Source organism: Lathyrus oleraceus, chromosome 4 (assembly GCF_024323335.1).
Source record: "Lathyrus oleraceus cultivar Zhongwan6 chromosome 4, CAAS_Psat_ZW6_1.0, whole genome shotgun sequence".
NCBI lineage: Eukaryota > Viridiplantae > Streptophyta > Magnoliopsida > Fabales > Fabaceae > Lathyrus > Lathyrus oleraceus.
In genome coordinates, this window is record NC_066582.1 from 269,810,410 (window position 1) to 269,882,498 (window position 72,089).

The 72,089-nt window shown below is 34.5% G+C and overlaps 4 protein-coding genes, 1 long non-coding RNA gene and 1 pseudogene across 5 annotated transcripts; 2 read left to right on the top strand and 4 right to left on the bottom strand.

Moving 5' to 3' along the window:
• Nucleotides 1-5,695: 5,695 nt before the first annotated feature.
• LOC127137020 (uncharacterized) lies at nucleotides 5,696-19,016 on the top strand (annotated as a pseudogene).
• A 2,891-nt stretch (nucleotides 19,017-21,907) lies between these two features.
• Nucleotides 21,908-26,579, bottom strand: LOC127075039 (zinc finger BED domain-containing protein RICESLEEPER 2-like). The gene is made up of 6 exons (XM_051016488.1): nucleotides 24,381-26,579; nucleotides 24,214-24,298; nucleotides 23,984-24,132; nucleotides 22,909-23,002; nucleotides 22,413-22,472; nucleotides 21,908-22,326 (listed from the first exon to the last, which is right to left on the bottom strand). The coding sequence occupies exons 1-2, from the start codon at nucleotides 26,461-26,463 to the stop codon at nucleotides 24,225-24,227; spliced, it is 2,157 nt and encodes a 718-aa protein (XP_050872445.1). The 5' UTR covers nucleotides 26,464-26,579; the 3' UTR covers nucleotides 21,908-22,326; nucleotides 22,413-22,472; nucleotides 22,909-23,002; nucleotides 23,984-24,132; nucleotides 24,214-24,224.
• A 262-nt stretch (nucleotides 26,580-26,841) lies between these two features.
• On the bottom strand, nucleotides 26,842-28,154 carry LOC127137021 (uncharacterized). The gene is made up of 4 exons (XM_051063516.1): nucleotides 28,139-28,154; nucleotides 27,664-27,844; nucleotides 27,276-27,321; nucleotides 26,842-27,008 (listed from the first exon to the last, which is right to left on the bottom strand). The coding sequence occupies exons 1-4, from the start codon at nucleotides 28,152-28,154 to the stop codon at nucleotides 26,862-26,864; spliced, it is 390 nt and encodes a 129-aa protein (XP_050919473.1). The 3' UTR covers nucleotides 26,842-26,861.
• Nucleotides 28,155-28,281: 127 nt separating this feature from the next.
• LOC127135437 (uncharacterized) lies at nucleotides 28,282-29,440 on the top strand. The gene is made up of 3 exons (XR_007808551.1): nucleotides 28,282-28,375; nucleotides 28,812-28,871; nucleotides 28,958-29,440. It is a non-coding gene; the product is annotated as an uncharacterized LOC127135437 (long non-coding RNA).
• Nucleotides 29,441-32,266: 2,826 nt separating this feature from the next.
• Nucleotides 32,267-33,233, bottom strand: LOC127137022 (uncharacterized). The gene is made up of 2 exons (XM_051063517.1): nucleotides 32,930-33,233; nucleotides 32,267-32,661 (listed from the first exon to the last, which is right to left on the bottom strand). The coding sequence occupies exons 1-2, from the start codon at nucleotides 33,231-33,233 to the stop codon at nucleotides 32,267-32,269; spliced, it is 699 nt and encodes a 232-aa protein (XP_050919474.1).
• A 3,342-nt stretch (nucleotides 33,234-36,575) lies between these two features.
• Nucleotides 36,576-50,964, bottom strand: LOC127075040 (uncharacterized). The gene is made up of 14 exons (XM_051016490.1): nucleotides 50,745-50,964; nucleotides 49,641-49,748; nucleotides 49,390-49,524; nucleotides 45,636-46,151; nucleotides 45,214-45,358; nucleotides 44,466-44,633; nucleotides 43,763-44,269; nucleotides 42,704-43,392; nucleotides 42,502-42,587; nucleotides 42,200-42,418; nucleotides 41,525-41,653; nucleotides 39,676-40,044; nucleotides 38,904-39,019; nucleotides 36,576-36,875 (listed from the first exon to the last, which is right to left on the bottom strand). Exons 1-14 carry the CDS (start codon nucleotides 50,880-50,882, stop codon nucleotides 36,748-36,750), a joined length of 3,453 nt encoding a protein of 1,150 aa, XP_050872447.1. The 5' UTR covers nucleotides 50,883-50,964; the 3' UTR covers nucleotides 36,576-36,747.
• Between the last annotated feature and the right edge of the window lie 21,125 nt (nucleotides 50,965-72,089).

A 72,089-nucleotide genomic window follows, 5' to 3' on the forward strand; every position in this document is an offset into this window, starting at 1 on the left:
CTATTTGTTTATCATTTGTGTAAAATTTTCTTATGTAGAAGCAACTTGTAACACACAAAATAATATTCAAACTATTTGTTTGATTCCTTAAGGAGACTATGGTATAGTCGGATTCTTAAGAAGACAAAGATAGTTATTATTTGTGAGTCCTTAAGGAGACTATGGTATAGTCAGATTCTTAAGAAGACAAAGAAAGTTATTCTTTGTGAGTCCTTAAGGAGACTAGGGTATAGTCGGATCTTTTAGAAGACAAAGAAGGTTATTCTTTGTGATTATTGTAATCAGTTGATTATAGTGGATTAAGTCCTTGTGTATAAGGCAAAATCACCTTGGCTGGGATGGACTGGAGTACCTTTGAGTTTCAAGCGAATCAGGATAAAAATACTTGTGTTTTTATCTCTTTGTTATTAACATTTAAAGTGGTGTTCTTAAGTTGGCAAAAAGCTTTTGTTATGTAAAACCCAATTCAAACCCCTATTTATTGTATTTTTCAAACCTTCAAGAGCTTGCTGATAATTAAGTCTATTATAGGTATACTTGAAATCATTATTTGTAGTTTAGTTCTTATTTAGTTCTTATAAATAATTTGTTCTTAATTATTATTTATTATGTTTTATATCAGTGTGGATATATGAGAATTTCCCCCACCATCATTGACAGGGGGTGCAACATTCCCTTGTGGGGGGCCCATAGGCTAGGAGATAGAAGGTCAAGCAGGCACATCTCGGTGGTGTTGCAAAGTACAAGAGGAGGCTTGATGCATTGACTGTAGATGATGTCATATGGACATCATACACTGATCACAGAGTCCATCGTGATTTCGATGACTCTTCTTTATATTCTGGTTATATATGGTGGGAGACCTTAGTCGCTAGACACTTGCCTGAGAGGTGTCTGCGACAGTATGATTATGTTCAGAGCATCCCATGACCAGTTTCGGATATTCCATCTGCAAGCATTGACAGGTGGTTTCGGAGTAACATCATCAGCTCTGGTTGTGCCATTAAAGATCACGTAGGGTTCAACACGCCTCGCAGTGTGAGGATGGTTACTTGGAATGCTACATCACTATATCACACTCTCGCATCACCCCAACTCTTGAGCATACAGATGATATTGGGCCTTCTGATATTAGGGTACCTGTCGATGACGTGTGATCGTTGCCACCACCTTCAACTGATGTCGATGACCAGTAATTCCTGCAGATGATTGAAGTTATTATGGATAACCTCATGGGTTTGGCAAACCCATATGGTGATGTTTTTACTAGATTATCTCGGGAAGCAGACATAGCCCGTGGGGGACCTATTTAGACATTATTGGTTTTGTATGTATTATTTGTATATTATGTGTAACTTTACACAGACATTTGCATAACACTTTTTATTACATAACATTTTGGATCTTCCTTTGATGCAAGATGAATATAATCTAACATTTAACAAAGGATTACATAACTTAAGAAAACGATAATAAATAAGAAAACATAAACACTATCAGATGATTCTGGATGTTTCATCATCTTAATTATGTCGTCGGAAGATCTTGAAATCTTCGCATCTAACTCGATCGGCCCATTTGTTACCCTACGGCGAAATGATCTCCACATAACTGTCACATCTTCATCGGCCTTCAACTCAATAAGATTGTACTTCACCCTTTCATTGGTATCAATTAAATCTTCATGAAACTCAATCTTTCTCACCTTTATGTTATCGGTATCAGACAATAATTTATTCAACTTGGATGTCAAGGCGGCATGTGGTGTCATTCGGAAGTTGGAAATCTACAGGAGGTGCAGCTCCGTTGAAGTACACTTTTGCCTTAATCAAAAATTGAGGAAGAGGCATTTTGAGATTTTTTTTCTCAAACAACAGGTGACCCTTATTTATACAACTTCGAAATCATTATGGACCACACAAAATAGTCGGTGCAATCACTGTCATCAAATATTGTATGCAAAATCCTAACCGTTCAAAATATCATAAAATTAAACTACCAGAAATTTTACTTTGGTTGAAATTTCAGGTAAAACATGGCAATTTTCAAATTTTCCAAGTAAAATTGCAAACTTTAGAAATTTTTAGAAATTCAGGTATACCGAAAATTCTAAATACACTACTGAAATTTTTGGTGGTACCGGAAATTTTGAATTGCCTACCAAAAATTTGGTATGAAAATTTGATTCAAATTTTTAACATAGACACTTTTTAAATTATAAAATTATGTGGGGGTATCAGGTACAACTAAGGGTGGCAAGTTAAATTCTCCATTTTTTAGATTAACTAGTCATTCATTTTAAAACGTTAATATTTAAATTATTTTTTATAACTTTAATCTATCTTTACCAAGGAATTTTGTAAATATATTAGATTATAATTGTCAATATCAATAAATTTAATATCATAAAAAAAAAATTGAACGTAATTTTTAATAAAATAGTATTTAATATGAATGTGCTTTCTTCTATACTGTAAAATAAAATAATTTTATAAATAAATAGAAATGTTACTCTCTTTAACGAATAGTCTTCAAATTTATCCATAAAAATTGATTGTTATAACTTGCTGCTAATATGTTTTTTAGGATTGGACAAAAAAAGGAAATCGGCCCAATACAACCAATCCATGTGGCCTGTTGAGGAACGGTTCGGGTGGTCCGGTCATCGGGTTACCAGATTGAATAAAGCTGGTTTGGCATGGATTTGACCGGTCAGTTTCAGATGGTTTATTTGAGCCCAATAGAATCTAAACCCGACCATCCTAGTAAGAAGTAAAGTATTATTATCATGGGTATTTTAGTGATACTCGATTGGGCTCATTCATGGGTTGGCTAGCTTGTTGGATACACTTGGCCCAAAACAAAAAACACTACACACAAACACAAACCCTTCTTACAAAGATAATAAACCTCATTTTCATTTTAGTATCTAGGGTTTCCATTTCATATTTTCTCTCATTCGTTGATGTACCCGACTCACCTTGATAATCTTCTTGACAAGCATTTTGCTTTTCGTGTCAAGTACCAACCATACTACAAACAGGCGTCTGTTGTACGGCTTACCCAAGATCCATAAGTTCGACAAATGGTTGTTGATGTAATTCCTCCAACTCATGTATAATTTTATTCAGTATTAAGTATGTCATTAATGAATTCATTTCAATGTGCATGACCTCAATACTAATGTTTACACCTTGTGTATTCCTTTAGGACACTACAAATATGGCCATCCACTCTCCAGATACAAGGGGGAAGGAAATTGTTACAACAGAAAGTCCAGTCATCCCAAAGGCCCTGTCTCAGTCTTCTAATCAAACAGTATGTAGTTTTGCACCCATGTTGATACAATGCTTCACATGTTTTTAAATTATCACTTATGTTTGAATTTATGAGTATGGTCCCTTTTATATCCATGTTTTCCAATGCTGAATTATTCTAAACCTTTGTTTTACAATGTCCACATATTTTGCAATTATCATGCCTACCTTATAACACTGACTAATGTTTTCCAGACAACCGCTTCTGCTTCTGATGCACAAAACTGGAGTTGGATGCTAGCAATAACAATACTCCTTCTAAGAGGTTTTCAGGAGATGGTGTGTATGGAGAGTCATGCCCTTCAGAATTCTTGACATCCAAACTATTTGTTACAAAATGTGTTTGGGCCAAAAGTGCAAAACATTCCAAAGGCAAATGATTTAAATTATCGCGATCATAAACAACTAAGTCTTCTTTTGAACGTTTGTTTAGAGGCATATGACCACTTTTTGTGTAAGACAATATTTGAATGAATCTGCAACACTATTTTTCTGCAAGCTTAGAAACCTACTCCACAAGACTTATGCTTATTTTGTAATGCATTTTCCATTTCAATAACAAACATGATATTTCTATGGTCAACATGTCTATTTTTTCAAATATTACTCACTATTACTGAAAATGCTTCATCCAAATCGTGACAATATCATATGTGTTCCACTATAGCATATACTTTCCTTTACGATAGTCCTTTTACATCCTATTTTATTCATATGATTTTTTCGTGTTCTACAGCATTTTGTCAAGAACATTGGTGTAGCTGTTAAAACCTGCATAAAAACCATACTTAACATGAACATATTTTGTGAATAAGCTATATCGTTTTGTAGCGTCCTTCGTGCAATCGTCGTTTTATTCTAAATAAGCTATTTTTCTATACCTCCCTTCGTGCAATCGTCGATATTCCTATAAATTAGAGTACTCATGCTATATTTATCAAGTTAATATCAAGCCATTATTCTAAACTAACCTCTCTCATTTCCTTACTTAATAGTTCATTCCAGATTGGAAACATAATATTGTCATGCAAACAAACTAAGCTGACTGACGTATTAGGTATTTGTTGCTTGATGAAAATGCAATTATATTGGAATACGTATGGTAGGATGTAAACCATCATATGTGAATGAACATTGCATCATATTATAATACATTTTCTGGTACAGCTACCTACCTAATGTCATATAGGTAGTCATTTTCTTGTACCAATGATCATAATTATTGTCATATAGGTTTTTAGATTACACCTAACATGTCATGTCGTAGTCATTAGCCATATTTATGTCTTTTTTTATAAAATAGTTTAATGTTGCAAGTGCATTAAACCGCGGACCCTTTCATCTTTTCATACTTCTGTGCATTGGTATTGTAACTTGGTACTGAAAACACCTATAGTTTGTTAGTCTATGTAAAGTGAATTACTTCCATGTCAAGTTCAATTACATTACTCCAATTCATTTCTGACTATTAACATTAATTGCTTTCTTTACAACACTTATTACTTTTCTGCAATACTAATAAGCACATCCACCACTAATTCCACTTAATACTTAAGGCTTTAGTTTTGACTTTTTCTCCATTTTTTTTATAGAAAGTCAACATACTCAGACGCAATGTACAACTCCCACTATCGAAAACCATTGGCTATCTCTTTGTAACCTTCCACACTTGGTTTATTCTTTATTTCATGTTATGTATTATATATTGATGTTCTACTTATATTATCATAATATATCAACATGCTCAGGGATTCTTGGTTTTACATGTCTGTTGGACAATTGTCTCATGTTGTTTGTGCATTGTTTTTATAGGTTTTGGGGCTACAATTAAAATATGGAACCCAATGCCTACAATCACACACAAGTCAGGTAGGCAGAACTATAAACATTATGCATTACACTTTTCTGTTGCTCTGAATACCCGAGTTCTGACTTCGATTATGTTCCTGTGCCATTTTTAGTCAGTTTATTACCTATACGGCTAGTTGTCTTCTTAGACACTGAGTTTGCTGTATAATTACTTTTAAATGTTGTTATGAACATTTCTTGTGTTTTATGGTTTTTGTGGTTCTATGTCATTGTCCAATGTAGGGAGGTTAAACAATATTACTTCAAATTACAATTTCATTTATATGGAAAATCCATTTTGCATTTTTAATTGAATGTCATTTTTTGATTATGGTTCAATTTGCTGGTTTTATCACCTAAAGTTGCGACATTGTTATTGTGAACGGTAAATGTAGTTATTCAACACTATACTGATGTTTTTCAATTGCTTATTCATGTTCTTGCTCCCTTGACTCATCCTTCCAATATTTGGCTCATGCTTTTGACTTATTATACTTCTGAATCCTTTGACAATTTATTTTCTTAATACCATGAGGAAAAATACAACACATGCCGTCATTGATGATCCTATTAGTTGGAGTAAATTCTCAGCTAAAAGGGCACGCTTGTGCAGGTTTTGCATACTAAAACATAAAAAGTCTAAGCGCTGTAAACATGACATCACTTCAAACTTCAATAACCATCCACAACACGATATCCCCTTGAAGATATTACAGTAGCGACTTCTAGCCAACAACTATTCGACAGAATTGTTTTCTGATGGACAATGCATAGATTCTGTATTGCAACAAACACTACCCAGTGTATCAACACATCGTATCCATACTCCTTCGATACATATCAACCTTTATAACATGAGTTCAAACCTTGTCACAAAATTTGACATGGTTGCCACGCGTATAGGGATTGAAAATGTGAATCCAAGAATGCTTCCACCAATTTAGACACACTCAACCTTAACACTTGCATGAGAGTTGTTACATTTTACTCTACTTATTTTGTTTAATAGTTTTCTTTATTCCTATTTCCATGTTTTCATACAAGAATGTTTGGTGCAAACTAAAATGGGTGCACCAATGCAATTGAAACGTACAAGGGGCCACCCTAATAAGGGTCTTGAAGTGTCGGATAGAGCTTACAACCTTACAAGAATCGACCAATGTATATATATATATATATATTCCTCCCGAACCAGCAACTACACAGCAGACTCCATCTTTTATATAGTATGATCAAATGTTTGGCTTCCACACTAGTGCACACCTTGGTTGAGATCATGTTTTTTTTCATACTAACCATTTATTTTTTAATCTCACAGCTCTGTCAATGTTTCGTCGCCATTCCGTGCCGGAAGTTCTACAATTAATACAACCATAATCCCTCTATCTTTCCCGATATTTACTCCGAGTGTAAACTTAGATTTCGATAGTGAGTACAGTGATGGCTCTGACTACAATCCATTCTTTGGTATGTCAAATAATCTCTTATTTCGTATATTCAGTGTATTAGGGGGTGAGACGACTCAAACAGGTTTTTCTAGAGTTAAGTCGACCTATGACTCGACCTGTTCAGACCCGTGACAACATGATTCAAACTGAAACAGGTAATGAGTCGATGCAACAGGTGGATGAGTCGACTCATTTTATTTTCCCAGGATTGAGTTGACTTATGGCTCGACCTGTTCAGACCCATGGCAACATGGTTCAAAATGAAACAGGTAATGAGTTGACGCAACAGGTGGATGAGTTGACTCATTTTGTTTTCCCATTATTGAGTCGACCTATGACTCGACCTGTTCAGACCATTGGTGATTTGGTTCAAAATGAAACAGGTAATGAATCGGCACAACAGGTGGATGAGTCGACTCATTTTGTTTTCCCGGGATTGAGTCGACCTATAACTCGACATGTTCATACCCGTGGCAACATGGTTCAAAATGAAACAGGTAATGAGTCTACGCAATAGGTGGATGAGTCGACTTATTTTGTTTTCCCAAGATTGAGTCGACCTATGACTCGACCTTTTCAGACCCGTGGCAACATGGTTCAGATGAAACAGGTAATGAGTCGATGCAACAGGTGGATGAGTCGACTCATTTTTTTCCCAGGATTGAGTCGACCTATGACTCGACCTGTTCAGACCTGTGGCAACATGGTTCAAAATGAAACAGGTAATGAGTCTACACAACAGGTGGATGAGTCAACTCATCCACCTTGTCCCAGGATTGAGTCGACCTATGACTCGGCCTGTTCAGACCAGTGGCAACATGGTTCAAAATGAAATAGGTAATGAGTCGACGCAACAGGTGGATGAGTAGACTCATTTTGTTTTCCCAGGATTTAGTCGACCTATGACTCGACCTGTTCAAACCCGAGAGTTACACAGAATGGGATATGCATGAATGAGTCGGTCGTTCCAAGGCATGAGTCGACTCAAAGTTCTTAAACTGTCAAAAATGCGTTTTTGAGAAGTATTTTGGTCAAATCAAATCATTCTCTTATGAACCTAAGGTACCAACGATGATCAAGTGCATTATTCACATCTATGAGATGCTCCTATATGCATGGACACATTAAACTTATACTTTGAGCATGTTTGAGGATGAATGCATTCTATGATATGAAGACACCGTCCAAAGTACACATTATGAGCAACTAAAAAGGTTTGAAATCATTAAAATAAGGAATAAGAATCTTTGCCCTCACATACTTGACTTGTGCCTATTGGAATTGGCACAGACACTACTGTCCAGAAATATTGTTTAAGAAGAATCAACATGATTATACTAAGTTTCATTTTCCAAATGAAATTCAACGACATCCAAAGAGACCATATTCATCTATGATTTTTGTAGGTTCTTTTTCCAAATAGACCATATCTTAATCCATTGAATTTCAAGTACTATAATTTTTTTCAACCTTTAGAATACATTTTTTTCATTATATCTTACATTTTTATTGCACAATATGACTAAATATGATATGTATTAACATTATTTGCTATTACATCAGACCAAAACTTAGAAGACGACTCAGGTTTTGCTAATGATGACTTCTCTCCACCATATTCAACATCAGAGGCTAACCCATATGGTGCATCCGCGAAAAACAACCGGCGGGCTAAAACAAGACAACAGAGCCGCCACCGTGCGTTATTTATCCCAAAGAGGGAAAGGAAACGCTTGAAGTAAACCTGGAAAAGACATGGTCTCGTGACCAAGGAGAGATAGGATCGGGAGTTGGTTATGCGAAGGGAAGGTATTAGCACCCCTATGCATCCGTCGTACTCGACGGGATCCACGCTCAAAAGAATAGAAGAAAGGTTGCTAAAACTGCTCACAGACAACGCACACACACACAAGAAACAACACAGGTGGGAGAAAAGGGGAACGGGCTCGCTAGGATATCGCATCCTATGCCTACGTATCTCATCTGGAATGAGAATCAGAGCTACCGTAGTTTGGCTCACGCACGCCGAAACAAAACACACGCACAGACGCTGAGACGTCAAAACAATAACACAAACAGGCCAACATGGAAACCGAATGCCAATCGCTGGACTTACATCAGACTCCGAACCAACAAACACACACAGGAAACCAACTTCCAATCGTTGGACTTACGTCAGACTCCACACAAACAAACACCAATAGGATACGGACTGCCAATCGCTGGTCTTACATCCATCTCCTAACACACACAAGAAGGTTAACCAACAAACAAGTTAATAGGGAGTCTGGCACTCGAGCCTAATAACTGTCAAGCAAACACACACAAAAGAAAAAGGGTGAACACACAGACTAACAGGGAGTCGGGAACTCGAGCCTGATAGTTGTCAAGCACAACACACTCAAAAAAAGAAAAGGGTGAACACACAGACTAGAAGGGAGTCGGGAACTCGGACCTAATAGTTGTCAAGCAAAACACACGCAAAAAAGGAAAAGGGTGCCCGGAGAGATCTCGTACGATCTCCTGCCTACGTACCTCATCTGGTATGAGGATCAGGGGAACGTAGTTCCCCTGAACAGGGGAGAAACTTTCGCCTAACCAGAGACTGGGAAATGACAAACTAGAAGGGAGACTGACTCGAGCCTAATAGTTATCATGTAATCCACCATGGTCCTAGGTTGAGTTTTCTATCTAACTTGCACAGGCAGCAAGCTATCCTAAACAGGCAAAGGCAAAGCAAACATACACACAATTAGCACACACTATATACAAACAAAGTGGGCTCACACAAGGTTAGGCTGTGAAACACAAGCCAACAGGAATTGGGTGTAGTTAGCTCTTAACCCTAACATTGAGAGTTAGGGTGAAGCAGATGAAATGGGAAGTGAGGGTAAGACCTCACAGCTCTTATCCCTGGCCTGGGAGAGCTTCAGACAAATGAAAGTGTGGGAGTTCAGAAAGTTGGAACTCTTCTCCACATATGACTGACTCAACAAAGATCTTGGGGTTAATATCCACAATGCATCAACACAAGGTGTGTGAGCAAAGTGGAAGACACACTGAATAGCAGGAAATGGATTGCACATCTCTTTTATCTTCCAATTGCCTTATCAAAGGACTTTTCCTGCTTGGCACAAAAATAAACATTCACAAGCATTGCCTCTTAAGGAGGGCTTCAGACAGGTGCCTGCCCAAGTAACAGGACAGGTCTTCCAGACTACATGAAGTCAGAGAGTTATACCTATGTGGTTAAGCAACCAAGCAAAAGCAAGTTCAAATTGAACTTAAGCAACTTATGTACCTGTTGAAACATCACACAAATCAATTCAACTGTACAGACAAACAAACAACAGTTAATATCAACAGTCAAACCCAATGATCAAAGGCATAAGCCAACAAGTCAAACTCAAATGAGTTAACAACCCTAAAAAACACACAATGTTAGTAGTCAAAAGCAAGCATCAAATTCTCAAGTGAGGTTGCATCATGAACCATACAACCTGGATGTTAAACCTGAAATCAAACCTCAAAGATGAGAGGCAAACCACTAGGTCAAGGCCTAGGGTCAAAGAGGGAGAAATAATTCAAAACAGAACATGAAATTCAACATGAATCAACCTTAATCAATTAAGAACACAATCCAAAAGGTCTCATATCATTATCATCAATCAAATTCATTTCACAAACCAATCATGGCAAGGTATGCAAGTTGTAACCACATTGTGACATCAGAATGAACAAATGCACATTAATTCAAAAATGATTCAAATAATCTTGGCAAAAATCATGGGTAAACAGAACACACAACATGATCATCACACAAAAAATTAGAGCATTTGGACAACATTAGGCATGGTAATAAAATTGTATAAGGCAAGGCAAGCATAATCAAGCTCAAATATGACACCAAATGTTACACCAACTTAGCACAAGCCTAAAACAGAATTGGTAAATGGTAAAAACCTCAAACCAAAGCCAAAACAAACTTTAACATGTCTAGAAAGAGTGTGCAAAATTTCACATCCATTGGATAAAGCACGAGCATTTCACAAAAGATTGAAGTTCAAGACACTTCAAAAACTCAAAAATGAACATCCAGAAAGAAAAATCTCAATCAAATCAGAAATCAATCCAAAAATTCCACAAAACATCATGAGCATTCACAACATTCATATCAAGCACCATACAAAAAATCAGAACATTTGGAATTCATTTTGCATGGCAAATTCATTAATCATGTTGGACATCACAAGGTGTGACACAAATTATCACACCTAACTTATAAAAATCATAACTCAGCAATGGCAATTGATAAAAATGCAAACTCAACACCAAAATATCCAGCAAGATGTCTAGTTTCTACATGTAAAATTTCATGAGTATTGGATTAAAATTGAGCATTTCACAAATGATATACCAAGGCAATGTCAAGAATGCATACATGTACACAAACCCTAGGGCAAAAAATAAACCAGCCAGGCACAATTTGAGTTATCATAGTGATAAAAAACTAGAGAGAAAAAGAAAATCAATGCAAAAATCCTCATATTTTTTGGACCATTATTCAATCACTTATGAATTTTTTTAAGATGAAGAAAATTAAAAAAAATACATGTGGAACATATATGAACATGTGATGGAAAATGAAATGGAGTATTGGAAAATCACATAGCCAAGGTTCGAACCGAGTAGCTTTTTAAATCAAAAAAAGGCGCGCTGCATGGGAATCCCATGCAGCCAATCAGGGGCGAGCCCTAGCGCCACGCAAAGGCCACGCTTCAGCATCACACAAAACCGTTGCCAAAAGGTCTGAATCATCTTCTTCACAAACGCAGCGCATGAACAGTGGATCTTCAACATCCTCAAGAACAAATTCTCCAGAAATGGAAATTGAATACATGAACATGTAGATCACACATCAAGGAGCATGAATCAAGCAATAACTAAGCCTATAACATCATAAATCATGTGGATTGAAGCAAACAAAATTTCAACATGAAACTTTAATCTATCGAAACTCAGTGGATATGGCATGGAATTGAGTGGTTCAAAGCTCAGAATCCTCACAGCAAAAAGATCTACAAGAATATATCAACAATTTCATGAATTAAAGAGGTCGAAACAGTGACCTCTTGAAGTGCAGCTTTGCAATTTGCTCGATTCAGGCCTTGTAATGGATTCAATGTTGCTCCAGGATGCTTGTGCAAGTAATTGGAATGGAGATTGAGGCTTTATCGCACACGATTCAACCAGAACTTTGCATCACCATTGATGAACTCAAGCTTGCATATGCTTCAATGTGCACGAATTCCACTGGATCTTCCTTCAATTTTGCTCACCAATGCTTAATAATGATGAATTGATCCAAAAAAATGCAAGAGATGTGAAGAAATTTGGAGAAAAAATGAGAGAGAAATTGAGAGACTTTGAGAATTCTAGATCTAGAATTGGGAAATGTGATGAATTCTGTTAGGATTTTCTATTTATATGCTATGCTAAACATGATTAATTAAGTTAAACCAAGTGCTAATGAAAATTAATTGAGTTTGGAGGTGTTTTTGCAAAATTGGAATTTCACCTTATGCATGAAAATGCATGGATGAACAGTACGAATTTACACTCATTTTCACTCAAAAACCTGTTTTGGAGCCAATGGAAGTAATGCCATGTTCAAATAATGCACACATTTTGAATTTCATTTTTCCCTCCAAAAATCAATTGAATTTCCAAATATTTATATGAATGGAATGCATGTCATGTAATTCCAAATTTGGAAACTAGAGGTTAAAAGGAGAATGTTGCAAAAAGAGCCATCTCATTTGGACTTATGGTTTGAAAGTTATGCCCCTTTGAAGTTCCATGTTCGTTTGGCCAAGTTTGATCCACATCTCCTTAACCACACATGAGAAATTATGATCTTGGACTTTTTGGAAATGGGAGAGAAAGATCTACAACTTTCATGTTCAACAAAATTTCATTTGAAGCATTTTTGATGATGTAATCTTGAGGAGAAAACCTTTCCATTTTTGGCAATTTCAAATTACAGGTCACTTTCTATTTTTGGAAAGTTTTGTCCTGACTTTATTTTCTCCAATGTTGATATTTGAAATGTCAAATGAGACTTGTTTGAACATGAATGAAGTATTTCTAGTCACTTCCCACCTCCAAATCCAACAGTTGACTTGTGGTTGACTTTTGCAGTTGATAGATGACTTGGCCATGCACAGATGAATTTGAGCCTCAATCTCTTGCTGAAATGGCTCCAAAATGAAACCCTAGCTTATACAAGCTCAATAAAACCATATGATGATCCCCATCTCCATTAAAACCTCATCTCCTTAAAGAAACCCTGATTGGTACAATTCAACTAATTAGGGTTGACCAGAGGTCAAAACCCTAATCCCAAGGAATCTGATCAGGCACCATGAACCTCTTAGTGATGATAAGACCATGATGATGGTGATATACCATTTCAACCAAGATAAAGATCAACCTCCTTGAGGAACCAATAAACCCTAATTGAAGCACAAACCCTCAGATGATTAGTGATCAATTCAATAAGACCCTCAGGCTTGCCTCTTTTAACCTCTCTATCTTCTGAGCAAGACCTAGGAGGATGACTTGTTCATTGTACATGATATGCACAGATGTAATGACTAATGTCCTAAAAGATGAAATGCAATATGCTAGCTAGTCCCAAGAGAGGAGGGCAAATTTTGAGGTGTTACACCATGTTACAATATAGGTACTCCCACTTTATTATCAGCATTTCTTATGATTTAATATACTGTTATATAATCATTGAGTTTTTTTTGGTCCAGATTATTATGATTTATGTGATGCCATGATTGAATGTAGACATTGTAAGGCATTGATGTGGTATCAAGAGAGAATGGACAAACATAAACATGCAAAAAATCCTAAGTACCAATTATGTTGTGGGAATGGCAAAGTTGAACTACCTTTCTTGAAACATCCTTCAAGCATATTATCCCATTTACTATTCGATCATAATTCCAAAGATAGTAAGAATTTCCAATCTAATCTACAAACATACAACATGATGTTTGCGTTCACATTACTCGGCGCTAAATTGAACAACAAATTCAATAATGGAAGGGGTCCACCTACAATACGAATCCAAGGTAAAATTTGCCACCGCATTGGTAGTTTATTACCATCTGAAGGCCAAGCACCAAAATTTGCACAACTCTACATTTACGACATAGAAAATGAAGTTTCTAGTTGAGTAGATGGACTATGGTATGTAAATAAATTCATAGCATTCAATTCTAATATATAGCTTTTTTACATACATAATAAATTTTCCTTTGATTCTTAGGAACAAAAAAAACATTGATCCTAGAATCGTAAAAAATCTATCAGATATGTTGTACACTCATAACACACATGCTAAGAGTTTCCGCATGGCAAGACAGAGACTTAATCAAGGGAATATACACAACTTGAAACTAAGACTTATTGCAAACAGAGCTACAGATGGAAGAGTGTACAACCAACCAACTATTTCTGAGGTTGCTACTTTAATAGTTGGTGATGTTGACACGGCTAAAGAAAGAGACATTATTATGCAGAGACAGAGGGGAACATTAAAATGTATTGATGAATTTCATGCAAGCTATTTGGCTTACCAATATCCTTTGATATTTCCATATGGATAAGATGGTTATAGACTAAATGTCGCTCTCCACAATCTTCATACCTTCGACAATAATTCAGGAAACGGACTTACTATTCGAGAGTGGTTGGCTTTTCGAATCCAAACAAGAGGCGAAGAAGGAAAAACTCTATTGTCGTCTAGGAGATTGTTTCAACAATTTTTGGTTGACGGATACACCATGCTAGAGGGTGAAAGATTGAAATGGCTTCGTAACAATCAATCCAAGCTAAGAGTCTCAAGGTATCAAAGTCTTAATGAAGAAAGAGACCAAAGTAATAAACCTGGGTCAAGCACACGAAAAAGAGTTATATTACCTTCATCTTATGTTGGTAGTAGGAAATTTATGGATCAATTATACTATGATGGCATGGCAATTTGTAGTAAAGTCGGCTTCCCAGACCTTTTCATTACTTTCACATGCAATCCAAATTGGCCTAAAATTCAACGAGCTTTACTTCTCTCAACTTGAAGCCACCAGATAGACCTGATATCATTGCTAGAGTTTTCAAAATGAAGTTCGATAATCTTTTGGCTGACGTGACTAAGAAAGGTGTTTTAGGCAAAGTCTTGGCATGTATGCTCTTGCTATTCTTTTAAACTACATCTCTTTACATAAACTTCTTTTTATCCTGTATTCATTTTTTTCATTGATTTAAATATATTCTTTCCTTTTTTATGCAGACATGTACACCATCGAATTCCAGAAAAGAGGTTTGCACCATGCCCACCTCCTAATCTTCTTACATCCTTCAAATAAATATTCGGCCCCTTATGACATTGACAAAATCATTTTTACGGAGGTACCAGATCATGTAAAACAACCTAAGTTGTATGGTCTTGTGAAAAATTACATGGTGGATGGGCCGTGTGGAATGGCTAACCCTAGATGTCCGTGCATGACCAATGGAAGGTGTTATAATTATTATCCCAAGAAATTCCAAGATGTCACCATAGTTGATCAAGCTGGATACTCGGTTTATCGAAGAAAGGATAACGGTTTTACAATTGAGAAGAATGGAATCATGCTTCATTCAGGTTATGTTGTGCCTCATAACCCATATTTTCTTATGAAATATGAAGCATACATCAACATGGAATGGTGCAACCAAAGTAACTTTATTAAATATATTTTAAAATACATTAACAAGGGTTCGGATAGAATATCAGTCGTTATTGTTCCAAGTGCAGGTGGTCGTGAAGGGAATAATGATGAAATAAAACAATGCATTGATTGTAGATATGTTTCACCAAGTGAAGCATATTGGAGAATTTTTTCATATTCTACCCATGGAAGGAAACCTGCGGTTGAAAGATTATTTTTTCACTTGAAAGAAGAGAACCCAGTCTACTACAAAGACTTTGAACAAATTGGAAATGTCCTTTTGAAGGCGAGTGTAACTGAATCCATGTTTACAACTTAGTTTGTGGCAAACCAAGTATATGATGAAGCCAAGCTATTGACATATGGACAATTTGTTTCCAAGTTTGTTTATGTCAAGAAAAAGAGATGTTGGAGACCAAGGAAAAGAGGTTACACAATTGGCCGCCTAATTTGGGTACCGCCAACAACCGGGGAGTTATACTATATGCGGATGTTGTTGACAGTTAAGAAAGGACCTACAAGTTATGATCATCTCAAAACTGTTGAAGGGTATAAACATGCAACTTTTAGAGAAGCATGTTTTGCTATGGGCTTTCTACAAGACGATAGAGAGTTCATTGAGGCAATAAAAGAAGCTTACAATTGGGGTTCTGGTGTATTTCTTTGAAAACTGTTTGTTACCATATTGTTATCAGCTTCAATGAACCAACCAGGTCATGTATGGCGTAACACTTGGATATACTTATCAGATGGAATTTTATTTTACCAAAGAATTTTGTCTAACAATCCAGGTAATGCTAAATTTATATTCATCTATATACATAGCTTTGTCATTTGTTTCTTAATTTATTTACAAATATATTTCATCTCATCATTTATTTACTATAGATTTATCACTGTCTCTTGAAGAACTCCAACAACTTACTTTGATGGAAATCGAGACACAACTACAAAAAACCAAAAGGAGCTTGAAAGACTTTAAATCTATGTCATATCCAGATCATTATGTACTGGATTTCCTTGGTAACAGATTGATTTATGATGAACGACAATATGATGTTGCGGCTCAGAAACTATTATACCAAGATTTGTTTCAAAAACTAACAGGTATTCTGAAACTCAAATAATTATTCTTTTATTTCAATTTGAATTCATAATTTTTCATATGGACCTACATTTAAAACTAAATTGAATGTGTCTACTTTAATTCGAATTAGTAGATTTTGATAGCAATATTTTTGCAGTAACATGGATGTGTTATTCGAATGCCCCTACTAAATTGCAGTAATTCGAAAAAATTTGCAATATTTTTGTAGTAACTATAATTTATGCAGTTATTTGAATGTCTCTACTAAATTGCTACCAAGGTTTTTGTTACTACATATGTGTTATTGTTATGGATCACCATTAAAATTGTCATTATACCAGTTATATTCCATCAATGATACATTACATTCACATCCATGTATTTCATTATAAGACTTTATCAAGTTGATATATACATTGTTGGTGTACTTAACTTGCTGCCACTGTAATTACACACACGCACGCATACACACACGCGCATATATATATATATATATATATATATATATATATATATATATATATATATATATATATATATATATATATATATATATATATATATATATATATATATATATATATATATATATATATATATATAAAGAGATTTGAATAAAAACAACTCACATAAAGTAGCTGCTAGTATATCCAACTTATCACTTTTGGTATAAACTTGCTGTCAGTCTATCCAACTTATCACTTTTACATGATTATAACATCAATGTTTATCCAGGTATAATATAATTCCTTTACTTTATTAGATGCCATTTTACTTACACATGGCACATTATCTAAAACATTATTACATTATCCGCTTTTAATGTGAATTCGTCGCTTGAACAAAAATATTGATTCTTGAATTACTCGCATGGCACATCATAAAAACAGTTGTTACTAAATGCATTAATTATTTTTCTGTTTGTTCCTTAACTATTTTTATAATTCCATCTAAATTAATTCTTTATTTTTACTTATTATTTTCTTTGTTTCACAATTTCCTGTGATATTAGACGAACAACATAATATTTTTAAGGAGATCATGGTTGTTGTTGCTGAACGAAAAGAAGGTGTTCTTTTATACGGTTTTGGTGGTACTAGGAAGACTTTCATGTGGAACACACTATCAGCAGCTTTATGTTCAAACCGCGATATTATTTTGAATGTGGCTTCAAGTGGAATTGCAAGTTTGATTTTACCAAGAGGACGAACAACACATTCTAGATTCAAAATACTTATCCCATGCCTAGAATCTTCTATTTATAACATCAAGAAAAAATTGGACCTTGCTGGGTTGTTGCAAATAACAAAACTAATCATTTGGGATGAGGCACCCATGGCAAACAAATCCTGCTTTGAATCTCTTGACAAGTCTTTAAAAGATATCATGGGTATTGATGATGTGCCTTGAGATAGAATTTTTGGAGGCAAAGTTGTTATATTTGGTGGTGACTTCCGACAAATTCTACTTGTGGTTCCAAGAGGTACTAGGTCTGACATTGTACATTCTACAATAAATGCTTCATATATTTGGGACCATTGCAAAGTTTTGACACTAACCAAAAATATGTGTTTGGGAACTGAGTCACTTTCAAACGATATTGAAGACATTCGTAAGTTTTCTAAATGGATTTTACAAGTTGGTGATGGAAAAATATCTGAACCAAATGATGGATATGCTGAAATTTCAATTCCACCCAAGTTCCTACTAAATGATTATTTGGACCCAATCGACAAAATTGTTTCAAGTACCTATCCAAATCTCCTTCAAAATTATTCTAATACTACCTACCAAAAGAGTCGAGCTATTTTGGCTTCAACTATTAAAACAGTTGACGAAATCAATGACTACGTCACAAATCTTCTTCCAGGTGAAATTATTTATCTACTTTTGTCCCTTTCTATTATCTTATTTTTCCCTTTAAATCTTAATCAAAATACTCAACTATACAAGTGACGCTAAGGAGTTTTTAAATAGTGACTCCATTGACAGATCAGAAGCAAATGATAGTGATGGTTTTGAACATTTAACTCCTAAATTCTTGAACTGTTTGAAAACATCAGGCTTGCCAAATCATTCCGTGAAATTAAAAATTGGATCATGCATCATGTTGATACGGAATCTGGATTAATTTGAAGGCCTATGTAATGGAACAAGATCGACGGTTACTAGACTAGCAAATCATGTCATTGAAGCCAAAATTATATCAGGTACACACATTGGAAATATTATTTATATACCAAGAATGTCTTTGTCTCCTTTTCAATCTTCTTGGTCATTCAAACTTATTCGAAGACAATTTTCCATTGTTGTTTCTTTCTCAATGACCATTAACAAGTCTCAAGGCCAATCATTAGATTATGTTGGTTTATATTTGCCAAATGATGTATTCAGTCACAGACAACTATATGTAGCAATGTCAAGAGTCAAGAGCAAAGCTGGACTCAAAATATTGATTCATGACAAAGACAAAAATCATTTATCTAAAACAACAAATGTTATCTTCAAAGAGGTTTTTCATAATATTGTGTAGAAATTCATATATTTTACAACTCTTTTGGTTTATTTTCCTTTATCTTAAACAACCTTATTATCAATCCAAGAGGGGAAATTCCATTTCTTATTCTACTTTACTTATATATTAACAATTATAGTTTATTCCATTCACTTTATTATTAGAATTTGCTATATATATTTTTATCTTTAAATAGTTTATGAATGATACAATTATATTGTGTTTGCATCACATTCGTCTTCAATATTATGTTAGACTAACATTCGGCTTCAATAGTATATGAATGCTACAGTTATATTGTGTTACAATTCTGTTTCAATATATTATGTTACAATTATATTGTGTTAGCACTAGCTTCAAATTCTACTTCAATATTTTCTGCTAAAAATCTATTCATATTTATTTCAGCTTTTGATATATTTACATATTTTTGAACTGTAAAATCAATAGTTATTTCTTCAAATGATGACTACATAAATTTTTGGTACAACTTACTTACATGAAGTTTCAAAGCTGAAACATATATTTGTGGATTATAAAAATGTGTTCTGGTTATCTAATTTAGCCATTTGATTAAGAGAAATTACTACCGGAATTATCTTTTGTTCTCATTTTACATAACCATTTGATAAGATGGTGAAGATTGATGCAAAATTGATATCAATTTGATTATGGTCAGTGATAAAGCCAAAGCCATGGCATCTCAAGATTCTCAAAGAAAGGAAAAAAAATGAAACTGGGTTGACATTTCTTAAAAAATATAGAGGATTTTGCATTATCTTTGTTTAGTATTCTATTCCTGAATTATAATAAATAGAGGACAACATCTATATAGAGGATTTTGCTGACTTATAACATGTTTTGTATGGTACAAAATAATTTTAGCATTCCGATACAGAAATATAATTTAATATATAAATGATTTTATCTGTGCGGACACACGGGTCTTCTACTAGTACTTTTAGATGCTATTATGAATGTTTGATGTGTTGTGATCTAGAGTTTGATCAAAGTTGATTTAAAGTTATTAGAAGTTGATTTAAAGTTGATTTACGGTTATAATTGCTTTTAAGTTATTATTTAATATTGTTTTAAGTTTAAAAATTAAAATATAATTGAGTTTTTAACAATTAAATATCAATTAACCGCACAAACTAATCCATTTTAACCGATAAATCATTTAAATCGGACTCAATTAAATTGATTAAAAATTCAGTCGGAATTGGATCTCATAATTGCTTCCATGATTTAAAACGGTTTGACATTTTGGGCCCAAACTGACCGGTGTCCCGCCTATGTTTTTCTTCTTTTGATGTTGATAATACAACTGTTGATCATTGACCATGACATATAATTTTATTAATGTTTTTAAACAATAACTCTGTAGTGAGTATGAGAGTTTAGCATAATAAGTGTTCCAATTTCAACAAAAAGTATGATATAAAGTTCACTTGTAATTTAGAATTTTCCCATGGTTTATTTCTTTTGTAGAATTGTAAAAAGTAACTCATGAATCGGCATCTTTGAGTTGTAAGAATAAGATGAATAAATAGAGTAGATTGATTGGATTGTTTCAGGGAATATTCATTGGGATTAAGTCATTGTATATCTTGTACTACGTGTCATAAATGTTTCACACATCTTACATTATTTTGCAGGTCTTATAAGTTGTACTATTATATCTTGTACTATTGTAAGCTATCTCTATTTGAAAATAATTATCTAAATAAACCTTTAGAGGATAACCTTTTGATCTTCATAAGGATAAAAGATTAGAGTAGCTGACATTTTTGTAACATTGACTAGATGATCAAACTAATCTTCATCGGAGGCAAAATGATCACCAGAGTATGTGACTCATTTTTCTTTTGTAAACAGTATTAGTGACATGCAATGATGCACCCGTTACATATTATTGGAGATAATGATGCCATAAAATAAATCTCATTTTCCTTATGTATATGGGACTAGTGTTCAACTTGGTGGGACTTTTTTATTACCGGTCATGTTTTTAAAATTTTATTCCCAATATATCCTATTCTAAAAATAAAATTATAGGATGTCTTAATTTGCAGTATTCTCTCGTTTAATGAATGGACGAATTGTTGAAGAAATTTTTTGGATAGTATTGACTCGGTCATTGGTTGGACGAGTCTTGTAGGGGTTGTCTCATCATGTGTGAACTCGGTCAATGGATGGCCGAGTAAATGAAATCATTATTTTTTTTATTTTTTAAATTATTTTTAATATATCCAAAATAAAAATAAAAAAAAGATTTTTTTTTTAACTCAGTCAACCATTGATCGAGTCCATACTGCACACAAAAGTCATCAGGGACTCGTACATCCATGGACGAATAGATAGTGTAAATAGGGTATGCTGGAACTTTAATTTTAAAATAGGTTATATTGAGAATAAAATTTAAAAAAGGAATAAGGCAGTAAAAAGTCCACTTGGTGGAGATAATGATGCTATATGGTACTAGTGTCAGATAATGTTGTGATTGTTCAACTTGGTGGAGATAATGGTGCTAGAGGGAAAGGGAAACGTCTTAGCTTCCTTATATATAGGGCTGGACAACGGGCCGGGTTGGGCGGTTTCGGGCCCAAAAGCCTCATCCATCCCAACCCGCGGTTTAGTCATATAAGCCCATTTTCGCCCATTTTTGTAATCGGTTTGGACGGGTTGGGTTAGGACGGGTTGCGGGTTATGCAATCGGTTTAATCGGTTTTATTGGGTTGATACAAATCAATAAAATGAAACCTTAAAAACAAATGTATGTAAATTATTAATAATGTATTACTTTCCTCGACTAGAACGGTTTAAGTTTTGTGCCAGTGTACAAAGCTAACATAAGAATCTTCAAATTAACTACAAGCAAAAACACAGACTCACACACACAATTACATCTGTGAAACCTCATTTCTTGGCTCTCAGTGACTATGCTTTCCATTCATAAGATTCAAACTTGAACCTTACTTAAAGACCAGCATTGGATACAAAATATGACATATAATTAGTGAGTTTCAATCTGTAAATGTGCATCATAGATTATATCATCTCTGAAAATTTCAGCGCAACTAATTTGCGTTGATCATGAACTCGTAAAGGTCTTTCTCTATCCACCCATTCAACATCATTTACTTGATACAAATCAATAAATTGATTATATACTGTTGTATATCTGGCCTCTAGTATACCCAAAGGTCTTTCTCTATCCACCCATTCAACATCATTTACTTGATACAAATCAATAAATTGATTATATACTGTTGTATACCTGGCCTCTAGTATACCCAAAATCTGATTCACATACGTTGAGCGGAACCTGCACAAAGACGTAGAATGAAATGAAATGAATGATAATTCATTCTCCCATCAATGTCGAAGTTTACATATAGGGATGGTTCTTACATTCAGGATCTTCTTCTCAAATATGTCAAACTTGTTTAAAAATAACATGAAGGACGTTTTCTGTCAAGAAAAGAAAGGAACAAATGTTAAATGCCAAAATAGTATAAAGCTTCCTATATAAGTGTCATATATATGTGTGAGGAAACTTGAAAAGAATTAGGCCCTGTTTGGATAAACAACTTACTTATAGCTTAAACATTTATTTTATTAGTGCTGATGTATCTATTCTATAACAAAAGATAAAATAAAGTCAAATTGTTTTCACATAAACTATAAGTTGTTTTTATAAGCTACCCTTGAGAAGTTATGGAAATATGTTGAAAATAGTTCATGGACATGACATAAGTTGCTTCCGTAAGCTCTCCCAAACAATCTCACGAAGTGTTTATATGAGTCGATAAGCTCAAATAAGTCAATCTAACCAAACCCTTAGTTGACAACAGAATTTACCAAATAAACGTAGATGTTAGAATTTAAGAAAAGCGTGAAAGGAAACCTCAAAACATGGTTGCTTCAGGATCCATTCAAAAAGCTCCTTAGTTTCCATCAGTCTGTTCTTGCTTTCATCCTCAAAAAGTGTTTGATCATACCTGGAAGGAAAATCAAAGTCAACACTTGCGCTTTTCAAATCTCACAAGTACAATGCTTTTGGCAACAACACTTGATAGATGAATTGTTGTCTACTAACATGCTTTAAAAGCACAACTAACATCAAACATGGTTTTAGTCATTGGCAAGCATTTTATATATGGCAAAATAAAAACGAACAGAAAGTATTTAAAATATAACTTGGATATTTTTGTAGTACACACTATTTGAAAATAAAATTTCCCAAACAGACTTTATCATTGTCATTATTAACCACATTATGATGTAAAATCAAATGGTAGGCCATACTCGCTAATTGCAGCACATAATATAACAACTGTGACAATTATTCAGTGACATGGTAATAGAACTTATGTTTACCCTTGAGATTGAAGATCATTCTTTTAACAGAAACACTGTAAATACCAAACTATAGCTAGAACTGTACTTGAAATGATACATCACATGGTTAAGTATACAATCTACCAGAAATGGCAGAAATTTGATGTTTGATGGTTTGAGTATCACAACTAATATAAATTAATTAATCAACATGAAATTGCAGAGAAAGCATGTGCGTACTAGTAAGAACCATTGTGACCAAATGTTTACTTTCTTAGCAATAGAATAATAACAGTGTAACAAAAAGCTGATCAATGTTGTTAGAGTAGCCAAACGAATGAATAGGGACTAAGTTAAAAACCAATTCAATTCAAGCAGAGTCTACAGGGGCAAAGGAGTAAATGAGAGCATAGACTGGCAGGACTATTTATGTTGTTTGGTTGCATTGAAACCTTTGTGCTATTATTGCATAGTATGTTTGTCAGTGTAGTTATTGTACACTCTTTTAATAGCACAATTCTCATAACAGAAACAACACCATCTGAGAAAACAAATGTGCAGCAACCAAAAGAGAATTAAGCACCCTTCAACAGCATTAAGAACAAAAAAAAAATAGATTTGGCGTGAATGACTAAGCGAACCTGTAATGTGAATGGTTTTAGTAAGTTCTGTTTCCTTAGCTTTCTGAACTGCAGTTTCTTCCCTCATTTACGGGACAAAATATATATTATTTGACCATTGAGTAGTCACAAAATATAAGTCACATATGACTTCAAAAAACATAGTTGAACTGAAAAATTAAACAAGAAAAATATTAAGCTTTAAAAAGGAATAAAGTAATAAATAAATCAAATTAATAAAGTAAATATACCTCCATATTTTTCAAGCACAACCAGAAGGTTGTGGCTGAGACGGTAAAGATCCTCTTCTTGCTGTAGAAGAAATTTCTTCAAATTCTAAAATAATGAAATAAACATTTTTTTAGAAATATATAACAATTATGAAATAAAGATATAACATTTTTAAAAATAATTTTACCTGCTATAATATCTTCAGAAAGCTCAAAATCTTCCATGAGGTTCAAGTCTTTGAAATAGGTAAAAGACGGCTTTAACCAATTCTGGGTGCAAATTAATGCCTCTGCCATTTCAGGTTTTAGGGAGCTCCTATAAGTTTCTAAGACTCTCCCTCCCGTACTAAAGGCACTTTCTGATGCAACCGTAGACACTGGTGTGGCAAAAATATCTTTAGCTATTGTAGACAAAATAGGATATTGTGTTGAATTGTGTTTCCACCACACAAGAAGGTCAAATTTAGGATCCCTTTTGACACACTTACTAGAGTAAAAACCCTCAAGCTCATTTTGTTGGTCAATCGAGTCTTGTTCCTCTAAATGTTGCTCAAAAGCATCGGCTCTAGCCATTAGTGAAGGACGGCCAACTGTTGTTTCATCATTGGAAACATTGTTTTCACCATTACCAAGAGGTTGTCTACTATGATTTTGGTCATAAGCTTGCTTATACCAATCATACAATTTTTGTAAGCTCTCTTTTATAGATTTGATCAACCCGGTAGCAAACACAGATCCGACTCCATACATATCCTTAAAAGTCCACTCAATATAACTCAACTTGTATCTTGGATCCAAAATGATTCCAAAATAAATCAACTTGTTCATCTTAGTAGCACACCCCCAATATCTATTATACTTTTCCATCATGTCCCCACCCACACTTGCAAAAACACCATTCAAGTTCATAGTAGCTTGCTTCAACTCACAATAGATCGCAGACACTTGGTGAAAAGCACTATGCAAACTCACACTTTGAGAGGTGGAAAAAACATTAGTTGCTTCATAGAATAACTTTAAAAAAGAGATGAAAGCTCTAACAATGTCCCAATCATCACTACTAGGAGGACTACCTTTTCCAAAGAACTCCCTATAGCTCGACTCTTCATACTCAAGCTTATCAAAAGCAGCTTGAAATTTCTCTGCAGCCTCAAGCATCAAATATGTCGCGTTCCAACGAGTTGAAACATCGAGACATACTAGTTTTTTACAAGTTATTCCAGCAAATTCAATGCACTCTTTAAACTTGGCTGCCCTATGAGGTGAGGACTTGACAAATCTAACAGCATCCCTAACACTAGTAATAGACAAATGTTTATCTTTCAAACCCTCATTTACCACCAAATTCAATATGTGAGCAGCGCACCTCATATGAAAACATTTTCCATCCCCCATCATCCCATTCATAGTTGATATTTTTCTATGCAAATATGCTACAGCTACATCATTTGAAGTTGCATTATCAACAGTTATGGTAGACACATTCCTAATTCCCCAATCCCTTAACACCTCTTCAATCTTCCTACCTACCGTATCACCCTTGTGGTTTGGAATAACTGTGAAGCTTATAATTCTCTTTTGATAGTTCCATTCGTTATCCACAAAGTGTGCCGTAAGGGTTAAGTAGTTTTGATTTTGGATAGAAGTCCAACAATCAGTAGTAAGTGCTACTCTATTGCAGTCAGACTTAAAGAAGGCTTTTAGTTTTTGTTTCTCATCCAAGTGTAGCTGAAAACAGTCTCTAGCTACTGTACGCCTAGATGGGAGAGTAAACTGGGGCTGCATTACTTTAGAATAGTACTTAAAACCTTCCCCCTCAACTGCACTAAATGGTTGTTCATCTAGAACCACAAAAATTGACAAAGCTTTTCTACAAGCTTGCTTGTCAAATTTGGAGCTAACATGACCCAAACTAGATCCTTCTGCAGAGGGGTATGTCAGAATAGTTTGGGTGGGATCAATGGTTCTAGGCTTCTTTGCACATTTTAGAATGTGATGGTTCATGTTGGTGGTGCCATGAGTCCTAGGGTCACATAGGTATTTTTTGTGGCAGTGTTTACAAGCTGCAGTTGGTGTATCAACTAAGTCATCTGGTAATCTAATAAAGTGCTCCCAACAAGCAGATGATTGCCTAGAACCACTTGCACTAGCTTTCCTCTTCTTTGTAGGTTGGGTATTAACTAATTCTGCTCCAACAACTTCAGTTGTTGCTGTTGAACCAACTTCATTCATGACATATTCAGTAGGTATAGTTTGATTAGGCTGACCCATCACTGAAAAATGACGGAGCCATAATCAACATAATTGAAGGAAAAGCAGGTTGCAAAATTTAAAATAGAAATCAAGTAAAAATTGGCTATTTGAAAAAAGTCATTATCAGATAAAATAACATGAAAATAGATGATAGCTATTTAAGTTGAAAATGAAATGCACTGAATTTCTACAATGACTTAAGAATGTTTGGATAACTTACTTCAGCTTATTAACCAACATAATTTACTTTTAATTATAAGTTCAACAAGATAATTTGTAAAAACAATTTGAAAGGTCCTAAGAAAAGCACTTAAAGTATGAAAAAAAGCAATAAATGGTGCAAGCTCTTACTTGTTTTCTGCTTTAGACAAGTTATAATCAGAAACAACACCAACCTGCAGAGAATAAAGAACAATTCAGAATAATGCGTATAAAACTCCAAAATCAAGATAAACTAAATGATACCAATTGTAGTAGTTTACCTGAGAAATGTGACCTTGAAATTGATTTCTGCTAAGGTCCAAAACCTCCAACTTTAACACAAAAACATATGTAACAGAACCCTGAAATAAATTTCCTGATATGTTAAGACTCACAATAGATTTCAACCCTGAAAAATCTGAGACATAAAGCGGAACGGTGATTGAATACTAAAGCGGAACGGTAATTGCATAACCTACTTACTCCCCCAGAATCTTGAAACAAAATTGGATGGTGATAATTAGAATTAACAGTAAATTAAGAATTAATTTTCCAGAAACAAAACCGTAATAGGACTAAGAGTAAAACAAGAAAGAAATTGATAAGAAAAATAGAAAGAGAGACTTTACATTGAAGATGAGAGCCTTGTTGGTAGAACTCCAAGCCAAACCACCTCTGAAATGGAAGTTCCAGAACAACACCAACACGGCGATAATTAGAATTAAGAGTTAAGATATAATACTAAATCAGATTTGAGCATTGTGAAATACTAGCAATGAATGAATCCAGATCCGGAAAGAAATTGGAAATTTTAAGCGAAACAAAACAATAACAATATGAAGAGCGTGAGTAATTAATAATAGCTAGACACAGCACAAACGCGATTATGAAGAAAAGCGAGAAAAAAAAAGCGATTCGAAAGCAAAATAGTGGTTGAATGAAGGAATCGAGTGTGTAACGGAAAACCTGAGGGTGGAAAAAGGAAAGAAAGAAAAGGAAAAGGAAAAGAAAACTTACAGTATCTGCAATGCAGTTGAGAGAGAAATGAAATGAATGAGCGAAATGAGTGAGAGAACAGGTGAGTGAGAGAACAGAATGAGCTGCTGGAAAACCCTAGGAGGGTATCTCAATTGGGCGGGTTTGGGTACCCGCGGTTCAGAATTTTGAACCCGACCCGCCCATATAAACCCAATTGAAACTGCTATATTTTAATCACTGACCCGATAGACCGTTTGAACCCGCCCATTTCGGTTTTCTTTTTCGGTTACCCGCGGTTTTGGCCGGGTGAACGGTTCTTGTCCACTCGCTATATGTGCTGCAATTAGCGAGTATGGCCTACCATTTGATTTTACATCATAATGTGGTTAATAATGACAATGATAAAGTCTGTTTGGGAAATTTTATTTTCAAATAGTGTGTACTACAAAAATATCCAAGTTATATTTTAAATACTTTCTGTTCGTTTTTATTTTGCCATATATAAAATGCTTGCCAATGACTAAAACCATGTTTGATGTTAGTTGTGCTTTTAAAGCATGTTAGTAGACAACAATTCATCTATCAAGTGTTGTTGCCAAAAGCATTGTACTTGTGAGATTTGAAAAGCGCAAGTGTTGACTTTGATTTTCCTTCCAGGTATGATCAAACACTTTTTGAGGATGAAAGCAAGAACAGACTGATGGAAACTAAGGAGCTTTTTGAATGGATCCTGAAGCAACCATGTTTTGAGGTTTCCTTTCACGCTTTTCTTAAATTCTAACATCTACGTTTATTTGGTAAATTCTGTTGTCAACTAAGGGTTTGGTTAGATTGACTTATTTGAGCTTATCGACTCATATAAACACTTCGTGAGATTGTTTGGGAGAGCTTACGGAAGCAACTTATGTCATGTCCATGAACTATTTTCAACATATTTCCATAACTTCTCAAGGGTAGCTTATAAAAACAACTTATAGTTTATGTGAAAACAATTTGACTTTATTTTATCTTTTGTTATAGAATAGATACATCAGCACTAATAAAATAAATGTTTAAGCTATAAGTAAGTTGTTTATCCAAACAGGGCCTAATTCTTTTCAAGTTTCCTCACACATATATATGACACTTATATAGGAAGCTTTATACTATTTTGGCATTTAACATTTGTTCCTTTCTTTTCTTGACAGAAAACGTCCTTCATGTTATTTTTAAACAAGTTTGACATATTTGAGAAGAAGATCCTGAATGTAAGAACCATCCCTATATGTAAACTTCGACATTGATGGGAGAATGAATTATCATTCATTTCATTTCATTCTACGTCTTTGTGCAGGTTCCGCTCAACGTATGTGAATCAGATTTTGGGTATACTAGAGGCCAGGTATACAACAGTATATAATCAATTTATTGATTTGTATCAAGTAAATGATGTTGAATGGGTGGATAGAGAAAGACCTTTGGGTATACTAGAGGCCAGATATACAACAGTATATAATCAATTTATTGATTTGTATCAAGTAAATGATGTTGAATGGGTGGATAGAGAAAGACCTTTACGAGTTCATGATCAACGCAAATTAGTTGCGCTGAAATTTTCAGAGATGATATAATCTATGATGCACATTTACAGATTGAAACTCACTAATTATATGTCATATTTTGTATCCAATGCTGGTCTTTAAGTAAGGTTCAAGTTTGAATCTTATGAATGGAAAGCATAGTCACTGAGAGCCAAGAAATGAGGTTTCACAGATGTAATTGTGTGTGTGAGTCTGTGTTTTTGCTTGTAGTTAATTTGAAGATTCTTATGTTAGCTTTGTACACTGGCACAAAACTTAAACCGTTCTAGTCGAGGAAAGTAATACATTATTAATAATTTACATACATTTGTTTTTAAGGTTTCATTTTATTGATTTGTATCAACCCAATAAAACCGATTAAACCGATTGCATAACCCGCAACCCGTCCTAACCCAACCCGTCCAAACCGATTACAAAAATGGGCGAAAATGGGCTTATATGACTAAACCGCGGGTTGGGATGGATGAGGCTTTTGGGCCCGAAACCGCCCAACCCGGCCCGTTGTCCAGCCCTATATATAAGGAAGCTAAGACGTTTCCCTTTCCCTCTAGCACCATTATCTCCACCAAGTTGAACAATCACAACATTATCTGACACTAGTACCATATAGCATCATTATCTCCACCAAGTGGACTTTTTACTGCCTTATTCCTTTTTTAAATTTTATTCTCAATATAACCTATTTTAAAATTAAAGTTCCAGCATACCCTATTTACACTATCTATTCGTCCATGGATGTACGAGTCCCTGATGACTTTTGTGTGCAGTATGGACTCGATCAATGGTTGACTGAGTTAAAAAAAAAATCTTTTTTTTATTTTTATTTTGGATATATTAAAAATAATTTAAAAAATAAAAAAAATAATGATTTCATTTACTCGGCCATCCATTGACCGAGTTCACACATGATGAGACAACCCCTACAAGACTCGTCCAACCAATGACCGAGTCAATACTATCCAAAAAATTTCTTCAACAATTCGTCCATTCATTAAACGAGAGAATACTGCAAATTAAGACATCCTATAATTTTATTTTTAGAATAGGATATATTGGGAATAAAATTTTAAAAACATGACCGGTAATAAAAAGTCCCACCAAGTTGAACACTAGTCCCATATACATAAGGAAAATGAGATTTATTTTATGGCATCATTATCTCCAATAATATGTAACGGGTGCATCATTGCATGTCACTAATACTGTTTACAAAAGAAAAATGAGTCACATACTCTGGTGATCATTTTGCCTCCGATGAAGATTAGTTTGATCATCTAGTCAATGTTACAAAAATGTCAGCTACTCTAATCTTTTATCCTTATGAAGATCAAAAGGTTATCCTCTAAAGGTTTATTTAGATAATTATTTTCAAATAGAGATAGCTTACAATAGTACAAGATATAATAGTACAACTTATAAGACCTGCAAAATAATGTAAGATGTGTGAAACATTTATGACACGTAGTACAAGATATACAATGACTTAATCCCAATGAATATTCCCTGAAACAATCCAATCAATCTACTCTATTTATTCATCTTATTCTTACAACTCAAAGATGCCGATTCATGAGTTACTTTTTACAATTCTACAAAAGAAATAAACCATGGGAAAATTCTAAATTACAAGTGAACTTTATATCATACTTTTTGTTGAAATTGGAACACTTATTATGCTAAACTCTCATACTCACTACAGAGTTATTGTTTAAAAACATTAATAAAATTATATGTCATGGTCAATGATCAACAGTTGTATTATCAACATCAAAAGAAGAAAAACATAGGCGGGACACCGGTCAGTTTGGGCCCAAAATGTCAAACCGTTTTAAATCATGGAAGCAATTATGAGATCCAATTCCGACTGAATTTTTAATCAATTTAATTGAGTCCGATTTAAATGATTTATCGGTTAAAATGGATTAGTTTGTGCGGTTAATTGATATTTAATTGTTAAAAACTCAATTATATTTTAATTTTTAAACTTAAAACAATATTAAATAATAACTTAAAAGCAATTATAACCGTAAATCAACTTTAAATCAACTTCTAATAACTTTAAATCAACTTTGATCAAACTCTAGATCACAACACATCAAACATTCATAATAGCATCTAAAAGTACTAGTAGAAGACCCGTGTGTCCGCACAGATAAAATCATTTATATATTAAATTATATTTCTGTATCGGAATGCTAAAATTATTTTGTACCATACAAAACATGTTATAAGTCAGCAAAATCCTCTATATAGATGTTGTCCTCTATTTATTATAATTCAGGAATAGAATACTAAACAAAGATAATGCAAAATCCTCTATATTTTTTAAGAAATGTCAACCCAGTTTCATTTTTTTTCCTTTCTTTGAGAATCTTGAGATGCCATGGCTTTGGCTTTATCACTGACCATAATCAAATTGATATCAATTTTGCATCAATCTTCACCATCTTATCAAATGGTTATGTAAAATGAGAACAAAAGATAATTCCGGTAGTAATTTCTCTTAATCAAATGGCTAAATTAGATAACCAGAACACATTTTTATAATCCACAAATATATGTTTCAGCTTTGAAACTTCATGTAAGTAAGTTGTACCAAAAATTTATGTAGTCATCATTTGAAGAAATAACTATTGATTTTACAGTTCAAAAATATGTAAATATATCAAAAGCTGAAATAAATATGAATAGATTTTTAGCAGAAAATATTGAAGTAGAATTTGAAGCTAGTGCTAACACAATATAATTGTAACATAATATATTGAAACAGAATTGTAACACAATATAACTGTAGCATTCATATACTATTGAAGCCGAATGTTAGTCTAACATAATATTGAAGACGAATGTGATGCAAACACAATATAATTGTATCATTCATAAACTATTTAAAGATAAAAATATATATAGCAAATTCTAATAATAAAGTGAATGGAATAAACTATAATTGTTAATATATAAGTAAAGTAGAATAAGAAATGGAATTTCCCCTCTTGGATTGATAATAAGGTTGTTTAAGATAAAGGAAAATAAACCAAAAGAGTTGTAAAATATATGAATTTCTACACAATATTATGAAAAACCTCTTTGAAGATAACATTTGTTGTTTTAGATAAATGATTTTTGTCTTTGTCATGAATCAATATTTTGAGTCCAGCTTTGCTCTTGACTCTTGACATTGCTACATATAGTTGTCTGTGACTGAATACATCATTTGGCAAATATAAACCAACATAATCTAATGATTGGCCTTGAGACTTGTTAATGGTCATTGAGAAAGAAACAACAATGGAAAATTGTCTTCGAATAAGTTTGAATGACCAAGAAGATTGAAAAGGAGACAAAGACATTCTTGGTATATAAATAATATTTCCAATGTGTGTACCTGATATAATTTTGGCTTCAATGACATGATTTGCTAGTCTAGTAACCGTCGATCTTGTTCCATTACATAGGCCTTCAAATTAATCCAGATTCCGTATCAACATGATGCATGATCCAATTTTTAATTTCACGGAATGATTTGGCAAGCCTGATGTTTTCAAACAGTTCAAGAATTTAGGAGTTAAATGTTCAAAACCATCACTATCATTTGCTTCTGATCTGTCAATGGAGTCACTATTTAAAAACTCCTTAGCGTCACTTGTATAGTTGAGTATTTTGATTAAGATTTAAAGGGAAAAATAAGATAATAGAAAGGGACAAAAGTAGATAAATAATTTCACCTGGAAGAAGATTTGTGACGTAGTCATTGATTTCGTCAACTGTTTTAATAGTTGAAGCCAAAATAGCTCGACTCTTTTGGTAGGTAGTATTAGAATAATTTTGAAGGAGATTTGGATAGGTACTTGAAACAATTTTGTCGATTGGGTCCAAATAATCATTTAGTAGGAACTTGGGTGGAATTGAAATTTCAGCATATCCATCATTTGGTTCAGATATTTTTCCATCACCAACTTGTAAAATCCATTTAGAAAACTTACGAATGTCTTCAATATCGTTTGAAAGTGACTCAGTTCCCAAACACATATTTTTGGTTAGTGTCAAAACTTTGCAATGGTCCCAAATATATGAAGCATTTATTGTAGAATGTACAATGTCAGACCTAGTACCTCTTGGAACCACAAGTAGAATTTGTCGGAAGTCACCACCAAATATAACAACTTTGCCTCCAAAAATTCTATCTCAAGGCACATCATCAATACCCATGATATCTTTTAAAGACTTGTCAAGAGATTCAAAGCAGGATTTGTTTGCCATGGGTGCCTCATCCCAAATGATTAGTTTTGTTATTTGCAACAACCCAGCAAGGTCCAATTTTTTCTTGATGTTATAAATAGAAGATTCTAGGCATGGGATAAGTATTTTGAATCTAGAATGTGTTGTTCGTCCTCTTGGTAAAATCAAACTTGCAATTCCACTTGAAGCCACATTCAAAATAATATCGCGGTTTGAACATAAAGCTGCTGATAGTGTGTTCCACATGAAAGTCTTCCTAGTACCACCAAAACCGTATAAAAGAACACCTTCTTTTCGTTCAGCAACAACAACCATGATCTCCTTAAAAATATTATGTTGTTCGTCTAATATCACAGGAAATTGTGAAACAAAGAAAATAATAAGTAAAAATAAAGAATTAATTTAGATGGAATTATAAAAATAGTTAAGGAACAAACAGAAAAATAATTAATGCATTTAGTAACAACTGTTTTTATGATGTGCCATGCGAGTAATTCAAGAATCAATATTTTTGTTCAAGCGACGAATTCACATTAAAAGCGGATAATGTAATAATGTTTTAGATAATGTGCCATGTGTAAGTAAAATGGCATCTAATAAAGTAAAGGAATTATATTATACCTGGATAAACATTGATGTTATAATCATGTAAAAGTGATAAGTTGGATAGACTGACAGCAAGTTTATACCAAAAGTGATAAGTTGGATATACTAGCAGCTACTTTATGTGAGTTGTTTTTATTCAAATCTCTTTATATATATATATATATATATATATATATATATATATATATATATATATATATATTATATATATATATATATATATATATATATATATATATATATATATATATATATATATATATATATATATATATATATATGCGCGTGTGTGTATGCGTGCGTGTGTGTAATTACAGTGGCAGCAAGTTAAGTACACCAACAATGTATATATCAACTTGATAAAGTCTTATAATGAAATACATGGATGTGAATGTAATGTATCATTGATGGAATATAACTGGTATAATGACAATTTTAATGGTGATCCATAACAATAACACATATGTAGTAACAAAAACCTTGGTAGCAATTTAGTAGAGACATTCAAATAACTGCATAAATTATAGTTACTACAAAAATATTGCAAATTTTTTCGAATTACTGCAATTTAGTAGGGGCATTCGAATAACACATCCATGTTACTGCAAAAATATTGCTATCAAAATCTACTAATTCGAATTAAAGTAGACACATTCAATTTAGTTTTAAATGTAGGTCCATATGAAAAATTATGAATTCAAATTGAAATAAAAGAATAATTATTTGAGTTTCAGAATACCTGTTAGTTTTTGAAACAAATCTTGGTATAATAGTTTCTGAGCCGCAACATCATATTGTCGTTCATCATAAATCAATCTGTTACCAAGGAAATCCAGTACATAATGATCTGGATATGACATAGATTTAAAGTCTTTCAAGCTCCTTTTGGTTTTTTGTAGTTGTGTCTCGATTTCCATCAAAGTAAGTTGTTGGAGTTCTTCAAGAGACAGTGATAAATCTATAGTAAATAAATGATGAGATGAAATATATTTGTAAATAAATTAAGAAACAAATGACAAAGCTATGTATATAGATGAATATAAATTTAGCATTACCTGGATTGTTAGACAAAATTCTTTGGTAAAATAAAATTCCATCTGATAAGTATATCCAAGTGTTACGCCATACATGACCTGGTTGGTTCATTGAAGCTGATAACAATATGGTAACAAACAGTTTTCAAAGAAATACACCAGAACCCCAATTGTAAGCTTCTTTTATTGCCTCAATGAACTCTCTATCGTCTTGTAGAAAGCCCATAGCAAAACATGCTTCTCTAAAAGTTGCATGTTTATACCCTTCAACAGTTTTGAGATGATCATAACTTGTAGGTCCTTTCTTAACTGTCAACAACATCCGCATATAGTATAACTCCCCGGTTGTTGGCGGTACCCAAATTAGGCGGCCAATTGTGTAACCTCTTTTCCTTGGTCTCCAACATCTCTTTTTCTTGACATAAACAAACTTGGAAACAAATTGTCCATATGTCAATAGCTTGGCTTCATCATATACTTGGTTTGCCACAAACTAAGTTGTAAACATGGATTCAGTTACACTCGCCTTCAAAAGGACATTTCCAATTTGTTAACGTAGAAGAAACATTGGTTTTAAAATATTTTTCATGTAAACTAGTTATTATAACCATCAATAAATTTGGTACTTTGTCTCATAAAAAATATTTTATGTGAATAATTTATGATTTTTAAAAGAATAATTGAATGTATTGATTTTGATAATAAAACTAATATTATTTTATTAGAATATCCATATTAATTATAGTTAAAAGAGTGATTGATAAAGTGAAAGTTAATAAATATGAATATGATAGTGGAAAAATAATAATAAATACTGCATTGATATTGTAAAATAATAATTATTTTGAGACTAAGATAAAGTGTAAATGAGACACTTTTTTAAGACAGATTGAATATTTAATAATGAATATAAATCTCAAATTAAGAGGATAAAATTTACGACGAAGTTGATTAATCCACTTCTTCAATATAAATTAGATGTTTCAATTGAAGATGTATTTAATTACAAAATAACTACTAAACAATTACACATAACAAATAATCCCTTTAGCCTTATTTATAAAAAAAAGAAAAATCTTTTATTTTTTGACTTTAAATATAAAGTCATATCTTTATATTTAATGTCTTTATTCCAAAAATATATTTGTATTAATTATTTAATATTATTAATTAAAAACATCTTAATTAAAAGTATATTAATAATTATATTATCTCTCTCATAAAATCAAAAAAATATATACTTAATTATATTTCTTAATAAACATGAAATTTATTATCTTTTTAATTTAGAAGTAATGCTAACTTGTTCCTCTAGAACACACGTTAGCGTTACTCTTTAACGTATAAATCCAACCGAAGTAGTATTGTACACTAAATTTATATTTATCGGTACCTTATCATTTTATATTTATCTATATAATTCATATAGGGTTTATCACGATCACTGTGCCGGCCGATATACAGGCAATACATTGATATTATAGTTACTTGCTCGATTGAAATTGGAACCCATGGAATTTGGTTGACAGTGGTATATGAAACATTAATAGGAATTCAGATACTTAAATTTTCAAACCACCATTAAGTGCATTAACTGTAACTCTAATAATTTCTATACAAGCTTGAAGGCTTAGATCGATGAGAAAACAACACTATCATTGTCTCTACTCATTTGAGTCCAGATCACGAAGATGTAAATAAAGCAGCAGTTGGCCTCCTCCCCCAGCGACTCCCATAACACTTCTTGAATTTGAATTCAAATCATCCGTAAAAATACTTGTGACAGTGCCATCTAAAATCAAACATTTATTTTCAAGATTATAAATATCTCACAAACACATAACAAATAAGATAATTAGTCAACTTTATGATTATATATTATTGAAACCGTATGTCAAAATATGAATCCTCAAAATGACACAGCATGGTACATAAACAATAATTAAGATTATCATAAGAAAACAACCATGAGAAATGACATAGGATATGAAGTGGAGATATAAATGTAACTTATTCCTAATTATAATTTAATATACTGGTACTTCTAGTATTGTTAAATTGATAATCCTTAAATGGTTAGTGGTTCAATTGTATGTAGGTAACAACTTCATTATCAGCATGAGGTCACATATCCATGTGATAAGGTGCCAGCTCCTTGAGCCTAAGCTTTTCCCTATTATAGAATGCATTGGTTTGGGAGCTTACAAGTTGCAGCTGCCTAAGGGATCTAAGCTTCATCATATTTTCCATGTTTCATGTTAGAAGTTTTCAAGGGTTTAGAATTTTGTTCGCCTACTTTACCCAACACCATGAAGTTCCTATTCCAGCTCCAGATGCTTTCCTGGATTCTCAAATTTAGGGCGGTCAAACAGAAGTTCTCACCCTTTAGGGAGGACTTTCTCTGGGTGATGCCTCTTAGGAATCCTCCATTATGCATACATGAAATTTTGCTATGTCTATTTGTGTTTGAGGACAAGCACTCTTTTAAAATAGGACAGAAAAGAAATAAGAAATCTGGTAATATTCTATTGAATATGTATTTGTATTGTTGGAATATGTTTGAGGCCTCACATTGCTTAAGTTTTCGGATTGTTGAACATATTTGAGGGCAACCTCACCCTTGGAGCTAGCTTTTGGGTTTGAGATCCAAACACATTTAACATAGTATCAGAGTCTCGTTTAAGATCCATCGGACCACTTGCTATCAGATTTCTATTGTGCCACCCAATTATTTCCACGCTCCAGACTTCCAATCCTGAGCATGAGGGGTGTGTTAAGACTCATACGTCGAATAATATATGGTCTGAACATGTGCTTACAAGTAGGAGCAATCCTCACCCCCGGTTTTGTAGGGATGAGTTAGGCTCAACTACAATTCTTAACATGGTATCAAAGTCGGGTTAAGGACTGCAATGTGGACATTTGACTCAGACACACACTAAGCATGAGGGAGGGTGTTAAATATGTATTCGTGTTGTTGGAGTTATATTGTAGTCTCACATTGCTTAGGTTTCCGGGCTATTGAACATATAAATACACCCTCCGGTCACTATTATAAGCAAATTTTACTTTTTTGATACATTTGGCAGTTAATGTATCTAGTCCATGACAGTTAATGTATCTAGTCCATATTAACTGTCAAATGTAAATAAAAAAAAGTCAAATTTACTTATAATAGTGACCAGAGAATGTACGTGAGAGCAACCTCACCCTTGGAGCTAGCTTTTAGGGGTGAGATCCAACCACATTTAACCTATACAACCAGATTTTACTGTTCAAGACCCTAGATTCAAAAGACCATATGAAACTACAGTTGTGTATGTCTTAACCTACCACCTAATGTTCATATATGAAGTTCCTCACTAAGTAGTTGTGTTAAGTCCTCTTAATCGCTTGAGTGCCTCAACTCATTGTGAACCTTCAGTTTAACTTTCAGTATGGCCTATACTAACACAGGAAAGGAAACTGTTACACAGTAAATGTGGCCAAGTCCTAAGAGCACACCAGAAATGGAAGACAAAAGGTCTTTTGAAGATATCGACAAAAGGTCTTTTAAAGATATCGATTGATTGTAACTTACAATGAGTCATAACTAATCACCGACAATTCTTATCTCATGTAGACAACTCGGTTAGAGAACTGAGGAACGCTAAAAGAGTTCTAACCAAGAGGTCTTAGATTCAAACTCTTAAAAACTAACATATACATTACTTTACTAGCAACTAACATTTGTCTTTAAAAAATATCAATATCACTAGTGCTTCTGCATTGGCGTTCAGTGTATCGTGACTAGAGCATAAAGTGTAACCTTGCAACATACCCTGGAAATGGTGCAGAGTATCAAGCTTGGTCCCTCTAGACAAATCCCACATATATACCACACCGTCACTTGTGCTGGTGATTCCATAACCACCTGAGACACCAACAGCAGTTGTCCTGCAGAGAGTTGATATAGTTGAAAACTGTCAAAAAGTGATAAATATAGCAATGTAGAATAAGCAATAGCACAACGGCTTTTAATGGAGTACAAATGATATATCATCAGTATTTCTTAAGATGTACTTGGTCATTGCTATATAACAACTCAAACAATACACAATTTTTTCTCCTTAAGATCCTCATAATTAAGGGAAACTTTGCAGAACAGTTTTAGTATTGCCTACTCATATAACTATTTGGTCACATGTTCAAATTGTGAAATAAAACTCTTGCAAATAATTCAAGGTAAAGCTGCCTACTAGACCCATAATAGGTCTGACCCTTCCTAGACTCCACTGTGCCTGAAGTTTTAGCAAACCAGGTTGCCTTTCCTTGTTACCCTCATTATTATTATCTTCAGTGAAGTTCTTCAGCTGCTAACCTCTTAAATGAATGATAGGTTATTGATTCAGGACATGAGACCGTGACTTCAACACTGATCTAAAATCCAGTTCAGGCAGTTTTTAATTCACTTTACAATGAAAACAAAATATTCTGAAAAATAGATGGGGTAAATTACTTCACTCTACTTCATAAGCAGTAAAAATCAGATATTAATAGAATCAAACAAAATACGACAGACTATATTAAACTCAGGAAACATCATATGGCACCTAGGATCCAAGGGACTTCCAAAAATTATGCTATTTTCCATCAAAAGAGCAAGCCTCCAACTTCTAGCTGTATGTACATTTTGATGAATTGAAGTTGAAACATGATCCTGGCAACAATCAAAGTCCGAGGGAGTCGAGACAAGAAACCACATAGCAACATCTTCGATTGGTAGATACACACAGGTCTCTCTTTGCTTCGAGTGCCAGAGATTGGATGCTTCTAAAAGTTTTTCAGCCTTCTCCTCTATGCTAGCATAGCTCAATCCCAAGCCTTTTGTTTTCAAATGGAACAAGCTTATTGGAAAGAACTCATTAATTGGATATTTTGAAGCAGAGAAGCTTGAAACACAATTGAGTTTTGCAATATCCCTGAGGAAAACATTGAAAATGATGTAAATGAGATATTATTATAACTGAATGGCCAAATTAAATATTAGTAACACAATTTTTATTACTTCTCCTATCCCCTTCTTATTTTTAACAATTGTTGGGCTAGGTTAGAGGTTTTTTGAATAAGAAACTTGAAGACAAGATGAAATGAGGGAATGAAAATGTGGCATTAAAGCCAGCAGAGACATTTCCTCAATTCTTAAACAGATAAAGATCAAATTAGGAGCCTCGGTCTGTTCAAGATTTACAGAAGGAAAGGGCAACACATGTTCTTCATATTCCGATGAACCTGTGACTTGTATAGAATAGATTTTAAGATAAAATGCAAGCAAATTAATACAAAAAATATGATTGAAAAAACCAATGTCTCATAAAAATGTAATATGGATGTGTGGGTATGTGTAAACCCTAACTTTGCTATTTGGGTTTATGGTACATTCTAATATCTTTATCGTTATGCTACCAATTTTTTATCTAATCTAGTTAAAAACAATGAAGTCCATGCTAATAAGATATAAATGTCAAAATATTAAAAGATGAAAATAGAAGTGATGTTTTATAGTAAAAATACAACTCTCTGAGTCTCAAAATAACTGACCTATTTGTAAACACAAATAGTTTCAAAATGACTTATTCATTTCAATTTTCAATACAACATTCTTTCAATGGTACCCTCTAATTAATACTACTTGCATCACTCTCAATTCAATATCTTCCATTTTGCATGAGAGGTGAATAACCAATATCTAAAAAGGGATAGTAAAAGTAATATTCTCTCTTTTTCATGTATCCTCTTCTTAATCCATGTGAAATGATGAACTAGGTCATTTATTTTGGAACGGAGGGTAGTAATTACTTCTAATTTATTATTATGTTAAAAACATTACTAATTTGATTAACAATTTAACGGTGATAAAATAAAAGAAAACAAAGCTCAACAAAGTACAATAATAGAATAGTAATGCATTGAGTATCGGCGGTACCCTTCGGTGCAACTGTACAAGCTTTCAAACCAACAAGTAAAAGTAGTTCCACATCAAAAATGTGTAAAAACTAGAGAGATGCTAACTATAAATAATTAGTGTATGACACAGTACATTGCAGATTGGGATTGAAGATAATAGCTTTTAAAAGTAGAAAGTGTTTCTCCCTGTACTATCTATAGATTGGGAGTCTGTTCTTTCTATTGGATTTGATGCTTTCAATGAATTTATACCCAAGTTCTGGCCAACCAATTCATAATAGTACCGTGAAATGCTACCCACATACTAATTGCCGGTTCCCAGTCAATCTAGTAAATTATGTTGACTATTCGTGCTTTATAATAATGTAAAATCCTCAGAACAATCCTAAACAAGACTATAATATAAACCGACTGTGGTCAAATTAAATGTTTAAAATACTTAGAATGATGCTAGTATAATAGGACATCCATTCAAGGTAAATAAAGACAACATACCATAAACTAAATTCCCCATAAGTGTTTCGGCCTACAACCAGATGAGCACACTTGGGGACCCTCTTCAATTCCACAATGCCAGGGGACATGGAACCAACAGACGGAATGATGAAGTAATCTATCTTTTCACTGCAAAATGTTAATAAATGGATGAAGAAGCTAAGTTGTATGACCGCAACCAATAAATGTAAATATTTAATAACACTAGCAGCAAATTAATTACAAATAAAATATTTAATAACACTAGCAACAAATAAATTATAAACATTGAAGGTAAATAATACAGTTTTTTACAATTAGAATGGCCTAACTCATCAATTATGTCAGCACTTGCTCTTCAAAAGTAGTTTGTAAGACAATGATTGAATCTAAGCTCTTATAGTATGAGCAAATTAAATACAATGAAATTCGGGAAGCTTTTAACCAAGAAACAATTGGTCATAATATCCAAGTAACAAAGTTTCCCCAATTTTCATGGAGACTTGCTATGAAAAGCGCAAGCACTTCATGATCATATATCCATGGTCTCTACTGTAAATGCAAACACATAAGAAACCCAGGGTTATGTGTAACAATCACATTCACTACAAATAAAAACTTTTAAGTAATATGATTCTGAAAAGAACATTGTTGTCATAAAGGGGAAAGAAAAAACAAAGAATGCATTAAAATCACCTCCATGTTGAATTCATGACCCACACTTGTATACTTCCACTCCCTCCAACAGAAACAAGTCGGTTAGGTTCACAAACCAAAATACAATGCAAGTCTGCAACAGCTTCGAGTGTTGCCACAACTGATGCATAACCACTTTCTACATGAACAATCTTCAAACCATTCTTCTTCGAGCAGACTGAAGTGCATGTTGAACAACAACAATCAATTTCTCCTTCCCTGGGATTAAATAATATTTAGTTACTCTATCGATAATGTTCCAATTTATTACACATCAATTCCAACATGTAGAAACAGTTAACCTGCAATTAGGGGTTTTTATGCTGCCTATTAAGACAATATACTGTCCATCAGGAGTCAACTCCACCCCAGTCCTTTCCACCATAGTCTAGCAAACAATGTGATATATTTTGACAGTAAGCATTTATGTAGCCAAAAGTTTGGGTAAAATGTAAATTAGGAAAAAAAGGATTTCAAAACAGGAAGGAAAAAAAAGTAACTTACTTCTCTTGTGAAGTTATATTTTGGATCTGGCAACATTATCGGGGTGTGAGCCATGACAGAGGGGAAACCGAAATTTGGTTCCTTGATAGCTACCTTGTAGGTAAACAGAGTTCTGTGCTGATCTGTCAGAAGGCCACACAAAACACAAATGTGGATTTTATCCTCTACTGTTTTTAAAAGTAATGATGAAACAGGCATTGGGTGCATGTAGCACCCCACAAACTTTACACTGCCGTTCAGATTATTCTTGAGTTCCTGGTTTCTCTGGACCATTGGTTCTGAAATAAATTGAGCCCCCTTGCCACCAGTGCACTTATTTTCACAGTAAAATGGGTTTGGATTTTGAGATGAAAGGCTTAGTTCTGCTGGGTTGTTTTGTACATCTGGAACGTCACTATGAGCTTCAGGTTTTTCTAATATTAAATCTGCAGAATCATCTGGTTTGCATAGTTTATCATTTTTTGCTTGAAAGGTTTTTGATGGAGGGACAGTGCCGTGGGCAGTATGCATTTGAGGAGTAACTAGTTCAGTCTTGTCACATTCTGTACTCCCCACAGCGAAACAATTTCTTTGGGGGGTAACAGAATTTTGCCTCTTTCTTCTGGTGTATACAAAATTTGGTAACTGAGAAGATATCGCCAATGTTTTAGCATTGCCTGTTTTACCAACAGCTTCATCTTGCATCTTATCTGCAATAGTTTCCATGTTTTTTAAATGACAAATCTTTGATTTAACATGTGAGAATGCATTACTAATACCTGCTTTGATTTTAAAAATTGCAAGTAATGGTGATGTTTGGATCAAACACAACAATAGTCCGATGAAACCTTAGTTTCAAATCATTGAGTTTCATTCTTGACCAGACACCAAAATATGTTAATACTTTGCAACAATAGTTAAGTTGGATAGGCATGCAAATGGGTTGACACGGACTCGACAAGCATCTCAGTTCAAAACAGACAGAAGAATTATACTATGATACACAGTTCAACCCATCTGATCATGATTATCAGAATTTAAGAACTTTGATTTTGATGCCAAATGTCATGAACACATTACCTCCAGTAAAATCCTGAGCAGCTGGAAGGTCATTTTGCACTGACTTGAAACTATCATGTGCTGGAGACATGTCGTCCAGAACAGAATCAGGAACACATACATCCGGAGGAGACATGTCATCCAGAACAGAATCAGGAACACATACATCAAGAGGAGACATGACATCCAGAACAGAATCAGTAATACATACATCATAATCATGAGGCCTGTTTTTGAAGTCCACCTCTGAAGCACGGCATGTGGATGGTCCTTTCGGCAAATCACCATGAAGCTGTTCTTGACTTTCCGAACAACACATTTCTTTACTGAAACTAGATCTACCAACTTCCGCAATATCAAAAGATAAGAGTTCTGAGTTTTTAAGATCATCGCATTGACTATACTCAAAACTATCAAGGACAATAGACTTCATGTGATCAGTATTAGAAGAATTTGAACGTGGGGGAGCATCTGGCTTATGCATCTTTTCATTTTGTTCCCCGTATGCATCATCTGTTACCATTTTATCTGGCCATATAGACACATGATTCAACAAAAGCACATAAAAACATAAACACAGAACATCCAAAACACATCCAACAAAGAAGATTTAAAAGACAGAATGGTACATCAAAAACCCTTGTGGCGGCATGTATTGATCTATGCCAGACATTGAGCACAAATAATCAAGAAAAATTAAAAAAGCATTGATGAGTATATTTACCAGATGATGGTACATCCAAAACATATCCAACTTCATTTTGTTCTTCCTTAGACGGCAGTACATCTGAAGGGATAAGTGTGAACTTCTTATCTGTTGAGTTATTCCTTAGTAAGGGAACTGCTTGAGGAAGCAGAAGTGCCATCATTGACTTTGCCACATCCTGGGCAGCTAAATTAAAATAATCTTTCTCAGGGCTTATATTTGAATCAGATTTTAGCACTTCCTCACGTTATGAGTTTAACAAATCTTCAGAGATGGCCTCACATGTTGGCTCACTGTCATTATTCTTATCCAGATTACTTGGAACAGTAACAGAGATATTTTCTGCATTACACTAGAGTAACTGATCTAGAATCAACAGGAAAATGTAGAGCAGAGAAATATAAGATAAACTAGATACTGAAGGAGAGTGCTGTAGAAAAATAAATACAATATAAATAAATAGAAAATCCTAAGCATATGGATGGTTTAGCCTAGTTTTGGTTTCATATAGAAACTACATTAGAAAAGCAAAAACTGTAAGCACTATAAATCCAAAAAATTGCAAAGAACGCTACTCTATCCAATATTACCAAAGACATAAGCATTATAAATCCAAAAACTTGTACTCGAATGACTAGAACTATGTCAAGCCAAAAGGTAAGTCTTTCAATTCATCAATGTATTAGTAAAAGGATGCAGATACTATAAGTTATTAATGATGAATACTTTGTACCGTACAAACACAAAGTGACAAAGATACAAGTACCTTGTAAATCTAGTGTATCAGGAGCACAAAGATCAATGCCAATACAGCCCTGAGACTCTTTAGAACGTGACTGCATCACTTTGTCATCTTCTGCTGTCACCAACAAACTTGACATTTCCATCTCCTTGTCATGTGACCTATGAAGCTGCAAGAAGTTAAAAGAGTTTTTCCTCAATAACAAAGTGAACCATAATTTTGATTGAGTCACAAATTTCTGCAAAATCTCAAATGATTTATCTCAAGAAGTGGGATATTAAATAAAGCACGTCAAAGATGTGTGACAATTTCCCTCTAGTTTTATCAACATTATCACAATTTCCAAAAGGACAGGTTCCAGCTAATAACATCCAATAGACTATACTTTATCAACCAGCATGTTTCCAATGAATAATATTCAGTAGAATTTTAAAGGGCATGCTTACAGGTTTTTCTCTTGACAAGTTTTCAGTTACTTCTGTACTTTTGCAACTTGCAGAGTAGAGAAACCCTGTCTGTCTCTCCGAAGGTACAACTCTCTCTATTTCGTTGCCGGAGATGTCATTATGATTCAATGGCAGCCCATTTTGGGATGAAATGCAATTACTTCTCTTACCAACAGATGACATTATTTTCAGTGAAGGTGATCCATCTACTTGATTGTGGGAGACATCCTCGTCCTCTGAACCATTGTGGATTGCAGAACTCCTTTGACCAAGAGTTGTCTCATTCTTCCTAAGAGGTCGAGATCTGTCATTTAACTTCTTATTTCTTAGCTCACATCTACTTCTCTTCCCTGTAACACGTGATCCTCCCGGGGAAATTAATAAATCACCATGCTCTGTTTTAGAAACCTCGTTACTGAAGTTTGAGGATACTAAGCTCCGTTCAGCTATTCCATTTATATCTGCCACTAGTTTGCGAAGCAACCTCAGAATAAACTGGTTTTTGAACCCAAAAAGCTGGGTGCAGTGAAAAAAGAATGAAAAATACTAAGTACAGTAAACAACTCATGAAAGCAATATAAACAAGTAATGAAAATTGTCAAACAATATGAGTGAAAAGAAGGATGATTTTCAAATTAATCGTGAGATAAAGAGCAACTTTTGCAAAATGTGTGTCGCTAGACATAAACGCCAAATGCTCTAACATCCATTATCTGTTTGGGATAAAGAAGATAATTTACATTTTGCTGAGGAGAAAAAAGAAGGGCTACAAGAGAAAGGACAATAAAACATCTTTAAATTAAACAAAGGAACACAGAAAAAAGTAAACAAGTTCATTATTGTAATAAAGCTTTCAATCCCCACTGCATATCGTCTCGCAGGACTTGTTAAAGAAACAATGAACAAAGCACCATAGAGAAGTCAATAAGGCTATCTAATCACTTATAAATGTTTTGACCAACAAATCATAAAGCTTGAAGAAATACAAATGCATGGACATAATTTCAACATTAGATAAGCGGTCAGTCTTGCATATTGGATTTACTGATTTTCAATTACAAGGACAGAGCATTCAGTTTTGATACTTTAATTCAACCATTGATTAGTCACATAGTAGGCAATGACATGCCACTTAGTGTCTGTTGATACCTAGAGTCTAGGCAAAGAGCAATTGCCATACAATGATACAAGTATATCACTAGTCCGGCAATACATGTCTTTGTGCATTCATGTACATCTCTTTGCGGCAGTCAGTTCTTTCCATACATGTAAAGCCAATGGTACTCCCCAAATTACAAACAACATAAAATGAATAGAGAAAATAAAAAGCAGAAGCAAAAACAAAAACAAAAACAAAAAGTAGAATCGATAACTTCAATAGCTTTAGGTCATAAGGTGGAGAAGTAAAATTGTTTTATACTAATATCTAGCAAGCCCCCTCATGATGCAAGAACCCTCATGTGAATATCGAACTCAAGCCACACACCTTGCATCTGGATTATAACATTCTGCCGTAGCTGACAGGCTGACATCCCCAGAAACCACATAGACCAGTAATGAATTAGCCCTCTGGGCTCGGAATAGGTCTAGGTTAACACTACAAAAATATTGTCATTCCCACCCGAGCAATCTGTTGGCATCTAATAGACATGGTAGATTTTCTAATATCATATTGAACCATGACGAGCTAACTCTCCTGAAAACTCAATTTTTTGGAGGCCTAAGAATGGTTTTTGTTAATTTGTGAAGAATCCATAACTGAATCTTGTTTGGAATATTCTGATTTCACTGATATTCAATAGCGAATGATTACATCATTATATGGGATCCTATTCCTGCACACATGTGCAAGTTAGTGGAAACTGATCCGAACTAACTCTAACCCTGTGCACAGGTGCACAGGTGCACAGGTTAGATGCAACTAACTCTAATCTGATCCTAACAGATCCAAAGCTGACTCTAATCCTGATCAGAGATGCACATGTTAGGTCTAACAGCATTACAACTGTCAGAGACAGCTTGCATAGTAACTAACTCTTTACTCTTAGTAGTTACTGATTCTACTCTAATACACTCTAATAGTTTTATCTCCAACAACAGTTGGAATATTCTGATTTCACTGATATTCAATAGCGAATGATTACATCATTATATGGGATCCTATTCCTGCACACATGTGCAAGTTAGTGGAAACTGATCCGAACTAACTCTAACCCTGTGCACAGGTGCACAGGTGCACAGGTTAGATGCAACTAACTCTAATCTGATCCTAACAGATCCAAAGCTGACTCTAATCCTGATCAGAGATGCACGTGTTAGGTCTAACAGCATTACAACTGTCAGAGACAGCTTGCATAGTAACTAACTCTTTACTCTTAGTAGTTACTGATTCTACTCTAATACACTCTAATAGTTTTATCTCCAACAACAGCCTTAATTAGTCGGTAATATAAAATCTTGATGGGATTAAATAATAGAGTTATGCCAATATAAGCTTGCTTGTTAATACCACATTCATAAGATAAAAATCAACCCAGTTTATTCATTGTTTGTATACATGGTATCTAATATTTGTCAAATAAAATCAATGATCTTTAAAGAATGTAAAGAAAAACAGCACATTACCAAGTTATTCACTCGCCTTTTCCCTTTTCATAATGAGAAGATTTTATATAGAATTTATGTTTAAGTTTAACTTTTCAACTTAATAATCCTCTTGAATCTTGATTATCAAACAAGTTGTTCCTTTGTAAAGCAATACTGAAACCATTGTTTACGATGAATTCAGTGTCAGCATGATTGACTAGAGAAATTGACTAAGAGAAACAGTAAGCATACTATGGATAAAATATCATATTATAGCAATCAGGAAATATAGGCTAGCAAGCCTTTAAAGGGAAATTGCAATATGCCACTAGAAAGCTTAAGTCAAATAAGAGTTTTATGATAAAAAGAGGTTTTGATTATTCATTTTATTACTTTAATGATATATTCAAATATCTTGTCAAACCAAAAAGAGAAAAAAAAACTCAAATATAACAATAACGAATTCCAGCACGACTACAACAATTAGTGTTGGAATTTCCGCCTTCATTGCGATCTGCCCCTAGTCACCTTAAATGCAGCATTTGACTTGCCTAATTGCAGTCTCCAACACCTTCATTGTGATGGATTTGAAGTGGTGGATTTAGTCCCACATTGCTAAGAGATATGGTCTGTGTTGAATTTATAACTGGGGGCAATCTTCACCTTACAAGTAGGTTTTGTAGGGATGAGTTAGCCCCACTTCAAATTCGCTCAAATAAGCTTGAAAGTAAATAAGGCTGTGGCTTATTTGGAATGATATCTGGAAATTTTAATAAATTTTCCTGAAAAATTTCTTTAACTTCTCATAATGGTAGTTATGGGCCTTTTTGGGAAGTTATAATGTCAGTGATATTGTTAAGTTTTAGGAATAAATAGAGAATGGAAATGAGAAACTGATTATGGGATAGATTTTGAATGATTTTGGGAGGGAGAGACCAAGCTCTCGAATTCTTGGAGGCAGAGACCAAGACTCTCGAATTTCTTGGATAGGACTTGTCTTTTAATAACATACTACTTATTTCTTTAGTTTATGTGTGAATTATGTATTCTCTATAGTGTTCGTAATTATGTGTCTGTTGTAAGTATATTCTACCATAAATAAAAGTCAGTTATTACTATTAATTTGTACTTCGGTACCAGTTTTTATCACATTGTTGCCAATGTCTACCTCTAAGCCATCCATTTTAGACGAAAGCCTCTTCCCATGCAAAATCTTCATGCTAGTGCAACCTTTCTTCTGAAATTCCACCCATGCAAAGTCTGGAGTTTTCCCAGAAGCTGAATTCCCATCATCTGAAGAAATCTGTAGAAACAGTATGTAACTAAAACTGTTTAACAAAACTCGGAGCAAGTTGTATGCATTTAGTAAATGGAATCTGAAGTCAAAACATTAAAGCACAAAGAATCTTGAAAACAAACCAAAAATTTAGGCCCGTTAACGCCCTCAAGAATTTCCATCTTATAAGTGGTCCCATTATGAGCTCTAACAGCTTTGTAGCCAACGGGATATGGATATCGATCTTTTCCCTACAACCCAGACAGTGTAAAAATGCAATTGGTCAGCAAAGGAAAACAAACCAATACAACGTGGTATGCAGAAACTATTGCACAAATTCCTCCAACATAAACACTATTCAAGCATGCATACAACTTATTTATTCTTTCCTACAAAATGCATCACACAAGCCTTACTGCTTCCTGTTATTTTTGGTATGAGAAACCCAGTATCTAGAAATCACATACAGCCACAAATAAGTCGAATCCAACATTGTGTTTAAGGAATAAACCTTCCCACCACTTGGACCAACAAACAAGCATTCATATTAAAATTGTTATTTTTGTCAGAGAATCTCTAGAGACTCGGTCCAATCCAAATCCTAATACTGGACCCCTACCAACAATATCTCTCTCATACACATTGATCCAAGAATTAAACCTAGGTACGACCACGTGCTTCAGAGATCTAAGCCCCTTCCACTTGCCTAAATGCAATTCAGTACAACAGTTCCTTTTTCTTTCACAAAATCCATGCAATGCAAAAGTCATGATTCGTTGCTCAGTGACCTCTAAACTCTACCAACATTGTATTAAAATATCCTCAATTGACTGTTGGACGTATATGAGGGAGGGTTCTGTTTCCTCCTACACTATTTCCTTATCTTAAATAGCACCTTTCATCACTTAACCTCTCAACTTTCAATCTGAACGGTGTTTTCAAAATCTTATCGATGAACCTATCTACACATCCTATCACACACAACTCGGACTGCACTAACCAGCTAAATTCATAGATATTTCTACATAGTGCTTAACTATCCCTCACTCAAAAATAAGCAATCAGAGTACATGTTTTTACAGGGAAATCTAGTTGCAGTTATATCTTCAGTTTAATTGCAAATCAAACATGAAACGAGATAATAATTATACTTCTTCAATTAAACATGATGATTAGGTAGCGATTGCAAATTAAAATAACGAAGGAAAAAAACGGTAGAGAAGAGATTGGGGAAAATGTAATCAAACCCTAGAACTGCTCCAATACTTCTTGTCCCATGGTCCATTGTAGAGTGAACCGATTGAGATGACTTCGAGGTTATCGTCATTTTCTGGTTCGGCATCTGCAGGTGCGGAGGGTTTTGCAGCGCTTCTAGACCTCACCATTGAAAAAGGAGAGAGAGAGATGTGGAGAGGGAGACAGATTTTAGAAAATGGCGGGAAAGGGGTTTTACAACAAGTATATAAGTGTTTCCCTCCCTCAATCTGCGCTTCGAATAAATATAAATATATAAATATAAACTGGAAAAAAAACTAAATTAGATTTATGGTCTCATAGTTTAATTATTTGTTTCATGTTAATCTTTTATGGATGAGAAAATAGAATATGCATTTTTGTAAAATATTTTATACCGTCAACGAATGAAAAACGTATATTCTCGCAAATCATGTTTTTATTATTAAAATATTGATGTATTATAGCAAATATAAGAATTTTGATTATTTGTATGTGTAATATTATTTTACATTTGGAAAATCAGCTTTGTAGAGTCAGGTTCTGAGGATGGAAACAAGGTGACATGCGTTGGGGTTTTACTGTTTTGAAGAAGTGCATGCTCATGGATCAATGCAGACAGCATGCGGAAAAAAATTATGTTGAAAACAATATTTGGTATAAGTTTCATGATGCTCATGCAAATGATCATGAATGTGTGATATTTGGATCTGGGGTGTCATGAGTAACTCAGAACACCCTATTAGGTAGCTTTTATAACGAATAGTTTTAAGTTTTATACTCATATACCGCTCATATGATAGTTTCTAGGTTAATGGATAAGGTTCTCAAAATCACGGACCTTAATCGTATCAACGTATTGCAACAGGCTAACCGTTTTCTGAAAAGAATAACGAAAAAGTCTATTCTGGGTAGAGTCTTCGTGTTAGGCACCCAAGGAGTGGTCCTTGGAGACTAACACTATACAATCACCAAAACACAAACTAGTTCTAAGAATGGTACCTAGAGTCATTGACCCTTCATGAATTAACATTATGCGAAAGGTTGGATATCTTATAACGATATCTACGAAAAGGTCTTATCTAGGGGAAGTTTTCATGTTAGGCACATAAGGAGTGGTCCTTGGGGACTAATACTACACAACTTTCATTCTAACCTATGTGTTCTCTCTTCTTTTTTCAAAGCTCAAGTGTAAAGCTTTACTCAAGATAGCATCCCAAGATCCAAGATAAGCATGATAATGAGCATATAAAAAAGAGAATGCGTAAAGAAAATAGATAAGCAAACAAGCATAAAGAAAATAATTAAGTAAAGCCAACATCTATCGTAAAGTTAATTAAGTTAGACTTGACTCTCTCTTGCTTTGAGCATAATCCCCAACATAATCGTCAATTATCACATCTCGGAAAATATAATCCTTCGCGGAGCATTCGCGTGCTCACGAAAAAAAATGATTTGAACAAAGTCGTCACCGAACTTTATTTATTACAAAGAAGAAAAGAGAAAATATCGATAAAAACCTTAAAAGAAATAGAAGATGGTAGTCGCAACCAAATTCAGCTTCGGGAGTCAATTACACAAGGGGAAAGTATTAACACCTTCACGTTCGTTGTACTCAACGAGAACCTTTTAGTTAAACTTGTGATTGAATGTTAGCATATGTTAATTGTTGTTTTTTTAATGATAAGAGTGTAAAAGGAAAAGAAAAAGGATCGCAAAAAGAGTTTTATTAGGGTGTTTGACAAGATTAGGGGTTTTGCTCCTACGTATCCTCAGGCGCATGTGCAAAGGAAGGTGATGAACGTTGGATGCGGTGTTTGAGATTTTGAGACTTTTTTTTTCTACCTTCGCCTTGTCGTTTTCTAATGTATGAGTTATTATTGTTGATTTAGGGTGAAGTTTATAATGGTGGTTGTGATACAGTTTGCGCATGGTTTGGATATTAATGAGTTGAATCAAGGTGGGGTTTGTTGTGTGAGTGTATTCTTCCGTTTAGATATGTTTTACATGACATCAAAACTAGGAAGTAGCGTTTATGTACATTGGACGGTATCATCTGAGTCTAACTTTGCATTTTAGCATTATTGCATTAGAGAACATGTCAACATTGTTGGAAATGGTCTAGAAAACATGCGTGCATCAAAATAGTGTGTTATGCATGAAAAACTTGTTTTAAGTAAAAAATACTCATTATAGGTCGACAGATACGACTACAAATAGACCTATAGATGAATTTTTAAAACTCCATGTCGACACATAGATGGTATAGGTCGACATGTACGCTACAGTATTAAAGCATGCAGCTTTTGTCTCATGTGTCGAGTCTTAAAGTCGACCTATGGGATAACCTTATAGGTCGACACATGCTTCCAACAGGTCGAGACATGACTTGAACAGGTCGACACATGATTTGTATAGGTCGACCTATTGGTTAAAAAAATTTAAGAATTGCATTTGTCTTCATTCCTTTTGCTTCTTATGAGTCTCACATATATAAATGCATGATACATGCGTCTTTCTCTAGTAAGGTTTCTAGAGTGAGTAAAACCTACATGAATCCAGGATTTTAAAGCATTTCATCATATTTAATTCAATTTATGCATAGAAACAATCAAATTACACATAATCATTTTTTGATTGGGTGTCATCTATATTAGGATTGATAACGTCCAATTAGGTTTGTTGTACCGAGAATATTGGGTTGCGGTCTTTAAGGAATTCAAATAAGAAAACTGATTTGAGGTTTTCCTTCAAGATCTTTAGGGTTTGAAGGTTTTTGACAAGATTGTGCAATTCAGATCTGATCAAGTGAAAGCCTTGAGACTACGTGTGTCGGTAAGGGAGTAGCGTGAAAAGGTGGATCATGTTGACAAATCTTGGGTTCAACAAGTGTGCGCTTGGGATTGATTCAGATGAGAGAAAGCCTTGAGACAAGGAGGTTGTGCGAGGAAGTATCAACAACAGGTGAGTTTAAGCGGTATTGTTGTTGACTTGATCAAGGTTTTTGGAGGTGCTAGAGTAAAGAACAAACATAAGGTTTATGGGATTTGATTTCTCATCTCTTATATCGATACATTTGCAAAGTAAGATTTATTATATTAATATCTCAATTCGAATTCGAATTCGAATTTAGGGTAGACATACCCATAACGAGGTCGAGTGAGGAACTGCCTAAACAAATCCTTGTGTACTCTCTCTATCTATCTCGTTTATTTTTCGGTTCACAAATTATTAATTACTTTGATCTCTTAATCAATATTGTTTGGATAATAAGTTCTGAATTTTGTTAAATTATGTTATTGTAGTAATCACTTACTATTTGGTAGGGGTGACAAAATGGATGGATTTGATGGATATGGATTGGATCGTTAATTGATGAATCAAAATAATTCATTAGTCCATCAACAATCCACTAAAAATTTCTTAATAATATTCAATCTAATCCATCCATTAAGAATAAAATTCATCCAATCCATTTATTATCATATTTTCAGTGGATGGATATCCATCCATCATTTTTTTTTCTTAGAAAAAAAGATTTTTTTTGAAAAAATCGTTTCTTTTTAATATTAATTTTTTTATTTTGAAAAATTCCATTTTTTTACTTTTAGAAAAAATTACTTATTTTTTTGGAAAAAATCATTTTTTTCAGAAATAAAATATTTTTTTTTGTATTTTAATTAAAAAATTCAGTTATTTTTCGAGAAAAATATTTTTTTGGGGGAAAAAAACATATCTTGTATTTTCGGAAAAAAAAAATTAAAAATATTTTTTTTTATTTTCGAAAAAAAAATTATATATTCATAAAAAAAAAAAATTTTTTGAAAATAAAATTGAATTTTGGTATTTATTTTTTTAAAAAATTAAATTTTTGGGAAAAATCGATTTTTTGTATTTAAAAAAAATCGTTTTTTTCGGAAAAAAATAATAACTTTGTATTTTTAAAAAAAATCATTTTTTAATATTTGAAAAAATCTATTTTTTTTAAATTAAATAAAAAAAATCTATTGGATCATTAAAATGTGTTGGTTGGATTGGATCAATCCATGTTTATAAATGAATGGATTTAATTCAATCCATTAACTTAGTTTTTATGTATTTGATAAAAAAATTGGTGGATGAATTGGACGAATTTTGTCTTAATGGATTCAATTGTCACCCCTACTATTTGGTAGTGATTGATTTTTTTAAGAACTACAAACATTATACTAATATCCAAACTTCGTTGATTGCACGCAAAGTGTTTGACGAATTGTGTCAACTAGTCTTTAGTGTATTGTTGTTATTGGAGATAAATCATTACTATAGTATAATATTCAATTTAGTGCTTAAAGTGTTGATAAATTAACTTGTGAATTATTATCATACCATCGGTACTCATACGCATGTTCAGGCTTTTCAATAGAAGGTTCAGTTAGACAATTTTGGTTTCGGGAAATATTTTAAACTTGCTTTCGTGCCATAAAATTTTCTAAAACAAATTTTCGAATAAAATTTTAACTTTGGATCTATTCACCCCCCCTCTTATATATATAGGTCTATCGTCTAACAAGTGGTATCTCATTTTATGTTGGTACGTAGGCACAAGTTCGAAGGTCTTGTCAAACACAAAAATATAATTAATGAATTCTTTTCTCTTCCCTCCACTCCATTTATTTCAAACATCATTTTGTACAAAAACACATATGCATACAAGAAAGGGCTCCCTAGGAGTACCTAGGACACTTTGGGTGCTAACACCTTCCCTCTGTGTAATCAACCCCCTTACCTGTAATCTCTGGCATTTTATTGGTTTTGATTTGAAAACTTCTTATCTCTGGGTTTTGTTCGTACTTTTCCCTTTTCCCTTGGAAACAATAAAAGCGCGGTGGCGACTCTGGTTTAATTGACGTCTAACTTATCCATAGCTTGATGGTCATGAATTTACCGCTACACTTTCGTAAGTGGTCCCTTGCCTTTTGCATGGTGTAACGGTAAATTCATGACCATCAAGCTATGGATAAACTTGACATCAATAAAACCAGAGTCGTCATCGCGCTTTTATTGTTTCCAAGGGAAAAGGGAAAATTACGAACAAAACCCAAAGATAAGAAGTTTTCAAATCAAAACTAATAAAATGCCAGAGATTATAGGTAAGGGAGTTGGTTACACAGAGGAAAGGTGTTAGCACCCAAAGTGTCATAGGTACTCCTAGGGAGCCCTTTTTTATGTATGTATATGTTTTTTGGTATAAAAGATGTTGCAATAAATAGAGTGTGAGGATGAGAAAATAATTCATTAATTATATTTTTGTGTTTGACAAGACCTTCGGACTTGTGCCTACGTACCAACATAAAATGAGGGATCAAAACCTCGTAGTTCGTGGTAACAATTTCAAAGTGAATGAGTTGCTTTTAACAAAAGTTTAAGTTTAAGAAAAGGCAAAAGAGCATAAAAGGGTTTGAATGGGTGTTAGTTATTTTTGTCTTTTGAAATTTCAAGTCAAGTATAGTTAAGTTCATTTACAAATTGGATTAAGAAAAGAGTTTGAAAATACAATGGCATAAGGCCGAAGTTTCTAATTTGCAATAAAGTCTAAGTTTAGAAAACACAAGTAAAAAAGATTTTAAAAGGAGGGAGAAATTTGAAATTAGATAAGTGGGAGGAGATGAAAAGACTAATCATAAGAAAAAATTAAAAATTAAGAGTTGAAAAGATCTGACGAATGGGATGTAATCCAATAGACAATAATATCATATAGAAACCCAATTTCCCTTGGACTTTAGAATCAAGCAATATCAATACACACAAAAAGCAAGGTGAAGAACAAGGCATCAAATAAAGATAGCCACATCCAAGCTTAGCAACTCCATGATCTTCTTCATACTCTCCCATGTATCAAATGACATACTCCTTGAATGGCTCAAATGTAGGCATTAGACACAAGTTTAAAGTAATAACTTCATCAAGATCATGTAGCAGATGAACTCAAAAGGGGTCTCAATACTTGCATCAGATGAAAGTTTTCTTCACAAGCACTTGGCTTTAGAAAAATTGGCATTGGCCAAGTCCTTTTTGCATAGGGAATGTTGCCTAATTCTAAGTCAAATGTCTCAGATCAAATCCAACCGTCCATACAAATCTTTTTTAGAGTTCTTGTTGTTATTATGTACATTAAGGTCAAAAGACCACAAACACAAACAAAATACACAAACAAGTATATACAATCACAATATAATCACAAGATATGGCTCAAGTGAGCAAAGTGAAAATGACATTAAAGTAAACAAGTTAAATGTTATGAATAATGGCAAATGAATAAAGACTTGAATTTAAAGTGAAAAAAATAAATGACTTGAAATTAAAAGTTAGTCAAATGTTAGTTGATTAGAAGTTAGTATTGCTTTTGCTTTTCAATTGTTTAAGTCATTCTTTAGAGAACACTCAACCCTCAATTCACAAGCATGGATCCTTGAACCAAGACATCTTCCAAAGGAACTAAAAAAAGCCAAGTTTCCACATAATACCATGAAAGGGAGGAGACTTACAATCTCACTTACTAGAATGTTATGTCTTTTGGGTCAAAATTTAGCGCTATGTTAAGCAATCGTAATTGGACTTATGTAGAAGTCACAACTACTTGAGGTCGGGCAATAGAAATTTTAGTGTTAATGCATGTTAGAGATATGGTATTATGAACCATACACCTAAAACATACCACACTTAAAAGAAAATGGCAAAAGAGTAGACCTAATCTCATTCATACTTATGTTAATTTTGCGATAAACTAGCCTTAGAATATGGAGATATCATATGTCAATGAAATGGATGACGATGGAATGGGATTGAGATGAAGAAGGGAGGGGAACGGGATCAACACAAATTGGTCAAATGAGGACTTTCATCAAATTAAAATCATTCATTCATTTTGGAAGATGAAATGTCCATTTCATCAATCCCCTAAATCCAATGATTTTAACTCAACAAAGTCAAATCAACCATGACCAAGACCCAACAACAAAAGTCAAACTCAACAAGTCAATAAAAATGGATCAACACAATTTATTTGCAATTAAACAATTAAAAATCAATTAAAATATGCATTAAATTAAATTATGGTTGGTCAAAATCCTAAAACCTCATCAAACCACCAAATAAACAGCCATGAGATTTATCATAGGTCAAACAAGGTCAAAGGACCTTGGAGAAAAAATTTCATTATTTTCGGAAAATTAAAAGTATTTTTAAAAAATTAAAAATATGCACAAAAATAATTAAATCATGAAAAATATTAATATTGATCCAAAAAATAATTTTAATTCATAAAATGAAAGAGAATTTTTTTTTTGAATTTTTTTGGTGAAAGTCCCATATTTTTTGGATCAGTATTAAAATTAATATGAATTAATGAAAACAAGTCAATTAAAATAAAAATCAGAAAATGCTAAAATACGTGGACCACTTGATCTCCCTCATTAATTGAGGTGGCAGATCAAGTGGATCAGAGCGCGCGTTCCATGATGTTCCCTAGTCAATGTGCCACACGTGTGGTAATCAATTTGGACACTCAAGATTAAAACAAAATAATAGGATCATGTGGTCTGGAGACACGCCAACGCATCGCCGGAGCCAGAGCTCCGGTCTTCTTCCCCGGTGGACCTCACTGGACTGGTCCACCCTCAACCATCACCAAAATGAAAAAGGAGGACATGAATTTAAAGTAAAAATGCTCAGGAACTCGATTCTGGTCTCAATTTTACCTAACTCCAAGTATATAGAAAGATACAGGGAGTTGAATTTTGAGGATCATGATCTGAGTTGCTTCGATTTGACCTCAAAGCAACTTAATCTTGTTGCCTATATTGGTAGGACTTTAGACAACCAAAAATTGTCAAGAATAGTGGAGAATTGAGTGAGAATCGAAGAGATGAAAAATTTATAAATTCACCTTCATTGCAGGTTCAGATGGACATGATCTTGCTCTCAATTTCACTTGGCCTTACTCTAGATGCTTGATGGAATGGAAATGGATCAAGAAAGAAATAGGACTCTTGGAGATTTTAATCTCAAAACAGTGGAGATTCAAACTCGATTTTCAATAAAAATCCTCAAGGTTATCCTTTTAATGTGAGGGTTTAGGGTTGGAGATTCAAAGTTGGCGCGCAAGGGTCTTCAATTCTGATCATAAACACTTCTATTTATAGGGCAAGGCAATGATATTTTCACACTTCTTTTCAAAGTTCAATAATAGTAAAATTCCTTTACATGGATGCATGGGCGTGTGATAGGCCAATGTAATGATGCACTCAGGTCCAAAATCATATGCAAGCAATGTTGAAGTCATGTTAACAAGCCATGCATTCGTGTGTGGAAAGTGGAAGTTCAAATATGCCAAATGGTCATTCAACTTTAATCCATGCCAAAGTTACTCATACTTTGTCCAAATGGGATGAATTTGGACTTTTTGGAAAGGTTAGATCAAGAGGAACAACATTCATGTTGAACACCTTTCCATTTGAATCTTGGATCATGATGAATTTTGAGATGGAAGTTTGAAAAATCAAACATATCAAAAAAAAATCTAAGTACCAAGCCATATGTTCACTTCTTCCACCTTGAGTAACTTTTTCTATGGGCTTCAAATGAGAAAATTTCCTTCACCAAAGTTTTAGCTCTCTAAAAATTATTCAAATTTGTCACAAATTTGACCTAATTTGGATTTAGCATGAAGGAGTTATGAGTTTTAGAAGTTGAGGAAAATCATTTGTTCAATGGTATTGGTCCAAAATGACCTATAATGTTTCCTCATATCACATGCATTTAAAATTTGAATTTGCACTTCCTACAAACATAAAAGTTGAATTAGACGTCTTGAATTTGATCATGCAACTTGAAGAGATTTCATCTTATAAAAATTGAGCAAGTTATGGTCTTGAGAAGTTGACCTCCAAATTAGGGTTTAGACAAAATGACCTATAATTGTTTACCATAAAAAATGACTTTCCAAGCAAAACTATATTTAGACATAAACATGAAATTTGTTTGGAATGCCATTTAGGGTAACTTTTCTATTGGAATAATTTTCATATGATAAAACTTGTATGAGATAGGGTCTAGGGAACCCCGGTTTTGATCAGTTGGGTTCCTCTGGTCAACCACCATGAACCAACTTGCTAGCTTGACATTCTCTTGTCTTTTGGGGCTCATGGAGGATTATATATGCATAAGATGATGAAATTTGAAGTATCCCTTGAAATATTTGATCAATTGGTGAAGAAGCTTGTTGAAGAAGTTACACAAGATACCTGGATGAATTAGGGTTTCCAAGGCAAACCAACTCCAAACTCTTGATAATTTCTTGATCAAAATAACTTGTGAAGATCATGAGGATTCATATATGATACTTAGAGCCATATGTAAACCACTTATTGATTGAGCTCCTTGCAATGAGGGTCTTAAGCCCTAGATGTGAGCTTGATAGAGCACAGGTGAGCATGTGCACTACCTACAGAAGAGTTAAATTATAAAATGACATATTTTTGGTATTTGGGTTAGTAAAATAAAGATAAATGAAGTATGATACAATCAAATGTGCTTGGTGATCTCTCCCAATGCAAACCCAATGAATGAGGGGTAAGGAGGATGCCAAGGTGCGATCTCAATGCTAATGCATATGATGAGAAGATCATGAGGGATCTTAGGGTCAAAATTAGGGTCTTACACATGGGAGGTCCCCCTTTTCCTCTTTCGATACTCATTTGTATTGATCTCTAACACTCGTATGTATTGTTATCTTTCTTCAATACTCGTCCGTATTGATCTTCAACACTCGTCCGTGTTGGTCTTGATCTTCAACGTTCGTCTATGTTGATGCTCTCTTTTAATAATTGTCTGTATTGAGTGGCAACACCCGTCCGTGTTGACCCCTCATTCTTCAATCTTTCTTCAACGTTCGTCCGTGTTGATCCTTTTTCAACACCCGTCCGTGTTGATACCGCCTTTTCAATACTCGTCTGTATCGGGCATCAACACTCGTCCGTGTTGGTCCATTTTTAGTACCTGTCTGTATTGACCTTTAACACTCGCCCGTGTTGGTCTTATTTTTCAATACGCATTCGTGTTGATCCCCAGTGAAGTCGCCATATTTTGACACTCGTTCGTGTTGGCCTTCTTTCTTCAATAATCGTTCGTATTGATCTTCAATACTCGTCCGTGTTGACACCTTTTTTTCCATACTCGTTTATTTTGATCCTCAACGCTCGTCCGTGTTGATCTATGTTACTCATTTGCGCCTAGATCTTCAACACTCATCTGTGTTATCCTTGTTTCCGATACCCGTTTGTCTTAATCTCAATGCTCGTCCATGTTGTTAAACCATTCTTGATACTCGTTTGTTTTGGTATCCATCACTCGTCTATGTGGACTTCAACTTTCTTCTTAACCTTTTATTAAGAAGTTCTCATTACCTTTTGTGTGAGAGTCCCCAACCGACCTTGTGTCTAAGAGTTTTCGCTACCTTTTGTACGGGAATCTCATCCCCTTTTCTTCTTAACCTTTTGTGGAGGAGTTCTCACTGCCTTCTGTATGAGAAATTCGACATTCTTTCTTCTTAACCTTTTGTTTGGAAGACCCCTTCTCTTGTGCTATGGAGTTGTTGCTACCTGTTGTTCGAGAAAATCATTTCCCCAACAAGACCGTATCATTCCCATTTTCTTCTTGACCTTTTGTTAAGAAGTTCTCATAACCTTTTGTGAGAGAAATTTGTCTATCCCTTCTACTTAATTGTATCTGAAGAGTCTGTCTCTCTTGCTAAGGAGTCGTTGCTGTCTGTTGCAAGAGAATGTCGCTTCTCAGTTGAGTTTCTTGCCTTTAGCAAGATGTATCTTTGCCTTTTGCAAGGGATCTCATTCCAATTCTTTATCCACTGGTACTTGACTTTTGCAAACACCTGGTTCTTTTTACCATCACGGGGTCCGGCGGGAATACCTCGATTACCGATTTCAAGCCAAAACTCGTTGGTGGAGGCGAGAAAAGAAAGGAGCGAGAAAAAAAAGAATGAGAAATACAGAGAAAGACACAAAAAAAGAGATCAATGTACATAACGTATCGCATATAGCATGCATGACTTCATAAAACATTTCATTGAATAACTTTCCATAATACCTTACATCTCACTCATTCCATTCATTCCATGCGGGCAAATTTCTTGGTTATTTTAGTATTTAATCCTCTTTTACCATGAATGTTTGAAAGCAACTGCTATTCACACCTTCAGGTTCGAGAAGATTAAATAGGAGCAGTTGTCATACCCCAAAATTTGCCCTCCTTTTCGCTTTTTCATCTAACTATAACTTGATATCCATCTAACCTCATTCATACTCATTTATGGGCATTCATTTATTCATGACTAACATTTGCTGACAGGTATCATGGATTCAGGATTTGTGGTTGATAAAATCGGAGTTGGATTGAAGTTTATGGTATTACACATCATATTCAGGATGTTGTGGTCCACATTCATTTGTCCATAAGAAAATACGCATTTTTGTCTGTGTTGACTTTTTGATCAACCATTTGACCAAAGTCAACCATCTACCTTTAAATCCTTAATCACGTGATCCATAATCATTTCATCAGTTTTGAATTAATTCTAGAAGTTGTGAATGAATTGTAAAGGTTCGAATTTGATTTTAATTCAAAATTTGATTCTTGGGATTCAAGTCGACTTTGGAGAATTAATTTGATTTTAGGAAAATTATTTTCTCTTAGCGGATTAACTTTAGGAAACATTGATCTTTTGATTTCATACTAATTTTGACATTTTCTTTTAATTGCACTAATGGGCCTTGATAATTCCTTAAACCCACATTTAAACCAAATTAACCAATATCCAATTTCTAACAATTGAATCCATATCAATCCATTTATCCATTTAACCTTTTTTTTTAAAACTATTTTTAAGCCCAAATCCAAAATTCACACAAAAAAAAACATTTGTAATAACCATTAATCCAAAAACAAGAAAATTTTACCCTATACCCCTACAATTGTACCCATACCCCTACATTAAATTTTTTTGACCAAAATATCCTCATTAAATAGGGTATATTTTCCCTTTCAAATTTTTTTTACCATTTTCGTTGAAGACTTCCGGAGAAGACAAATATTTGGCGTTTTTGCATTGTATACCGGAACACTTAAGAGTAAGTCTTCCGGTTTGGTAATTGTATACCGGAACACTTCTCTAAAGAGTTCCGGTTTGTTGTCTTTAAGGGACATTGAACCGGAAGTCTTTTAGAAAGTCTTCCGGTTTGTATACTTGTATACCGGAACACTTTCTTCAAGACTTCCGGTTTGGATGATGTATACCGGAACTCTTTAAGAAAGTGTTCCGGAAGGCTTTTTGTGTTTTTTACTAACCGGAACTCTCCTTTGAAGTGTTCCGGTACGTAATTATTTTTTTTTAATTTTAATTATTTTTTTTAATTTTAATTATTTTTTTTAACATTATTTTTGCAATGGTTCGAAGAAGAGGTGCAGATGGCCGGATTCCAATCCGCACGTTAGACCGGGGTGCATCTTCATCTGCAGCTGAGCCGACTGGATATCCAGGAGGGCCGTACGATACGTCTCTTTTGGTGAAGTACGAGCATCATGTTGCTCGACATATATGGTTCGGTGAGGTAAGTAAACGGGCTATATTTGAAAATGAATAATAGTTGAATATTTTATAATTTGTTTTCTAATATGTGTTTTAATTGTTTTTAGGAAAGAGGACCAAAGAAAGAGTTAAAGGTTGCCGGACATGGACTGAAGTTGACTTCTAGGGTTCCATTGGCTCTTCCACCACAGATGGAGAGTTGGGTATCTAGATCCGGTTTAGCTTCACTGCAGAGAACCAGTCTGAACAAGATGGACACAAATATTGTCTCTACATTTGTGGAAAGATGGCATCTAGAGACATCTTCATTTCACATGCCGTTTGGTGAAATGAGCATTACTTTAGATGATGTCGCATGTCTACTTCACTTGCCCATTAGGGGTATCTTTTGGAGTCCTCAGGATGTGACTGAAGAGCTAGCTGTTGAACTTGCTGTTGACTACCTAGGAGTGTCACAGGGTCAGGCACAGTCACATGTTCGGAGCTGCAGGGGGTCGTATTACAAGTTGGAGTGGTTATATGATATATTCGTACATCATAGGGTTGCTTCCAGCTGGGCATATGCGACTAGAGCATATCTATTGATGTTGGTGGGTTCCACCATATTTGCTGATAAGACCTTTACACTTGTAGAGGCACGATATCTCCTCCTGTTTAGGGACTTGGATGGATGTTCAGGATATAGTTGGGGAGCAGCTGCACTAGTTACCCTCTACCGATATCTTGGAGATGTGTCCATGTACAGTTGCAAACAGCTCGGTGGATATCCTACTCTCCTACAGGTATATAATTTAATTTTGTTAATTAAGTGTTGGATTCATTTTATAAAATATTGTAACTTAATTTGTTTTATTTATTATGTTTTTATTTTGTAACAGTGTTGGATTCACGAGTATTTTCCAACTGTTGGAAAAAGAGGGGAGAATTGGAATCCTGCTGGAAACTGTGGTCTTCCCCGAGCGATGAGATGGTCGTATAGACAGGGAGTCCTGAAGGTCGATGATTTACGACCTATTTTGGACGAGCTGACACCTACCGACGTCATCTGGCGACCATTTGAGGATCATAGAGCATGGCGTGTATTTGATGAGATATGTCTTTACAGGGGCTGTTTGAAGTGGGGTGAAACAGTTGTTCCATACTTGCCTGATAGATGTTTACGTCAGTTCGGGTATAGGTAGTATGTTCCATCCCCACCTCTGGATTGTATGATGGCGACGGATATTGATGTTGATTGGATCAGTTACCATCAGAGTGTTGTCGCTGTAATCGGTTCATCTACCGTGGCCACCACTCCATCTGAGGTAGAAGACGGTTATCTGGAGTGGTATTATCGTGTTTCCCATCCACGGTTGGTCCCTCCCCATCGTGGCTGTCATACGGTGAACTGACTTTGTGTGTTTTGCTTTTAATCGCAATGTCGCGGATAGCAAGAGTCGCCACCGACTTTTCTTTTATCCAATAAGGAAAGGTGGAAAAGAACAGGAAATACCTTAATTAGATTTTGGGTTCGGGAGGTACATTATACAAAGGGAAGGTGTTAGCACCCTTTGTATCCATGGTTATCCATGGGCTCTTAATTGCTTGATCACTTATGTTTGTCTGGAAAAAGTGGTTGTGAATTGTTTAGAAAATGTTTTGAAAAGAGAATTTAACTTTGTAATGATTCTTGTATGAATGTATACAAAGTATTTATCTCGTTTTAGTTTTGAAAGTCGTTTAGAAAAATATAACTCGACAATGATCCTAGTACGAATGTATGCTAAGTGGTGATTTTCTAAAAGATGTTTTGAAAGGTGTGAGGTGTGAAAAGTAGTTTAAGTTGTGAGCAAGCATTTAGGAGTTATACCTACCCAAGGTCTTTACGGGCATTTCCTATCCTTATGAGGATAAAACTGTCCTTACTATTGAGAAGTAAGTAGTTCTATCCTTTGGATGTAAAAGGGTCATCGTAGGGTCATCGATTGGTCATTGAAGGCAACAGTTGTGAGGATACCTTAGCATTCGAAGGGACTATCATCATTTAACCGTAGGCTACACAGAAGGGTCATCGAGGGACAAAGGCAACATTCGAGGGACTATGATGATTTAACCAAAGGGTCTTTGCTAAGTGTATCCCCACATTCGCGGGACATGACCATAATACCGTAATCGTAGGGTAACAAAAGAGAGGTCCAAGATCACTTATTTAAAGGCAAAGTTTTACAATTAATTAGATAGCCGTAATCAATTAGGTAATTAGGTCCACATTAAAATTGATTAAATAATTAGGATGAATCTCCACATTAAAATCAGCTAAATAATTAGGTAATTCAGGATGGATCTCCACAAGGGTATCCCACAAATAAAGTGGAATACCTAGCCAGCTACTTGCTCCTGGGAATATGTGAACCTTTACAACATTCAGCACACAGGTCAGGATACCAAATCAGGGTGTAATCGAGGATTACACCGCAAATAGAAACACATCAGTAAGAATGTCAGGCGAGATAACACATGATTAACATAGAACAGATCAGATAAGCATAGAACATAACAATCAAAATATTAGCGACTGTCACGTTCGCCTCTGCCTCGCCTGGCGAAGGCCTAGCGAATACTCGCTACATGCTCGCTTAGCGATGTGCTAGCGAGCGACTGCGGGCTTTGAATTTCAGAACAGTACGACCTCAACCTGCTGCATGGCTTATGGCATCCAATACATAATTACATAGTTCAACATTCACAATATTCAGGCACACTTAAATTCACATGTAAAACCTCAAATATGTTTATGAATTCAATTATAATATCACATGCAAGTTAAGAACATAAAGCGGTATCACATGCAAATTAAGAAAATGAAGCGATAATAGTAATGCAAACTTGTTTGCAATCGAATTGCAACCTTGAATTGGCGAGCCAGATTGAGTTGGACGGAGGTGGCTTTGATGCGAATGAGTTTCCTTCAGGGTTTCCTTCAGGGTTTCCTTTAGGGTTGCTTCGAATCCTCTGAGTTAGCCTTCAGGGTTTCTGCGTCTTCTCTCTATCTCCCCCCTTTGTTTCCTTTTCGTCCCCCCTCATTCTGAATGAAGTCCTTGGTATTTATAATAGTTTTTGTGACCTAATGGGCTCATAATGAAGCCCAGAATTTTCTGGTATTCGCAAGCTTCGCTAGGCGAGTATTGTAGCGAAGGGTTCGCTAGGCGAAGGATTTGCTCGCCTAGCGAACAAGCCAGTTTAGGCCATTTTCTGGATTTGGCCACCTGTATGCTGGGTATTGGTTCCCTTAAGATCAATGTCTTGGAAAATAAGTTGGAGTGCCTTGAAAAGTGCCTTATAATATTGACGGGCAAATTTTGGGGTATGACAGTGGCGCTCCTAGAGACGTACCCGTTCCTGTATATGACGTCGGGCCATCTGATCCTGATTGGGCTCATGTATCTACATTGATTCGTCGCTATCTGAGACAGGTTAATGCTGAAGAGGAAGATCCACAGTTTTCTGATTTATTTGAAGCTTTGCATATTTCTCGTTCACATTGATTATATGTATTAAGCTTTGAATATAATAGACATAATAATATAGATTTCATGTTTTGATTACATATTTATGTTTTGATTACATAATCATGCTAATACAGGTGTAAGTAATTGCCAATGTTGCATATGTCCTGCAAATCCTAGCATCCAAGTAGTTGCTATATGAGAACGAAATTTCTTCCAATCTAATGTGACCGGTGGCAATGGAAACCCCTCTTTCATGTTAACCTGATAAAGTAAAATAATTAAAAGATTAAGTCATATAACATAAAATATTAACTGAAATAATTAAAATATTTAGACATATAAATACGTACCTGAACCCAACGATTCTGGTTAACAAAACCAATGCAATAAATAGAGACATTTGGTGAATGTGAACTTGTCATCGGAAAGAAAGTGATGCACGGATTGCCTAAACAGACAAGTACAACATTATAACGATTCGCTATCAAGTAACCCATATCTGGTAGACTCATCCATTTTTCAGGTGGTTGTGAACCAAACGATTCTATCATCAAAGATTCTCTCACAGCTGACAACCGATTAGAAAATAACTTGTCATACAAAGTTGACCTATCCTTGTCTATTATTTTCAACCCCAACTCTCTGCGAACCATTGGCCAACCATCCTCACCATATCCATGCAATGATGCAATGACTCTAAATCCACAATTACCATCTGATTCAACATTAACTACATCTTCAATGTATGACCTAATATGATTAGGAAATTGAACAATGAATTGTGGTTGCTTCTTTGATAATTTGATATTCTTCGAAGTCTGTGATGGTTGAGATTGCCTTTGTGAAGATTGAGATGCCTTATCAACATACTCATGATACGAAGGGTGATCAGTCACCATTTATGCTAGACAGTCCACTATTTAACCGTAAATAAGTCAGGTAAACTGTGTAAATTGAAGCATTTTTAGTTAGATAGAAGCTCAATTCTATAATATTAAGTTTGTTGTACTTATGAGTTTCTTGAGGATATTTTACACTTTTTGGTATGTTAGCAGGTAAAAAGATAGTTTGGAAGCTCAGGAAATCAAATGTAAGATGCGAAATCGAGCCCGAGCAAGAAAACGGAAGAAAAAGCCAATTTTTGGAGAACCTGCTGTCCATACGCGTATGGCCTTACATGATACGCGTATGGACCTTCCCAGTACGCGTAACATACGCAAATGACCAGAGGGATGGAAAATTCAGCCAAAAGACCAGCTTCTGGTGATACGCGTACCAGTCTGGGCAATACGCGTACCAGTCTGGGCAATACGCGTACCAGACTGGGCAATACGCGTATCAGAGGCTGTGTTACGTGTAGTACGCGTTTGAGACCAGCCAATACGCGTATGGGACAGCTCAATACGCGTATGGAGCACAAAATCAGGAAAAATCCAATTGAAGAGCTATTAAGAGGCCAGACCACGATTTTCCGGGGGTTGGACATTTTTTGGAGAGAAAAGACGCGTTTTGAGAGCTGGAGACTCAACGAATATCACAGGATTCATATGTTCAAGAGTTTTCCGACTATTGAAGATTGATTCCTCACGAAATTCTGTAATGACAACAATATTAATCTTTGTTTTTACTTCTATTATGAGTAGCTAAACCCCCCATTGCTAGGGGGGTGACCCTGATTCTGAATGTGACAGATGTGATGTTTATGAATGTATTGCTTATTTCTTATTTTCCATTAATTTGTTCTTATCTCCGTTCTTTATGCTTTATTCGTCGGACCCACGAATGATGATTAATATGAATAGTGTAAGCTGGACAACAATTATTCATTGACCTGGATAAGAACTTTGGATAGTAAAAATAACCTAGGACTAGGGATTTTCTATCTGACCGGTAATTCTTAATATGTGAATGCTTGAGTATGAACCTAATTGTTTATGGACATAGTAATTAGGTTACATAATCAAAGGTCTATTACTAAGGACTTAGGAATAGATACCCTTGAGGACCGGAATTAATTTGACAGGAATATTGTCTAAGTCTTCATAAATTATATCTGTTACAGGAAGATTCATTCACCGAACCCTAGCAATCTTCTCTCATTTGTATACACCCTTCTACCCAAACGACACATTTAAATAAATTATCAGAGTACAACATGTAGAAGAGTTTACATTTCTTACAACATAACACTTATCGCATCACAATAATAAAACATATTATTTATTTTATTAAAACTTCGCAGCGGACAACCACACAAATATTATCATTCATCATATAATAATTCATAAAAATGTTTCAACATTATCTCACAAAATATCTCAACATATTAGTCATCATAAACAACTTAAATAATAACCAATTATCTATCGAATCCCATAACCCCGGTGTCACATGACCAGAGCATTTGACTCGACTCCGTAGAATAACTCTACACTTATTCTTCAAACATCAACAATAGCTACTCCTCTTTATCTGCACATTGCTCATCATAGATGAACATAAACACATGCAGAAGGGGTGAGAATTACATTATTAAATAATAATATAACGACAGAAATATAAACATAAATATATTTCACATATGCCAACACAGCTCATCATAATCATCATAATCAACATACTCATGAACATCAACAAAACAACATATCAAATGCAATGCACACACCCATGCATGACTCAACACGACTCGGTATACCCATTTTGTGACCAACTACAGGATCACCACTCCCAGATTCATCACCATAGAATCCGAGTTCCCCGTAAGGAACCAAGCCTCTCAACAAGCCCGGAGTCAACAACATCATTGGAACTCAGTCCGTTCATCACTAGGCATCGGCCTTTCATGAATGCATGCACACCAAGCATGCATCATAATCAACATAGCAACAACAGCATCATATAGTCATGTTATCATCATCATTAACACATTCTATCACAAAGCATATCACATCATGCCACATAATTAAACACAGTATTATCACACTCTACTAATATCTATACCACTCAAAGCAACGGGAAATGATCCCTCGTATACCATGCATCAGCTAAGTTACCTCGCTCAGCCTAAACAATAAAAACTGCTCAACAGCAGTCCAGGAAGACCACAATTCTGTCCATACGCGTATTGCCGATGCCCATACGCGTATTGCCCACGCCTGACCAATCCCATACGCGTAATGCCCACTCTCATACGCGTATTACGCATTTCCTCGCCCAACCCATACGCGTATCACCTGTCTCATACGCGTATGCTACGCGTAACAATCCCCCGTTACGCGTACCAACAGAGACCAAAACACGTTCAAAACATCATCTTCCTCATCCATACGCGTATTGCCTAGTGCCATACGCGTACCAGCCATCTCATACGCGTATTGCCTAGTGCCATACGCGTATGACCAGGAACCAGATTTCCAGATCTGCAATGGCTTTCTCTACTACGAGATCTATCCAAATTCATCCTTACACAGTTCAAATTTCGCACAAAATCACTCATATCATCTAATACCAATAGTCCCCCATTCGATGTCACAAATCCTAACATCATTGCATATAATTTCTACGAATTCCTTCTATTAAAATCCCAATTTCGTTCATCCAATATTTCACCATTTTCAGCATATTATTGTTTAATAAGGTTCAGACCCCTTACCTCTTTGGATTGAAGGAAGCTCTGGGTAATCTTTGGCCTTTTCCTCTTCCTTCTCTTTCTCTTCAGCGGTTCTCCCTCTTTCTCTGACTCTGCGGCAAAAACGTGAAAACACTCTGAGTTCTCCCTTTGACCTCTTATCAAATTTCCACTTTTACCCTTCCACTCTTCATATTCCATTTATTTTATTATTTAATTATTATCAAAATAAATAACACCTATAATAATAATAAAAATAATCCAATAATTCAAAATTATTTAATTAAATTAATAAAATAATATTAACTCAATTAAATAATTCTCTTATTTTAATCGGGGTGTTACATTCAACCTTTTTACTTGTTTTCTTTATTTGAAATTGGTAGGATAATTACTCACCATACAAAAACCAAAGGCTTTTGTCTAATTGAAACAATCTATAAACTCTGTATTGTCAAGCAGTCCTTGAGATCGACAAACGGGGAAATTCCCTTTTATTACTACAGTGAGAAAAATAGTACACTTGCTATTTTCCCATCAAGTTTTTGGCGCCGTTGCCGGGGACTGCCAAAGATAGTAGAGTTTATTAATTTATTTTCAATTAGAATTTTGTTGCTCTGCATCTAAAATTTTATTTATTGTTAATTGTATTTTTATTATCATTATAACTAACTTCTGTCTAATCTGTGTATGCGAGGTAAGGCCTCAGCTGATTTTCATTTTGACGCAGAACCAGAGAGAACATTGCGCAAAAAGCTCAGAGAAGCTAGAAGAAAGAAACTGGCCAACTCTGACACCGAAGAACCGGCCACACCTGTCACACCAGTTTCTGTTCACTCCGAAAAATCTGAGTCAAACACAGATTCACATCCAGATATTGAAAACATGGCTGCAGACCCACCTCCAGCGGAAAGACTTTTAGGTGATTATGGCAGACAGAATAACCCAGCAGTGCGGTTGACCATTGTTAACCAACCTGTTAATGTTGCTCACTTCCAGTTACATCCCTCAACTATCCGCCAGTTAGAAAGCAAACCTTTTGCAGGAAAGATCAATGAGGATGCAAACAAGCATCTGCAGAGGTTTCTGACTATGACTATATCATTAAAAATTGATGGGCATTCTGAAGAGGCAAAGAGATTGGTCATGTTCCCATTCACGTTATCTGAGGACGCTGAGGAATGGTTCTATTCCCTACCCGCCGGAAGCATTACTACTTGGCAACAAATGGAAACAGCATTCTTGAACGAATATTTTCCTGCTTCTGTGTATATCCGTAAGAGGTATGACATTGTGAATTTTAAACAGAAAGACGGAGAGACACTTGGAGATGCATACAAAAGATTCAAGAGATGTTTAGTTGCATGTCCTACACATAATCTGGATGAAACTGAACAAATGCAGAATTTTGTAAACGGGCTGAAAATGAAAACTAAGCAACTCATTGATACAGCTGCTGGTGGCTCATCTAATTTTTCAACAGCAACCGGTATCAAAAAGATCATCGAAGCTATTGCAGCAAATGAGCATTTGGAATTATATGATCGTACTGTGAATCAGCCAGAGGGAAAAATTGACTTGAAATTAGCAAATCAGGTAGTGA

Excerpts from the sequence above, each read along its gene's own strand:
- LOC127075039 (XM_051016488.1), bottom strand. The coding sequence starts at position 26,463 with ATGGGTCAGCCTAATCAAACTATACCTACTGAATATGTCATGAATGAA. Across the intron at positions 24,299-24,380 it reads TTCTGAAGATATTATAGCAG|AATTTGAAGAAATTTCTTCT; the intron begins GTAAAATTATTT and ends TCATTATTTTAG.
- LOC127137021 (XM_051063516.1), bottom strand. Across the intron at positions 27,322-27,663 it reads TCAACTGCATTGCAGATACT|AGGTGGTTTGGCTTGGAGTT; the intron begins GTAAGTTTTCTT and ends CTTCCATTTCAG. Across the intron at positions 27,009-27,275 it reads ACAAGGCTCTCATCTTCAAT|GGTTCTGTTACATATGTTTT; the intron begins GTAAAGTCTCTC and ends AATTTATTTCAG.
- LOC127137022 (XM_051063517.1), bottom strand. The coding sequence starts at position 33,233 with ATGTGTTTGGGAACTGAGTCACTTTCAAACGATATTGAAGACATTCGT. Across the intron at positions 32,662-32,929 it reads CGTCACAAATCTTCTTCCAG|GCCTATGTAATGGAACAAGA; the intron begins GTGAAATTATTT and ends ATTAATTTGAAG.
- LOC127075040 (XM_051016490.1), bottom strand. The coding sequence starts at position 50,882 with ATGGTGAGGTCTAGAAGCGCTGCAAAACCCTCCGCACCTGCAGATGCC. Across the intron at positions 49,749-50,744 it reads AGTATTGGAGCAGTTCTAGG|GGAAAAGATCGATATCCATA; the intron begins GTTTGATTACAT and ends TCTGGGTTGTAG. Across the intron at positions 39,020-39,675 it reads GGAAGTCCCTTGGATCCTAG|GACAACTGCTGTTGGTGTCT; the intron begins GTGCCATATGAT and ends AACTCTCTGCAG.